At 50.5% G+C, this 69007-nt stretch overlaps 8 protein-coding genes and 1 pseudogene across 8 annotated transcripts; 8 read left to right on the top strand and 1 right to left on the bottom strand.

The window, feature by feature from the left end:
- The first annotated feature begins 7622 nt into the window (after positions 1 to 7622).
- Positions 7623 to 8569, top strand: LOC131084934 (mas-related G-protein coupled receptor member H-like; annotated as a pseudogene).
- A 5161-nt stretch (positions 8570 to 13730) lies between these two features.
- LOC131084579 (mas-related G-protein coupled receptor member H-like) lies at positions 13731 to 14651 on the top strand. The gene has a single exon (XM_058026153.1). The coding sequence runs from the start codon at positions 13731 to 13733 to the stop codon at positions 14649 to 14651; it is 921 nt and encodes a 306-aa protein (XP_057882136.1).
- A 6014-nt stretch (positions 14652 to 20665) lies between these two features.
- On the top strand, positions 20666 to 21583 carry LOC131084578 (mas-related G-protein coupled receptor member D-like). Its single transcript, XM_058026152.1, has one exon. It carries the CDS (start codon positions 20666 to 20668, stop codon positions 21581 to 21583), a length of 918 nt encoding a protein of 305 aa, XP_057882135.1.
- Positions 21584 to 40440: 18857 nt separating this feature from the next.
- LOC131084933 (mas-related G-protein coupled receptor member H-like) lies at positions 40441 to 41344 on the top strand. The gene is given in 2 exon segments (XM_058026690.1): positions 40441 to 41001; positions 41003 to 41344. Coding segments are annotated over 2 exon segments (903 nt in total).
- Positions 41345 to 46549: 5205 nt separating this feature from the next.
- On the top strand, positions 46550 to 47527 carry LOC131084577 (mas-related G-protein coupled receptor member D-like). The gene has a single exon (XM_058026151.1). The coding sequence runs from the start codon at positions 46550 to 46552 to the stop codon at positions 47525 to 47527; it is 978 nt and encodes a 325-aa protein (XP_057882134.1).
- Positions 47528 to 52230: 4703 nt separating this feature from the next.
- LOC131084576 (mas-related G-protein coupled receptor member H-like) lies at positions 52231 to 53148 on the top strand. Its single transcript, XM_058026148.1, is given in 3 exon segments — positions 52231 to 52622; positions 52624 to 53065; positions 53068 to 53148. Coding segments are annotated over 3 exon segments (915 nt in total).
- A 1712-nt stretch (positions 53149 to 54860) lies between these two features.
- LOC131084932 (mas-related G-protein coupled receptor member A1-like) lies at positions 54861 to 59917 on the bottom strand. The gene is given in 6 exon segments (XM_058026689.1): positions 54861 to 54874; positions 56893 to 57067; positions 57070 to 57317; positions 57320 to 57580; positions 57583 to 57654; positions 59884 to 59917. Coding segments are annotated over 6 exon segments (804 nt in total).
- A 125-nt stretch (positions 59918 to 60042) lies between these two features.
- LOC131084575 (proto-oncogene Mas-like) lies at positions 60043 to 60986 on the top strand. The gene is given in 2 exon segments (XM_058026147.1): positions 60043 to 60160; positions 60163 to 60986. Coding segments are annotated over 2 exon segments (942 nt in total).
- Positions 60987 to 65467: 4481 nt separating this feature from the next.
- On the top strand, positions 65468 to 66388 carry LOC131084574 (mas-related G-protein coupled receptor member H-like). The gene has a single exon (XM_058026146.1). It carries the CDS (start codon positions 65468 to 65470, stop codon positions 66386 to 66388), a length of 921 nt encoding a protein of 306 aa, XP_057882129.1.
- The last annotated feature ends 2619 nt before the right edge of the window (positions 66389 to 69007 follow it).

The raw sequence follows: 69007 nt of genomic DNA, 5'->3' as shown, positions 1-69007 counted from the left end.
CTGCATCCCACTGAGGTCTGATATCAATAAACAGCACCGTGAACCCTGAGCTGCCTTTGCCCCCTCTGCCAGCGCTTCCCGGCTTCCTCTGGCTGCTGTTGCCAGCCGGGAATGTGGCTGGAGGGAGGGGACAGAGAGGTAGTTAGCCAGGAATTCTGTGACTGCTTAGAAATTTCTGTAATGAACTATGTTTAATTAGTCAAGGCTTTTTTGACTGTGGTTTTTTTAGCTGGTTTTGATTTAGATCTCTGTTGGCTGAGTGCTAGTAGAAAACTTTATCAGCGCATACCCCATAGAGAACTTACTCAATAGGTGGAGAAAAAACTCAATAAAGTACTTTTAATGGTTATCATATAACTAGAAATAATTGGATGTCAAAGAATAAGAATGATATCTTGAGAGGCTTAGGATTTCAGAGGCCTATACATACCAAAAGACATAATTAATAAATTGCAAGACATAAATTGCAATGGCAATATGAGAGGCATTTCCTAGGCTTGTACATCAAATTTAGTAAAATATTGTTTACTGAAAAATACCCCAGGTTATTGATTTAACTAAGATAGATGGCATATTCTAGTACTAATTAAAAGAAACAAAACACCTATACCATGACGTAAGAAACTGGGTCCACATTTGGGAGTATCTATAAAAAGTCTGGGATATTATAATGCATAAAAATGCCTGAAAAGTGTTATTTCTGTGAACCTGTCTATGGCATACATATTTCCAATATATTCAAAATTTGGACTAAAAAATTCTTATTAGTCTAACACAGTTTTGCTGATAGACTTAAACTCCTTGGTGTCAGAGGGGACACAGCCATGGCTTGTGCTCCCTGAAGCAACCCTGATCCCCAGTGCCCAGAGCTGGGCTGGCACAGACACGATGGCCCAGGGGCTCAGCATTCCCCACCCCGAGGGCTCTGTGAGTGTCACAGCAGAGATCTCCCCAGAGATCTTTAATTTTTAATTTTGTGAGCCAGGTGCAAAGGTGTCTCTGCCTTCAGAAATTCTTCCTCTCCACTGCCTTCAGCTGCTCCCTCAAGGCTCAGGTGGTGCAGCAGCAAGGAGAGGAGGAGGCTGTGATCCTCAGCACAGCCACCCCCTTCCAGGGGCAGGGTGACACCTGTGTTTGTCACCATGGGCTCCACGGGGCATCACCCCCTCCCTGGGGCTTCCCTGAGGCCACCAGCCCCACCACACCCCACACCTTCTCTCCAGCCCCACCACACCCCACACCTTCTCTCCAGCTCCACCACACCCCACACCTTCCCTCCAGCCCCACCACACCCCACACCTTCTCCCCAGCCCCACCACACCCCACACCTTCCCACCACATCTTCCCAGCAGCTCCATCATGTCCCACCCCTCCCACACCACCCTCCCATCCCACTCCCCATGCAGCCCACCCACCTCCCGTCCTTCCCATCCCTCCCAGCCCCGGGCCTCAGGCTCCACTCCCTCCCCACGGGCTGCTCACCCCAGCCTGCCCCGGAAGGCTTTGGGGCTTTGTGTTTCTCTTGGAGATGCCCCTCCCCAGCTCCATCCCTGCTCTCCAGCCCCTCAACCTCCTCTGGACACAAACAAGAGGCACTACAGGGATGGCTCCACTGCTCTTCATTGGGCTGCACAAGCATGGAATTGCCAGGAGGAGCAGAAACACTGCTGGGGCTCCTGAGTGGGGCAGGAGAGGAGCGGGGCTGTCTGGAGGGGAAGGCAGCCTGGGGGGAATTTCTAGAGGATGTCAGAGGGGGCATGATGCCTTAGGATTTTAGCCTTTCTGTTTTTCATATCCTGTACTGCATTAGTGCATAACTCTAAAGTCCATGGAAAGTGTTAGTTAACTGTCTGCACATTTTACTGAGGCAAAACAATTCCTCTAGGCCTGAAATTCAAGGACACTGCCATCAGCATGGAAAAGTATAGACAAAATGAATTTGGGGAGGGCAAAGTGGGGCTAAATAACTTCATTTTCTGAAGCTGAAATTGGAGGATTAACCCCTGATTTGTGAATGGACCAAACTTATATCTGTCTGAAAAACTCATGACCATTGTCCATTTTGGGTGCAGCCCCTCTCGGAGGCTTGGAGAGCCCAAGGTGAACCTTTTGAAGGCCTTTCATCACTGCCTCCTTTTATTCTCTTCACCTGCTCTGGCCTCTGTTCCAGGGAGCCAGCCCAAGGCATCAGGCAGACAGGGGCTGGAGGGGGCAGGAGGGCTCTGGGTGCCACCAATGCCAAATCTCCCACTGGAGAGCAGCAGAGCCCAACAGGCCACACCTGCAGCCAGGGAGAGGCCAGGGACTGGGAATCCATCGGGATGGCATGGCGTGGCGTGGCGTGGCATGGGTCGGCATGGCATGGGGAAATGGGCAGAGATGGGAACTGGGAGTGATGCTAAAATCAGCCAGAAGAAACTTTGAAAAACAATGGGAAGCATTTGGAACCAGGAATTTTTTACCTCCAAAGGACACATAGATGGATCTCTCCATATATCTCCTTGGACTGAGACTTTACAACATGGGTTTTATCCATCATAAGCACACAGAGTTATTAACGTTTTTTTCTTATCTAATACATAAACATCACTTTCCTAGGACCCATTCCCACACATCCACCTCCTTCTTGAAGTCCTTTTCAGATCCTGGAGGATCATTCAGAGGGGTCTCTGGTGTTTGCATTCACTGAGTGCTCTGATATTAAAGGTTACCTTTCCTCTAACTTTTCCTTTGCCCATGCCGTGTTGCTTCTTGTTACAGAACTTGCCCCAAAACCACTGCAGGCCTCCAAATCCATTTCTGCACTGGCTCTAGCCACGATTATCATCCTTTGTTCTCTTGAGGAGCACATTGCAGTTAGGCTTTCCCCCTCCCTCCTGGGCCCTCGAACCCTATGGCCAAGAGGAGCAGGGACACTGCCGGGGGTCCCTGGTGGATCAGGGCAGGATCGGGGCTGTTGGGGTTCTCGGGCTGGCTGTCTGTTCTCTGCCCCGAAATGCGTGGGATTGTTCTGCAGCAGCCCGCGCTCTGAAGAATGAGTCTGGACTCTTCATTTTTCAGTCTTCAGGTTGTTTAATAATTCTTATCTACAAAATTTTCTTTCTGCCCAGCCAAGATCTGCTCAGCACAGCAGCCACAAGCACTCTGACTGCCCCCGAGGCACTGTCGTCTTTTTATACTACAAACTACATATATGATATTTACTTTCTATTCCCAATACCTATCACCTATGTTAGACAGTGCATTTCTATTCTAAACCATCCCCAAGTGCCAACATCACTGCAGAAAATGGAGAACAAGAAGAAAAAATAAGCAGGACTAGACACACCCTGATTCCTCCTTCTTGTCCCCATAACCCCTATACCAAAAATCCCAAAATCTACATTTTCACCCTGTGAATATTCTAGTATTACACCATTCAAAACCTGTGTGACTTTCATATCCCCATGCCAAGCTGGCAATTCATTGCAAGGATCAAAATCAAGCCACCAGGTGTTCTGGGCAACATGCCAGGGTCTCCAAGCCCTCCGATGGGGTTCTCAGAACTCTGGGCATCCAGAGGGATGTGCTGAATTCCCACAGGGGTGAAAAGGGGTCCCCAGGGACAGTCTGGGGTGTTGGAGGCGGTTTTGGAGGGGTCAGGAGCGGCTCGAAGCGGGTTGAAGGGGGGCTGGATGTCAACAATCCCAAATCTCCCCACTGGAGGAGAGCAGAGCCTGACAGGCCATGTTCAGAGTGGGGGAACAGCTCCATCTGGGAAAGCTGTGGGATGTGATAGGATGGGGTGAGGACGGAGCGGGATGGGGATGGGGATGGGGATGGGGATGGGGATGGGGATGGGGATGGGGATGGGGATGGGGATGGGGATGCGGATGCAGATGTGGATGGGTTGGGAAGCAGGGATGAGGATAGGATCAGGATAGGAGGAGGAAGCAGCTCAACTGTGCCTGTTTGGCCCAGAGCATGTTTTTGCAATGATCACAGAGCCCTTCCCGGAACAGGACTTGTTTCTGAGAAGCACCCAGTTGCCTCAACCGCACTGCCAGCAGCATTCCAGTGCCACCAGCATCCCTCTGCTACTGGAGGGAAAATGACCCCTCAGGGAAGAGTAATGAGGAATGATAAAATCCTATCAAGAGAGGGAAGGCAATTGGAGAATGGGACACTGTACAGAGAAGGAGTGTTTCTCATCAGGAGAGAAAGAAGAGCCAATCACAAAAATCTTCATTTAGAGCTTCTGACAAAAGCCACTTCCGCTGTAGGAAAAAACACCCAAAAAAAACCCCCCAAAAATCCCCACACCCAACAGAAATAACTCAGAGGAACTGAATTTCTGAAGTAGGCAAAGTTGCAATTTTCAATTCCCCCACACCCCCATGAATCCACCAAGCCTTGGGGAGTACCACCAGGACAGAGTACAGAGAGAAGCCAGCAGGATGGGAATGGGGAGCTCCTGGTGATCTGGGCACTTTCTCCTTCATGTCCCTGACCTGGCAGGAGCCGCTTTAGGACACGGATCCCAAAGGAGCAAGAGGGACCAGGAAGCGCCGCTGATCTGCACAGAGCCCTTTGCCTGCTGCTGCCCCACAGGGAACAGGTCAGTGGAATGTTTGCCTTCCTCCCTACCCCACCTTCCTCTCCTGCAGCAGCTGCTCTGTTCCTGACACCCTCTCCCAGTGACCGCAGGGCCCTTCCCAGCTCCCCCCTGCTCTGCCCTTGGCATCCCGTCTGTATCTTGACATTGAATTGGCTGAAATAAACTTTCTAACACAATGCAAAGCATTTGAAAGCAGGAATTCTTGTCCAGCACAGAACACACAGAAGGATCTCTTTTTGATCTGTGTGTAGTGAGACTTTCGAACAGGGGTTTTATCCTTTATAACCACGCAGGGTCGTTAAAATATTTTTCTTATCAAATACATAAACATCACTTTCCTAGGACTCATTTCCATGCATCCACCTCCTTCTGAGAGTCCTCTCCTGATCCTGGAGGATCATTCAGAGGGGTGTCTTGTGGTCGCATTCACTGAGTGCTGAGATATTAAAGGTGACCTTGCCTTTAACTTTTCCTTTGGCCACATGCTTTTGCTTCTTGTTAAAGAACTCCCCCCAAATCCACTGCAGGCTTCCAAATCTGTTTCTGCACTGGCTCCAGCCATATTTATCATCCTGTGTGATCCTGAGGAGCACATTGGAGCTGGGCTTTCCTCCTCCCTCCTGGGTCCTAGAACCCTATGGCTGGGAGGAGAAGGGACACTGCCAGGGTCCCAGATGCATCAGGGCAGGATCATGGCATTGGGGGTGGAAAAGGAGGCCCCGGGGATGGTGTGGGGTGTTGCAGGCGCTTTTGGAGGGATCAGGAGAGGCTCGGAGCGGGTTGGAGGGGGTCTGGATGCCGACAATCCCAAATCTCCCTACTGGAGGAGAGCAGAGCCTGACAGGCCACGCTCAGAGGGGGGAACAGCTCCATCTGGGAAAGCTGTGGGATGTGATAGGATGGGGTGAGGATGGAGCGGGGTGGGGATGGGATCGGGATATGAGGAGGAAGCAGCTTGACTGTGCTTCCTCGGGACCAGAGCATGTTTTGGCAATGATCTCAGATCCCTTCCCTGAACAGGAGTTGTTTCTGAGAAGCACCCAGCTGCCTCACCCACACTACCAGTACTGGCAATAGCATTCCAGTGCCACCAGCACCACCAGCATCCCTCTGCTGCTGGAGGGAGAATGACCCCTCAGGGAAGAGAAACGAGGAATCAAGAGAGGGAAGGCAGTTGGAGAATGGGACACTCTGCAGAGAAGGAGTGTTTCTCATCAGGAGAGAAAGAAGAGCCAATCACAAAAATCTTCATTTTGTGCTTCTGACAAAAGACATTTCCACTGTAGGAAAAAAAAAAAAATCCCCACACCCAACAGAAATAACTCAGAGGAACTGAATTTCTGAAGTAGGCAAAGTTGCAATTTTCAATTCCCCCACACCCCCATGAATCCACTGTTCCCTGGGAAACAACACCAGGACAGAGTACAGAGAGGAGCCAGCAGGATGGGAATGGGGAGCTCCTGGTGATCTGGGCACTTTCTCCTTCATGTCCCTGATCTGGCAGGAGCCGCTTTAGGACATGGATCCCAAAGGAGCAAGAGGGACCAGGAAGCGCCGCTGATCTGCACAGAGCCCTTTGCCTGCTGCTGCCCCACAGGGAACAGGTCAGTGGAATGTTTGCCTTCCTCCCTACCCCACCTTCCTCTCCTGCAGCAGCTGCTCTGTTCCTGACACCCTCTCCGGGTGACTGCAGTGACCTCCCCAGCTCCTCTCTCTCCTCTTGTGCATCCCATCTGTATCTTATTAGTGAAATGCACCAGAACAAACTTTCTAACACAATGCAAAGCATGAGGAAGCAGGAATTCTTGACCTCCACAGGACACAGAGGGATCCCTCCTTGTATTGTGTCTATGGTGAGACTTTACAACAGGGTATTAATCCATTAGAACCGCATGTAGGCATTTAGAAGTTTCTCTTATCTGTACATATACATCATTTTCCTAAAACTCATTTCCATGCGTCCACCTCCTCCTGCAAGTCCTTTTATGATCCCCAAGGTCTTTTAAGAGGGGTCTATCCGGCGGTCGCATTCACTGAGTACTGCGATATTAAAGGTGACCTTGCCTTGAACTTTTCCTCTGGCCATGCACTGCTTCCTCTTGTTCCAGAATTTGCCCCAAAATCACTGCAGGCCTCCTTATCTGTTTCTGCACTGGTTCCTGCCATGTTTGTCATCCTGTGTGCCAGCCTTTACATCCTGTGAGAAATTACCACCCATTTTTTTAAATTTTTCAAGGTTTATTGAACCTTAACAAAAAATGCTACAAAAGGACTAAATAAGGAGAAGTAGGCCTGGGAGCTTCCCTCATGGCTGCCCACCATGTGGCTGGCTGATCTTCAAAATGGATGCTTCACCTTTGATACCCCGGGGGTTACATCAGCTAAACCTGGCCCCTCCCAAAGTCTGTCAGTCAGCCCTTCTGTGTGTTTATTGCTGGAGCCTGATTTCCTGCAGCTTGACTGGAGGGTCAGGTGTTCTCATGCTGCACCTCTTCCCCCCCAGTAAAATGCTATTCTACACCCCTTCTTTCCACCTGTCCTAGATGACTCAGGCTCTCTGATGGCAACAGTACAGAGGGGGGAGAAGGGGACTATGGGGACAACAGGGGACATCTAAACAACAGACTGCAATAACATACATCAATAAAGCTTCTCTCAGTATTCACACCGTATTCATCCCTTAACTGCGAGAGTCAATCATCCAATTATCCGTCTTTCACACATCCTTTAAAATTTTGGCCACTTTTCTTTTGAACAACTTCTGAAGGGCTGAAAATGTTTATTCTCTATGTTATTTATCAACCTCCTGAACCAAACAGCCCAACCCTCCCATGTCCCTCTCCCACCCCACAATTCCCACTGCCCTCCTCCCCTGCACATCTCACTCCTCCCCACTGAATCCTTCCCACTGCAGGGAGCTGCTGAGGAGCCACATGGTCCATCCCTGCATTCTTCAAGCACTGACTGCCCATCCACTCTGACCACAGCCAGGGGCCACATCCCACTGCCTGCCCAGCATCCGTCCATGGGTATGAACATCATGACGCCCCCTGCCAAGTAATACACTGAAGGGCAAGGTCTATGCGAGACAGATGTCCCCAGCATGACCACACACAGTGTGACCCTGCTCATCTGCCTCTGTGGGCTGGCTGGGAATGGGGCTGTGCTCTGGGTCCTCGGGTTCTGCATCCAGAGGGACACCATGAAACCCATCACTGCCTACATCCTTGGCCTGACGATCATCACCTTCCTCTTCCTCATCTTCATGGTCCCCTCCACTCTGCTCTTCCTGCTGGAGGATTTCTCCTGCTCCTCCATCATGCCCCCAGCATCCATACACTTCCTTTTCCTCCTCTTCCGGATGTTCCACAGCGTAGGGCTGTACCAGCTGACGGCATCAGCATCGAGAGGGGCAGGTCCATGCTCTGCCCACCTGCGCTCTTCTGCCACCTTCCCCAGGGCCTCTCATGGGTGGTGGTCAGTGCCGTGCTCTGGGCCCTTTCCATCACTGCCATCACTGCCATTTCTGCGGTGAATTCCCTGTGCCAGTCACAGGAACACAAGCTCTGCTGCCGCGGGGCTCTCATCTCCCTCTACATCCTCAACTTCCTCGTCTTTGCTCCATCCATGGTCATTTCCAGCACAATCCTCTTCATTCGCTTCAAGGGTAGCTCCCAGCAGCAGCAATCCAAGAGCCTTGACATCATTGTCTTCCTCACTGTGCTCCTCACTCTCCCCCTCAGTCTCTGGAATTTCCTGCAGCAGCTCGGCTACACCACTGTGTCCCCCCAGGTTGTTCTCCTGTTTGCCTGCATGCACAGCAGCATCAACCCCTTCATCTACATCTCAGTAACAAAGTGCTGGAGGTGCTGCTCCAAGGGGTCCCTCAGGGACTGCCTCCAGATGGTGTTGGAGGAGCCAGAAGGGAGCACTGCCCCCAGTAATGATGCCACCATGGACAGGGGGATCTGAGCCTGTTGAACCCTTCAGTGTCCCCATGCAGAACCATGGGGCAGTGACTTAGGATCACCCTCCCACACTTAATCCTGCAGGAAAAGGGAGCACAGGCAGTGAAAAGGGCCATGTGGGAGGGATGCTGTGCACAGAGCACATTGGAGCATGGATTTGCTCCTCCCTCTTGGGTCCTAGGGCAGTCTTCCCCAAATGCATCTTTCTCAACACAGCTGTGACCCCAAAATTCCCCCTGGCACCTGGTTCCTGCATCCCACTGAGGTCTGATATCAATAAACAGCACCGTGAACCCTGAGCTGCCTTTGCCCCCTCTGCCAGCGCTTCCCGGCTTCCTCTGGCTGCTGCTGCCAGCCGGGAATGTGGCTGGAGGGAGGGAACAGAGAGGTAGTTAGCCAGGAATTCTGTGACTGTTTAGGAATTTCTGTAATGAAAGATGCTTAATGAGTCAAGGCATATTTGACTGTGGTTTTTTAGCTGGTTTTGATTTAGATCTGTATTGGCTGAGTATCAGTAGAAAACTTCATCAGCGCATACCCCATAGAGAACTTACTCAATAGGTGGAGAAAAAAAATCAATAAAGTACTTTTAATTTATCATATAATTAGAAAAAATTGGATGTCATAGAATAAGAATGATAACTTGAGACGTTTAGGATATCAGTGGCCTATGCACACCAAAAGATGTAATTAAAAAATTGCAAGACATAATTTTAATGGCAATAAAGGAGCCATTTCCTAGGCCTGTACATCAAATTTACTAAAATATAGTTCACTGGAAAAAAACCCAGGTTATCCATTTAACTAAGATAGATGGCATATTCTAGTACTAATTAAAAGAAACAAAACACCTATACCACAACGTAAGAAATTGGGAGTATGTATAAAAAATGCTGGATATTATAATGCAAAAAAATGCCTGAAAAGTGTTGTTTCTTTAAATCTGTCTATGGCAAAGATATTTCAAAAATGTTCACAATTTTGACTCCAAATTGTTATTAGTCTACCACACTTTTGCTGTTAGACTTAAAGTGTCGTGATTTCAGAGGGGACACAGCCATGGCTTGTGCTCCCTGAGCAACCATGATCCCCAGTGCCCAGAGCTGGGCTGGCACAGACACGATGGCCCAGGGGCTCAGCATTCCCCACCCCGAGGGCTCTGTGAGTGTCACAGCAGAGATCTCCCCAGAGATCTTTAATTTTTAATTTTGTGAGCCAGGTGCAAAGGTGTCTCTGCCTTCAGAAATTCTTCCTCTCCACTGCCTTCAGCTGCTCCCTCAGCAGGCTCAGGTGGTGCAGCAGCAAGGAGAGGAGGAGGCTGTGATCCTCAGCACAGCCACCCCCTTCCAGGAGCAGGGTGACACCTGTGTTTGTCACCATGGGCTCCACGGGGCATCACCCACCTCTCTGGGGCTTCTCTGAGGCCACCAGCCCCACCACACCCCACACCTTCTCTCCAGCCCCACCACACCCCACACCTTCTCTCCAGCTCCACCACACCCCACACCTTCTCTCCAGCCCCACCACACCCCACACCTTCTCTCCAGCCCCACCACACCCCACACCTTCCCACCACATCTTCCCAGCAGCTCCATCATGTCCCACCCCTCCCACACCACCCTCCCATCCCACTCCCCATGCAGCCCACCCACCTCCTGTCCTTCCCATCCCTCCCAGCCCCGGGCCTCAGGCTCCAGTCCCTCCCCATGGGCTGCTCACCCCAGCCTGCCCTGGAAGGCTTTGGGGCCGTCTTTCTCTTGGAGATGCCCCTCCCCAGCTCCATCCCTGCTCTCCAGCCCCCCAACCTCCTCTGGACACAAACTACAGGGATGGCACTACAGGGATGGCTCCACTGCTGTTCATTGGGCTGCAGAAGCATGGAATTGCCAGGAGGAGCAGAAACACTGCTGGGGCTCCTGAGTGGGGCAGGAGAGGAGTGGGGCTGTCAGGAGGGGAAGGCAGCCTGACGGGAATTTCTAGAGGATGTCAGAGGGGGCATGATGCCTTAGGATTTTAGCCTTTCTATTTTTCATATCCTGTACTGCATTAGTGCATAACTCTAAACTCCATGTAAAGTGTTAGTTAACTGTCTGCACATTTTGGTCAGACAAAACAATCCCTCTAGGCATGAAATTCAAGGACACTCTACTGCCTCAGGCCCAGAAAAATATAGACAAAAGTGTGTTGTGGGAGGCAAAACTGGGCCTAAGTGACTTCATTACCTGAAGCTGTAATTGGAGGATTAACCCCTGATTTGTAAATGGACCACACTTATATCTGTCTGAAAAACTCATGACCATTGTCCATTTTGGGTGCAGCCCCTCTCGCAGGCTTGGAGAGCCCAGGGTGAACCTTTTGAAGGCCTTTCATCACTGCCTCCTTTTATTCTCTTCACCTGCTCTGTCCTCTGTTCCAGGGACCCAGCCCAAGGCATCAGGCAGACAGGGGCTGGAGGGGGCAGGAGGGCTCTGGGTGCCACCAATCCCAAATCTCCCACTGGAGAGCAGCAGAGCCCAACAGGCTACACCTGCAGCCAGGGAGAGGCCAGGGAATGGAAAACCATTGGGATGGGATGGCATGGCATGGCATGGCATGGCATGGCATGGCATGGCATGGCATGGCATGGCATGGGATGAGGAGTGGAGATGGACTTGGGTGTGATACCAAAATCAGCCAGAATAAACTTTCCAACACAATGAGAAGCATTAGGAAGCAGAGGACACACAGATGGATCTCTCCATATTTCTGTTTGGGGTGAGATTTTACAACAGGGGTTTTATCCATCATAACCACACAGAGTCATTAAATTGTCTTTCCTATCTAATACATAAACATCACTTTCCTAGGACTCATTTCCATGCATCCACCTCCTTCTCCAAGTCCTCTCCTGATCCTGGAGGATCATTCAGAGGGATCTCTGCTGGTTGCATTCACTGAGTGCTCGGATATTAAAGGTCACCTTTCCTCTAACTTTTCCCTTGGCCATGTGCTCTTGCTTCTTGTTACACAACTTGCCCCAAAAACCACTGCAGGCCTCCAAATCTCTTTCTGCACTGGTTCCAGCCACGATTAACATCCTGTGTGATCCTGAGGAGCACATTGGAGCTGGTCTTTCCTCCTCCCTCCTGGGCCCTAGAACCCTCTGGCCAAGAGGAGCAGGGACACTGCCGGGGGTCCCTGGTGGATCAGGGCACGATCGGCGCTGTTGGGGTTCTTGGGCTGGCTGTCTGTTCTCTGCCCCGAGATGCGTGGGATGGTTCTGCAGCAGCCCGTGCTCTGAAGAATGAGTCTGGACTCTTCACTTTTCAGTCTTCATGTTGTTAAATAATTCTTATCTACAAAATTTTCTTTCTGCCGAGCCAAGATCTGCTTGGCACGGCAGCCACCAGCACTCTGACCACCCCCAAGGTGCTGTCGTCTTTTTGTACTACAAACTACATATATTTACTTTTAATTCCCAATACCTATCACCTATGTTAGACAGTGCATTTCTATTCTAAACCATCCCCAAGTGCACACATCATAGCAGAAAATGGAGAACAAGAAGAAGAAAGAAGACGCCCTGATTCTTCCATCTTGTCCCCATAACCTGCATGCCAAAAATCCCAAAATCTGCATTTTCACCCTGTGAATATTCTATTATTACACCATTCAAACCTGTGTGGCTTTCACATCCCCATGCCAAGCTGGCAATTCATTGCAAGGATCAAAATCAAGCCACCAGCTGTTCTGGGCAACATGCCTGGGTCTTCAAGCCCCCCAACGTGGTTCTCAACAACTCTGGACATCCAGAGGGATGTGCTGAATTCCCACAGGGGTGAACAGGGGGCTCTGGGGATGGTCTGGGGTGTTGCAAGTGATTTGTAGGGGTCGGGAGAGGCTTGGAGTGGGTTGAAGGGAGTCTGGATGCCTGCAATCCCAAATCTCCCAACTGGAGGAGAGCAGAGCCTGACAGGCCCCACTCAGAGTAAGGGTAATACCTTCATCTGGGAAACCTGTGGGATGAGATAGGATGGGGTGAGGATGGAGAGTGGGGTGGGGATGGGGATGGGGATAGGATGGGGATAGGATGGGGATGGGGATGGGGAGCAGGAATGAGGATGGGATCAGGATAGAAGGAGGAAGTAGCTCAACTGTGCTTCCTCGGACCAGAGCATGTTTTTGCAATGATCTCAGAGCCCTTCCCGGAACAGGAGGTGTTTCTGACAAGCGCCCAGCTGCCTCACCACACTGCCAGCACTGCCAGCATTCCAGCACGACCAGCATCCCCCAGCTGCTGGAGAGACAATGATCCCTCAGGGAAGAGTAATGAGGAAGGAATGATAAAAACCTATCTAGAGAGGCAAAGCAGTTTGAGAATGGGACACTGCAGGGAAGGAGTGTTTGTCATCAGGAGAGAATAAGGAGACTATCACAAAAATCTTCATTTAGAGTTTATGACAAAAGCCACTTGTGCTGTAGGAAAAGAAAAAAAAAAAACAAAAAAAAACAAAAAAAAAAAAAAAAAAAAAAAAAACCCACACCCAACCCAACAGAAATAACTCTGAGTTCTGAAGTAGCCAAAGTTGCAATTTTCGATTCCCCCACTCCCCCCATGAATCCACCAAGCCCTGGGAAACAACGCCAGGACAGGGCACAGAGAGAAGCCAGCAGGACGGGAATGGGGAGCTCCTGGTGACCTGGGCACTTTCTCCTTCATGTCCCTGACCTGGCAGGAGCCGCTTTAGGACATGGATCCCAAAGGAGCAAGAGGGACCAGGAAGCGCCACTGATCTGCACAGAGCCCTTTGCCTGCTGCTGCCCCACAGGGAACAGGTCAGTGAAATGTTTGCCTTCCTCCCTACCCCACCTTCCTCTCCTGCAGCAGCTGCTCTGTTCCTGCCACCCTCTCCCAGTGACTGCAGGCCCCTCCCCAGCTCCGCCCTCCCCTGCCCTGAGCTTTGCTTCGGCATCACCTGCTAAACAGCCCAACCCTCCGTCTCCCCACTCCACATTTTCTACGGCCTTCGTCCCCTGCACATCTCACTCCTCCCCACTGAGTCCTTCCCTCTCCAGGGAGCTGCTGAGGAGCCACATGGTCCATCCCTGGATTCTCCAAGCACTGACTCCCCATCCACTCTGACCACAGCTGGGGCCACATCCCACTGCCTGCCCAGCATCCATCCATGGAGGTGACCACCGTGTCCCCATCTCCTGCCTCACCCACTGAAGGAGATGATCTCTGTGAGACAGATGTCACCAGCATGGCCATGCACAGTGTGACACTGCTCATCTGCCTCTGTGGGCTGGCTGGGAATGGGGCTGTCATTGGCCTCCTCAACGTGAAAAGCGGGAACGCTGGCATCTTTGACATTGCTATCTTTGACTTTCTCTTCCTCCTCTTTGCAGCCCCCTCCTCCCTCCTCTTCCTGGTGGAGGACATATCCTGCTCTCATATCCTGCCCCTGCTGTACCTAAATTTCCTTTTCCAGCTCTCAGTGGTGTCTTTATACTGGGGGCTCTTCTGGCTGATGAACATCAGCGATGTGTGGTATATGGACGAGCTCTGCAAGCTCTGCTGCCGCTGTGACCTTCCCGAGCGCCTACTGTGGGTCCTGGACAGGGTCCAATTCTGGGCCTTCTTTGCTCTCTTCACTGTCACTCCCACAGTGACATTCCTGTGCCCATCACACCAGCAGGAGCACTGCCGGGCAGCTCTCATCTCCATGTACACCTTCAACCTCCTCTTCTTTCTTGCACCTGTGGTCATTTTTCACACAGTTGATTTCATTAAGGCCAAGTGGGGCTCCCAGAAGCAGCAACCCAACAGGCGTGACATCGTTATCCTCATCATTGTGCTCCTCACTTCCATCATCATCATCTGGAATTTCCTGCAGCAGCTTGGTTACATCACTGTGTCCTCAGATGTTGTTTTGCTGCTCACCTGCATCAACAGCAGCATCAAACCCTTCATCTACTTCCTGGTGGGCAGGTGCCAGAGGCCCTGCTCTGTGAGATCCCTTCGGCTCTCCCTCCAGAGGGTCTTTGAGGAGACAGAAGAAAACACTGACCACAGTGATGATCCTGACATGGACACGGGAGTGTGAGCCTGCTGATCCCTTCCACTGCTCTACTGAAGGATCTTGGCACGAAGACTGAGGGTTTCCTTGAGTCACCTCATAAATAAATAACCACAGGATCACGCTCTCCAAGGTGGTGTATTCCTGCAGGAGAAGGGAGCAGGGGCATTGCCTTGGGTGATTTTTGTGGGATGCTCTGCAGGGAGCACATTGCAGCATGGCTTTCCTGCTCCCTCCTGGATCCACATGGCTCCAAGCAGTGCAGCTGGGCTCAGTGCTATTCCCCAGCTCTATTCCCCATGGAATGACCCTCATGGCCTCGGCCCCAGGGAATGAACTCCATCTCCTTTGGCTCAGCAGATGAGTATCCATGGTGTTTACAGGGAGCTCTTGCCTGCAAAGAATGGGACACCTTAATCCCTGGGGACACACCCAGCATGGGGTGGCAGTGATTTCCCAAATCCCTGCAGGGCTGGTGCCTCTGGATGGCAGGAGAGGGCTTGGGATCACAGGGAGCATCCTTCCCCTTCTGTCCAGCAGAGCCAGCCCTGCATTCCCAGCTGATGGGAAGGGACACCAGGTAGGGCTGCAGAGCTGGGGAGGGACAGCAACATTCCCTTATGCTTTCAGTGGGAATGTCTCACATTCTTGAATTCCAGAATTACATCCTTCTGAGTAAAGTGCAGGATCGATAGTGAACTCCACTGCACTCCTGTGCCTGTATCCAGAAAGTACACGGAATATGGAAATTCCCATCACCACATGCTTGGACCATTGATTTGCACAGAAATTAGGGGGTTATGCTGCTCTTCTGCAGAATGGGGCCATCCATCCTCTGGTTCCCCAGCATCAGTGTCCAGGGAAGCCCTTGAGCACCTCCATCCTGAACCTGGCCACCCTCAGGAGGAGCTGCACAGCCACTCTGCACAGCAGCTCCAGCCACAGTCCAGCCTCTCCTGATCTTTGCCATTCTGTAACTACCCCTCAATCAGATTTGGATTCATCATTTTTGTTTCTTTCCAGCCTCAGAATTTGTTGAATAAACAAAATCCTGGCTTCACTGCAGAGCCTGTCCCTGTGAAACAGTGTCCAAAGTTACTCGTTTCCTTCTTTTATCCTACTCCAAAGCCTTTGGCTGGTCTGGGAGCAGGGCAGGTACCTGTCTCATGTCAGGGCCCTTTCTAAGGCATGTGCCTGCAATGCTTGGGATGATGTTGGCAGTGCCAAGAGCTCCTGATTCCTCCTGGGAGAGACCTGGGCAGCAGCCACATCTCTTGCTCAGGGGGATGTTGTCCCTTCTTTTTCCCACTGCCATAAATCAAGGAGAAACCAACGTGCCACTGCTTCTGTAACAGGAAGTGAGAGTGAAAGCCGTGGGTGGTGTGTCAGGCTTTGGAGACACACGTGTGGTTGAAACCCTTTCAGAACATTTATTAAAAGAGGTGTTAATAATTAAGAGTAGAGACATTGACAACTGAGAGGGTTTTTCTATCCCTAACGCCCATTTCCTGTCCATTGGAAAGACAAACTTTCCAAGGTACAGCCTCTTGTCCAGGGAAGAACAACTCAGCCAGGTTGTACCCTCCCAAAGCAAGTGCAGAAGGACCATTATCCTTCCATGTACTTTTTCTGCTTCCCAGGCACTTCTTATCTTCACTGTCATCCAGGCCACTCCCTGCTTAGCTTCCTTTCAAAAGAGCAAGACTTCAAAGCAAAAGGTTTCCTGGCTGTCGCTTCTCATGGAAGAAGGAGAGATGGAATGAGGTGATCTCTACTTTTCCTTCCAACCTGTCCTGGGTGACTCTATGAGCTCAATTGTGTCCCCATTGATCTGTTTAGCCCAGAAATAGGTTTTGCACATTTCAGACTGGTTCTTGAGCAAAGAGGGGCAGAGCAGATGCAGCAGTTTGTTTTCAGAAGCTGCGCTCACTCCTCCCCATTCCTGCTCCCAGACCGTGCTCTCTGCAGCACAGACATGCAGCACAGAGCTCTCCTTTGCCTTTATGCTTTTTCAGCTGGCTGAGGCAGACAAGTTCCCTGGACTGTGGTTTTCCTTTGGCTTGGAACTGTTCAAACCTGCTCTGGACTGAAAACCCAGAAGAGCACTGGGAGCTCACACCTGTGGCCCACCGGGGCCTGGGACGCGGCATTTTCCAGCACCAGAGTGACTGATAAGGGACTGAGTAAGCCAAACTACACTCCACAATAAGGACTGTCTGAATTTGCCAACTCTTCAGAACAGAAAGAAATTTTATCGTTTAATACTGTTTTCATTTTTGATGCTTGTGAATCAAATACTTTGCTAATTAAATAAAGAGTTCTTTCCACTTTTCTCTCAGGAATTCTTTTCCTGTACCAGCTGGGAGGGAGGGGCTGCTTGAATTTATTTTCTAGAGGGATCCCATTTGAATGCTTCCTCCCAAATTTGCCCTAAATCAGGATTCAACCCAAACCATTCCATGATGATTCATAATGACATCCATCATCCAGCCAGGCAGGAGTTCCCCTGCAGCATACAGCAGCAGCCTGACAGAGCTCAAGGAGCATTTGGACAGTGCTCTCAGGCACAGGCTGGGATTGTTGGGATGTCCTGTGCAGGGCCAGGGGCTCAGCTCCATGGTGCTTGTGGCTGCCTTCCAACTCTGGAAATTTTATGGTTCTATTTTATGCTGAGTATCTTTCATGATGATTCCACCTGATGATGACTCCCCTGTGTTGTCCTTATGTCCTGGCTCTGGAACATCCTCAAAAGCACTCAGCAAGGCAACACTAACAGAGGGGTTGAACTCCTTTGCACAGCGCCCAGCCAGGAAGTCAATCAGAGGGTGGGCACTGCTCTTGTCCGAGGAGCCAGAGCACAGCCCCATTCCCACCATCCCACACAGGCACAGCAGAAGCAGCAGCAGCAGCAGCGGGACAGGCACTTTGCTCCACTGCCTGCTGTCACACTGGCTCCAGTTGTCGTGGCTCTCCTCATTCCAGCTCCCCTGGGATGCCTTCCCACCGGGCTGGCTCCAGCAGGCAGAGCTGGCTCCCTCCGTGCCAGGGGACAAAGTGCTCATGGGGACACCTCTGCTGCTTCTCCTGCCCTCACACAGCTGCAGGGGTGACAAACAGACACACCAGAGCAACGCTGCTGTCCCCCAAACGTGGCTTTTCCCATCTTTTCCCACCCACAGCTTCCATGTGGAGCAGCACAGGGAGGGGTGAGGGACAGGACAGACGGAAAGGAGGATGTGGGAGCCTGGTAGTGAGAGCCTGGCACAAAAACCTTGGAGATACCTCCTTCCTGGCTGTGGAAATGACAGAGCTTGAGCAGGAAAACAATTAGGGAAGGAGAGGATTGACCATGGAGATATCAGAGAGCAAATGGCTTTGGGATGGATCTGAGCTTGACTCTCAGGTGTCAGTTGATATCACTGAGCTGATGGATTCCTTCAGCAGGACACTCGTTTCAATATTCCATCCCTTTTCCCACACTATTTATAGCTCTTAATTCCCTACAGACCTCAATTCTACCCCCAAAATCAATAACCAGGCTCCACCCAATGAGGGGGCCCTGGTGAAGGTGGAAGAGAAGAGTCTGACCTGGTTTCCTCTGGCAGCCTGGAGAACTTGCCCGCAGTGCACTGCCCTCAGCTGCCAGGCTCCAGCTGCTGTCCCTGGGCTGGGATCTGCAGGAGGTTCCCTGCAATGGTCCCTTGGGAAAGGGGAGCGCAGCCCGCGGGCTGAGCCCGAGCAGCGTCCGGCGCGGGCTCTGTCCCAGCTCCTGCCACAGCCCCTGCTCTCCGTGCTGCCTCGTGTTCTCCAGGGCTCTCACACACAGGCAGCTGCCTCAGAGCCTGCCACGGGCTCAGGGCTCTGCTCCTCAGCTGCTCTTCACTCTGCCCGGGAAATGAGCAACGGGAGAGAGCCTCAGCAACCACACCTGTGCCCAGAGCACTTGGGCTCCATCTCAGCTGCATCTTTCACTTTAAAGCAACCCCAATCCCAAAATCTTGTCTTTTGAACAGCCTTAACTTGCCCCGTTTCGTACCAGTGGTGGATCCTTAGGATCCTGCGAGTCCTAAATATCGTTGAATGTCCTGGTAAACTTCCCCTTGTATATCACATTTTCAGTAGTGCTTCACCTTCACCAAACAGTTTTTAACAAGATTAATGCAATAATTAATTTTGTACATGAGCTGGAGCACTGGCACACAGCAGAGGGATGATTTAGGATTTCAGCAATGGCATTTCTTCTGAGAAAGGCAAATCCATGCTGCTCTCTTGGCTTTAATCCTAAGAAAGTTGTAGGTTTCATCTGAGTCATCTTCTGCACTCCTCTGGCAGTCAGACAGCAGACTACAGTGAATTCCAAGCAAGTCCTAGAAAGCTGAGTTGAGATGATTGCTACCCAGGCTGACATGTGCCTCAGGGATCTGGGATGCTCCTCCTGCAAACTGCTGGCCCTGGAGCCAGAACTGTCACCCCTCTTCCCTGCTGACACCGTGTTTGTGTCCCCAGCTATGGAATCTCACATCCCCTCACCAGCCCAGTCCTTTCAAGGGCAAACACTTCATGATCCAGGAGCTGATGGGGCTCCAAGGAGAGGTGGAGAGGGACTTTGGACAAGGGCATGGAGTGACAGGACAAGGGGGAATGGCTTCCCACTGACAGAGGGTGGAGTCAGATTGGATATTGGGAAGAAATCCTTCCCTGTGAGGGTGCTGAGGCCCTGGCACAGGCTGCACTGTGAGGCTGTGGCTGACCTTGGATCCCTGAAAGTCGCCAAGGCCAGGCTGGATAGGGTTTGGAGCAATCTGGTATAGTGGCAGTTATCTCTGCTTGCAAAGGGACAGTCTGGGATCAGGTGTCACAAACGACCCCAAGTGTTCCCAGGACTGAGGAGGAGCAGGAGCAGCTCTGGTGAAGGGCTGGCAGGGAGTTCACAGCACCCTGGTCCCTGATAGCTTTCACTGCATCATCAGGGGGATTGGCAGTAATTAGGGTGGGCTCCAAGTGCTGATAGCCTGGCTGCAAGCAACTGAGTGCTGTCCTTCCCTTGAGCTGTGCAAGCCTGGGGGAGAATGCAAAAATGGGAATTCTTGCCTCAGTTTTACTTCTTCGGGCAAAGGGGTAGTTTTGGCAATGGTTCTGGAGCTTTTCCTAGAATGGGAGCAGTTGCTGACAAGCAGCCAGACTCTTCACCAGCACTGCCAGCACTGTCAGCAGCATTCCAGTGCCACCAGCACCACCAGCATCCCTCTGCTGCTGGAGTGAAAATGAGCCCTCAGGGAAGAGAAATGAGGAATGGTAGAGAGAAGGCAGTTGGAGAATGGGACATTCTGCAGGGAAGGAATGTTTCTCATCAGAAGAAAATGAGAAGCCATTTGCAAAGTTCAACATGTGGACATTTGACCAAAGCCAATTCCTTTTTGGACAAGAAAAAAAAAAAAATCAAGATATATAACTCTGAGGGAGTGGAGCTCTGACGCAGCTGAAGTTGTAAAACAACTTCCGACTGCCCTATGGCCCCACCGAGCCTTGGGGAGCAACACCCGGACAGGGAACACAGAGGAGCCAGCAGGATGGGAGTGGGGAGCTCCTGGTGACCTGGGCACTTTGTTCTTCATGTCCCTGACCTGGCAGGAGCCGCTTTAGGACATGGATCCCAAAGGAGCAAGAGGGACCAGGAAGCGCCGCTGATCTGCACAGAGCCCTTTGCCTGCTGCTGCCCCACAGGGAACAGGTCAGTGGAATGTTTGCCTTCCTCCCTACCCCACCTTCCTCTCCTGCAGCAGCTGCTCTGTTCCTGACACCCTCTCCCAGTGACTGCAGGGCCCTCCCCAGGTCCCCCATCTTCTGTCCTGTGCCTTACTTTCACATTCTCTGCAGAACAGCCCAACCCTCCCACCTCACTCCTTCCCACTGAATCCTTCCCACTGCAGGGAGCTGCTGAGGAGCCACATGGTCCATCCCTGAATTCTCCAAGCACTGACTGCCCATCCACTCTGACCACAGCCAGGGGCCACATCCCACTGCCTGCCCAGCGTCCATCCATGGAGGTGACCACCATGTCCCCATCTCCGGCCTCACCCACTGAAGGAGATGATCTGTGTGAGACAGATGTCACCAGGGTGGCCATACACAGTGTGACCCTGCTCATCTGCCTCTGTGGGCTGGCTGGGAACGGGGCTGTGCTCTGGCTCCTTGGCTCCCGCTGTTTCTCCAGGAACAGCACCATCTTTTACATTCTCATGCTGACTCTTCTGGACTTCCTCTTCCTCTTCATTCTATTGCCCTCCCCTCTGCTCTTCCTGCTGGGGAATGTGTCCTGCTCTGTCACCATGCCCTTGCAGTATGTGTGGTTTCTTTTCAGGGTGCCACTGGTGTCACACACCTTTTGTCTGTACACACTGACATCCATCAGCATCCTGAGGTGCCGCTCCATCCACTGCCCGCTCTGGCTCTGCTGCCACCGTCCCCAACACCTGTCATGGGTGGTGCTTGCCCTGCTCATCACTTTCATCACTCTCTTTGCCACCATGATTTCTCTGTGTTTTGTCCAGCTATCTGAGCACTGCTGGGTGTCTCTCATCTCTGTGCACGCCTTCAACCTTCTCCTCTGTGCTCCCGTCGTGCTCATTTCCAGCACAATCCTCTTCATTAAGGTCAAGCCTGGCTCCCATCAGCAGCAACCCAAGATACTCAACATTGTTATCTGCCTCATTGTGCTCTTCACTCTGCCCCTCAGCCTCTGGAATTTACTGCAGTACCTCGGCTACACCATTGTGTCCTCCCAGGTTGTTTTCCTGCTTGCCTGCATCCACAGCACCATCAAACCCTTCATCTACTTCCTGGTGGGGAGGTGCTGGAGGCCCTGCTCTGTGGGGTCCCTCCGGCTCTCCCTCCAGAGGGTCTTTGAGGAGACAGACACTGCCCACAGCCATGATCCTGCCATGGACACAGTGCTCTGAGCCTGTTGAATCTTCCTGCTGCACTACTGAGGGACTCTGGGACTGTGGTTGAGGGACTCCTTAATGCACCTGATGATTAAATATCTAAAGTGTCACCATCCCTCTGCTGGTGCATCACCCAACCCCTTTCCAATGAGGGCAATGGCGGATTTGTCTTTACAAACATGCTGTGGGTCTGCTGGTAGATACAACTAGCACTGGGAGATAAAAGAAACAATGGGAAGGATTCCACTGATTGATGAATGGAAGAAGATATTTCCATCTACTAATAAACTTTAGATTTGCTGATAAATGAAATTAGACATCAAAACGTGAAAGGAAGAATGGGGAAGAAAAACCCCTAAATTGTATAATAATTAAAAATTAAAAGGACAGGTTATACATTAGAGGGAAATCGTTAGTATCAGGTGTATTAGGCAGTCTGTACCTCTCAAGTACCTGAGCCAGTGGGGAAAGGGAGAAGGGAAATGCGGCCAGGAAATTAGAAGAAAAAGGGAGGCTATGTCCTCCAAATTTTGAGACATCCCAGGGGAATGCCTCATAGCCTCTACCTTCAGTCAAATAAAGTCAAAGGACTCCTCAGTCTCCTGTTTGGACATAAACCTCTGATGTTTGTGGATTAATTTTCCTAAAATCAGGTTGGACATAAACCTCTGATGTTTGTGGATTAATTTTCCTAAATCAGGTTGCACTGGGATCTCAGAAAGGCTCCTTAGGCCTCAGCCTTGAGGAGCAGCCCCTGGGCTCAGCTCCTGTGGCGCTGATCAGAAACACCCTCTGCTCCCAGCAACTGCTGCTGTCCAACCTCCTCCTGGGCTTTCATCAACAACCTTGGAAATTCTTGTACTGCCCTGGATGCCACAACATCCCTGCTCTCCCACTGTCCCAGGAAGATGCCGGCGCCAAGTGTGGCCAGGCGGAGCCATTGCTGTGAGTGCCGCCCATGCCTTGGGGCCCTGTGAGCAGCGGCCCCAAAGGAGAGCCTTGGAGCTCTGCTGGGCCCAGCAGCGCTGAGCAGAAGCTCCCTGGCACTGGGGCCTCTCCCAGCTGGGATCTCTCCCGGCTGCTGCCCTGGGCTGATCCCCGAACGCCGACGGCTCCTGGGCCCATCCCCCCAGGGCTCCAGGCCCAGCCCTTGGCCCAGGGAGGAGATGCAAAGGGATCCGCAGGGAGCATTTCACTGCCTGCCAGGGCAATTGCTCACAGGCACCTTGCACTCACTCTGCCTGGCTGGCTGGCTGTGTGCACACACATCTGCATCTGCTGGGGCAAATGTGGCAGAAATGCTGCTCTCTCAGCTGTGTTAGTACCTGAGACATCTCACTGGGCCAGGCCTGTGAAGAACTGTAAGGCGTAGGTTAAATGCTCTTAAGGGATATTCCTCTGTTGAATGGCTAATTTTAAGCTATAACTGAAGTACTGCTAAGTTGGAGTGCTGTAAATCTTTTAGGCCATTTTCCTTTTTATACTTACCCTCCTTTTTATCCTTTTCTTGCATCCTTTTCTCACATGCCTTGCACTCAGACACCAACACACACAGGGACAGCACTTTGGTGTGCTGTTGCTTATTATTAAACCTTTTTACTGATTTTACTGGTTTTTACTGCTTGCCTTGCTGGTGGTTTTGTGCCTTCAGAAATTCTCCCTCTGCCCTGGCTTTGGCCTCTCCCTCAGGCTCAGATGGTGCAGCTCCAAGGGGAGGAGCAGTCCGTGCTCCTCAGCACAGCCACCCCCTTCCAGGAGCAGGGTGACATCTATGTTTGTCACCATTGTGTCCACGGGGCATCAACCCCCTCCCTGTGGCTTCTCTGAGGTCTCTGAGCTGGGGCTGTTCAGCCTGGAGAAGGGAAGGCTTCAGGGAGACCTTAGAGCCCCTTCCAGGGCCTAAAGAGGCTCCAAGAACTGGAGAGGCGCCTTGGACAAAGGCCTGAAGTGACAGGACAAGGGGGGAATGGCTTCCCACTGCCAGAGAACAGGGTTAGGGGGAATATTGGGAAGAAATTCCTCCCTGTGAGGGTGCAGAGGCCCTGGCACAGGTTCCCGGCGATGCTCTGGCCTCCCCATCCCTGGAGGTGTTCCAGGCCAGGCTGGATGGGGTTTGAAGCAGCCCAGTCTAGTGGAAGGTGTCCCTGCTTGCAAAGGGTGAGATGAGGAAAAAACAACCACAAGTATTCCCAAGGCTGACGAGAAGGATGAGCTCTGGTGAAGGGCTGCAAGGGGCACCCCAGCACCCCAACATCTGTTCTCCAATAACTTTTATTGCATCATCAGGGGTACTGTCAGTAAGAAATGTGGGCTCTGATTCTGATAACCTGCTGCAAGCCTGTCGTGGTTTGGCACTGGCCAAACGCCAGGCACCTGTGAAAGCCGTTCACTCACCTTCTCCTGCTCTCAGCTAGGCAGAGGAGAGGGAGACAAAAATTAACAAAGGGCTCATGAGTTGAGATGAGAACTTGGAGAAAAAACACTTCAAGAGTAAAACAACAGGTTCAAATTTTCTGGTAGTATATAAATTTATTATAAATAGAGGCAGAGGATGATAATGAGAAGCAATAAAAATATTTGAACCACTTTTTTTCTCCCCAGGCCCTCCCTCCTTCCCACGAACAGTGCAGGGAGACAGGGGAAAGGGGTTCTTTACCAGCATTGAAGCACTGCCAATAAAACACTGCCTGGGAAAATCAGGTTATACATTAAACTAAGATAGAGGACATATTCTGGTAGGAATTGAAACAAACAAAAAACCAATCGCATAACGTAATAAATTGGAAGCATTTGGAGAGTATCTATTAAAAATCTCGGATATTATAGTGAATGAAAATGCCTAAAAATTGATGTTTCTTTGGACATGCCTATGGCAAATAAATTTCCAATATGTTCACAATTTTGACTCAAAATTGTTATTAGTCTAACACATTTATTCGGTTAGTCTTAAAATGTCTTGGTGTCAGAAGGGACACAGCCATGGCTTGTGCTCCCTGCAGCATCCATGATCCCCAGTGCCCAGAGTTGGGATGGCACAGACAAGATGGCCAAGGGGCTCAGCATTCCCCACCGTGAGTGCTCTGTGAGTGTTACAAAAAAGATCTCCCCAGAGATATTTAATTTTTAATTCTGTGAGCAGGTGCAATGGTGTCTCTTCCTTCAGAAACTCTTCCTCTCCGCTGCCTTCAGCTGCTCCCTCAGCAGGCTCAGGTGGTGCAGCAGCAAGGAGAGGAGGAGGCCGTGATCCTCAGCACAGCCACCCCCTTCCAGGAGCAGGGTGAGACCTGTGTTTGTCACCATGGGCTCCACGGGGCATCACCCACCTCTCTGGGGCTTCCCTGAGGCCACCAGCCCCACCACACCCCACACCTTCTCTCCAGCCCCACCACACCCCACACCTTCCCTCCAGCCCCACCACACCCCACACCTTCCCACCACATCTTCCCAGCAGCTCCATCATGTCCCACCCCTCCCACACCACCCTCCCATCCCACTCCCCATGCAGCCCACCCACCTCCCGTCCTTCCCATCCCTCCCAGCCCTGGGCCTCAGGCTCCACTCCCTCCCCACGGGCTGCTCACCCCAGCCTGCCCCGGAAGGCTTTGGGGCCGTCTTTCTCTTGGAGATGCCTCTCCCCAGCTCCATCCCTGCTCTCCAGCCCCCCAACCTCCTCTGGACACAAACAAGAGGCACTACAGGGATGGCCCCACTGCTGTTCATTGGGCTGCAGAAGCATGGAATTGCCAGGAGGAGCAGAAACACTGCTGGGACTCCTGAGTGGGGCAGGAGAGGAGCGGGGCTGTCTGGAGGGGAAGGCAGCCTGGCGGGAATTCCTAGAGGATGTCAGAGGGGGCATGATGCCTTAGGATTTTAGCCTTTCTATTTTTCATATCCTGTACTGCATTAGTGCATAACTCTAAACTCCATGTAAAGTGTTAGTTAACTGTCTGCACATTTTGGTCAGACAAAACAATCCCTCTAGGCATGAAATTCAAGGACACTCTACTGCCTCAGGCCTAGAAAAGTACAGACAAATGTGAATTGGGGGAGGACAAACTGGGGCTAAGTGATTTCATTACCTGGAGCTGTAATTGGAGGATAAACCACTGATTTGTAAATGGACCAAATTTATATCTGTCTGAAAAACTCATGACCATTGTCCATTTTGGGTGCAGCCCCTCTCGGAGGCTTTGAGAGCCCAGGGTGAACCTTTTGAAGGCCTTTCATCAATGCCTCCTTTTATTCTCTTCACCTGCTCTGGCCTCTGTTCCAGGGAGCCAGCCCAAGGCATCAGGCAGACAGGGGCTGGAGGGGGCAGGAGGGCTCTGGGTGCCACCAATCCCAAATCTCCCACTGGAGAGCAGCAGAGCCCAACAGGCCACACCTGCAGCCAGGGAGAGGCCAGGGACTGGGAACCCAGGAACTGGGATGGGATGGGATGGGATGGGATGGGATGGGATGGGATGGGATGGGATGGGATGGGATGGGATGGGATGGGATGGGGTGGGATGGGGTGGGGTGGGATGGGGTGGGGTGGGATGGGATGGGATGGGATGGGATGGGATGGGATGGGATGGGATGGGATGGGATGGGATGGGATGGGATGGGATGGGATGGGATGGGATGGGATGGGATGGGATGGGAGAGTGGGGTGGAGATAAAGATGAGGTGTGATACCAAAATCAGACAGAATAAAGTTCCTAACACCAACTAATGGTGCTAGCAAAGGAAGTATTGGGCAGAAGGCTATGCAGAAGGATCTCTCCTTATTTCTGTTTGTGTTGTGAGACTTTACAACAGTGTTTTCATCCACTATAACCATACATAGACATTAAAGGTTTTTCTTATCTAGTACCTAAACAGCATTTTCCTAGAACTCATTTCCATGCATCCTCTTCCTTCTGGAAGTCCTTTGATGGCCCTGGAGGTTCATTGAGAGGGGTCCCTGGTATTCGTGTTCACTGAGTGCTCTGATATTAAAGGTGACCTTGCCTTTAACTTTTCTTTGGCCATGTGTTCTTGCTTCTTGTTACTGAATTTGCGAATTTTCAATAAACCCCTGGAGGCCTCCTTATCAGTTTCTTCGCTGTTTCCAGCCAAGATTACGATCCTGTGTTCTCCTGAGGACCACATTGGAGTTGGGCTTTCCTCCTCCCTCCTGTGTCCTAGAACTCTACAGCCAGGAGGAGCAGAGACACTGCCAAATTCTCAGTTGGAGTGGGGCAGGATCCTGGTTTGGGGAGGAAAAGGGAGCTCCGGGAGGATGTGGGGTTTTGGAGGTGGTTTCGGAGTGGTCAGGAGAGGGTAAGAGTGGATTGGAGGGGGTCTGGATCCCAGCAGTCGTCGAGGAGAGCAGAGCCTGACACACCACACTCAGAGAGGGGCAGCGGCTCCATCTGGGAAACCTGTGGTATGTGATAGGGTGGGGTGAGGATGGAGAGTGGGGTGGGGATAGGAAGCAAAGATGAGCATGGGATGGGGATAGAATTGGGAGAAGCACAGCTCTGCTTCCTTGGGCCCACGCCATGTTTTGGCAATGATCATGGAACGCTATTCCCAGATTGGAAATTACTCCAGGAGAGCACCCAGCTGCCTCACCTGCCCTGCCAGCACTGCCGACATTTCAGTGCCACCAGCACCACCAGCATCCCCCTGCTGCTGGAGGAAGCATGACCTCTCAGGGAAGAGAAATGAGGAATGCTACAAACCTGTTGGGAGAGGGAAGGCAGTCCAAGAATCGATCTTCTCCTGGGAAGTACAGTTTCCTATGAGAAGGAATTGCACAGCAATTCACAAAGTCCATTTGAAAAAATTGAAAAAAAATGAAGATCAGTAACCCCAAGGCTGCAGAACTATTATGTAGCCAAACTTGCAAAACCACTTCTGACAGCCCTGTGACCCCACTGACTCTGGGGAACAACACCAGGACAGGGAACAGAGAGGATTCAGAGGGAGAGGAGGGGGGAGCTCCTGGTGACCTGGGCACTTTCTCCTTCATGTCCCTGACCTGGCAGGAGCCGCTTTAGGACATGGATCCCAAAGGAGCAAGAGGGACCAGGAAGCGCCGCTGATCTGCACAGAGCCCTTTGCCTGCTGCTGCCCCACAGGGAACAGGTCAGTGGAATGTTTGCCTTCCTCCCTACCCCACCTTCCTCTCCTGCAGCAGCTGCTCTGTTCCTGACACCCTCTCTCGGTGACCACAGTGGCCTCTCCAGCTCTCTCCTTCACTGCCCTGTGCTTCTCATCTGTGTCTTCTTCTGAACTCCCAAGCCTCCTACCTTTGTCTCCCAGCAATTTCCACTACTCTCCTCCCCTGCACATCTCACTCCTCCCCACTGAATCCTTCCCACTGCAGGGAGCTGCTCAGGAGCCACATGGTCCATCCCTGGATTCTCCAAGCACTCACTGCCCATCCACTCTGACCACAGCCAGGGGCCACATCCCAACGCATGCCCAGCATCCATCCATGGAGGTGACCACTGTGTCCCCATCTCCTGCCTCACCCACTGAAGGAGATGATCTGTGTAAGACAGATGTCACCAGTGTGGTATGATTCATGCTAATAAAAATTGGAACAGTAATCAATATTGATACAGTAAATAATATTTGGGAATAATAAAATCGTTAAAGTTGTAATGCCAAAGAAGGGAGGGAGAGGAGGGGCTCCACCACTCCCCCCTCCTGGCAGATGTTCAGAAGGACAGGAGGAAAGAAGCTGAAAATGCAGTTCCTAAAAATGAGCAGAAAGGAAGCAATACCTGGTTGGGTCCCAGAAAATGCTAATTATAAGGGACTTATTGTCTTGATATGTAGATGCAGTGATACATTAGTCTTAGCTTACATTGTACAGGCTTGGTGCGCATGTGTAACCCAAATGTGAATTAAAGGACACAGAGGAAGACTACAAAATGAAGATCAGACGTCCCCCAAAGACTTGTGCGACCACCGAAATGAGTGGTGGCACATGCACGGTAAAGTGGTGATAAGGGCAGAGATAGAGATATGACAAACCGAAAATGGGAGGAGATGGCGTTTGCACATGGCATATAAGCAGGAATCTTCAGTTGGCAAGCTTGTACTTGATGTGGCAAGGGTCCCAGAACCCTGCACTCCGTACCCCGTGGTTATCATTTGCCTATGTGCTATTATTGGAACCAAATTATCCCTTCTTTTCATCAAATTATATTCTATCCAATTTTATATTTTTTTATTTTAACTATTTAATTAAAATGGTTACTACTTTTAATATTGTTTGGTTATTATTATGATGGGATAATTGTGCAAACATAACACTCTGCAGGGAGCACATTGGAGCATGGCTTTCCTCCTCCCTCCTGCATCCACATGGCTCCAAGCAGTGCAGCTGGGCTCAGTGCTGTTCCCCAGCTCTATTCCCCATGGAATGACCCTCATGGCCTCTGGCCCAGGGAATGAACTCCATCTCCTTTGGCTCAGCAGATGAGTTCCATGGTGTTTCCAGGGAGATCTTGCCTGCAAAGAATGGGACACCTTAATCCCTGGGGACACACCCAGCACGGGGTGGTGGTGATTTCCCAAATCGCTGCATGGCTGGTGCCTCTGGATGGCAGGAGAGGCGTTGGGATCACAGGGAGCATCCTTCTCCTTCTGTGTTATAAAAAAAACCCCGAAATCTTTAAGCTTTGGAGTTTTTCTAATACGAGTACTGTGCTCACACTGAGTTGTAATGCTGATCTCTGACCATTGTGGGCAGTCGAAGCCCGAAGCGCTGCACAAGCTCCGGGAAGGCGGGACGGAGGAGGAGCTGTGTTGGAAAACCAGAATGTGTCTGAATGTGGGGATGGATTACAAAAAAAAATTCAAAATCAGTAACTCAGAGGCTGTGGAACTCCAAGCAAGCCGAAGTTGTAAACCCACCGTGCCCAGGCACTGAGACATACGAAACAGCAGCAGGTCATGGCACAGAGAGGAGCCGGCTGAATGGGGAGCTCCTGGTGACCTGGGCACTTTCTCCTTCATGTCCCTGACCTGGCAGGAGCCGCTTTAGGACATGGATCCCAAAGGAGCAAGAGGGACCAGGAAGCGCCGCTGATCTGCACAGAGCCCTTTGCCTGCTGCTGCCCCACAGGGAACAGGTCAGTGGAATGTTTGCCTTCCTCCCTACCCCACCTTCCTCTCCTGCAGCAGCTGCTCTGTTCCTGACACCCTCTCCTGGTGACTGCAGGGCCCTCCCCAGCTCCCACCTCCTCTGCCCTGTGCATCCCATCTGTATCTTCACACTGAGATCAACTGAAATAAGCTTTCTAACACAATGGGAAGCATTTGGAAGCAGGAATTCTTTACCTGCACAGCATGCACAGAAGGATCTCTCCCTGATCTCTGTGTGCTGACAGGGGTTACAACAGGGGTTTTATCATAAGTATGTGAAAAATGCATGTATTTTATGATTGGCTTTTCACAAATATTAAAATGAATATTATATGTATTGTGTTAGAAAGTAATGCTGTATTAATTCTCTTAAGTAGTGTGTTAAATATAGTTTTAGATTATGAAAATTGTTAAAATAGAAACTATGCTATGTAAGATGCTTTGTTTAACAAGAAGGGCTTGCAGCGAGATAGCAGCCATAGGACGCCTAGATCTTTCAGAGAAAGGAAATTTATTGCCTTCTTATCAGAAGAAACTAACTTCTTCCCGCCTTGGAGGCGGTGTTAGGATTAGAAGGAAGAAGCTGACACTGACCAGACGGAATCCTGTGTTTGAATAGAATTTATGCATCATGTATGAAGTGTATGAATATGCAACAGGCTATTGTACTTAAGGGTTAATCCTTTGTTAACGGGTGTCCTTTTTCGGGCTCGTGCTGCCCAGAAAAAGGTACCCGGACGTCCGTAACTCTTTGCTTTTATTGTCTCATATAGTCCTAACCATTTTATTACTATTAAACTTGTAAAAATTTTAAAATCTTGTAAAAAATAAAAAAATTTAAAAGTGATTGGCATTTTTCACAATTTGGTAGCAGAGGATGGTTACTAACACCTCGCTGCCGGTGCTTTAGGAGAGTCAGAGTGAGGAAGGCACGCCCTGCCCTATTTGGCAGACTCGCTCTGTTTCCTCTGAAGTGGCCGACAGACGCAGGTTACGATCTGTGGGTAAAAGGAGGCAATAAAACAAAGAGAAGGGGAAAAGGCTCCCTACAACCGCAGTAATTGGCCCCCTAAGCCTAGTAGTGTGCATGAAGAACCCAGGAAGGAAAAAGGATTGGTAAGTATTTCTCGGGGGGGCAGGTACGGGGGATGAATGTGTGTGAATGACAGGCGGGCTGGTTGTCCCAGACCTGCCAAGTGAGTACGGGATCTCCCGTGCTGCGTTTTCGACTTTTTGCGAGAAAAATGGCCAGTAAAGAGACAAAGTGAGTGATAAGAGAGTGAAAGAATCCCCCGGGGTAACTGGGACTGGGTCTCAGGGAGGGGTTGGACCCCTCGGAGGTAGGGAGCAAGATTTTCTAGCCCAATCCACTAGGAAACGGGACAGGAGGGACCCCTAAAACCTGCTGTGTTGAGGGATTTATATTCCAAGAGCATCCAAGAGCAGGGTTGAGCAGAATTTTGTCGGAGTAAGGATACGCCCGAGAAGACTCAGGGTGGGACAACACAGCTAGATTGAGGGATGAAAATTTGACCCAACAGCATCCAGGGTTGGACAATACAGCTGGATTGAGGGAGGAAAATTTTGCCTAACAATATCTGGGGTTGGACAACACAGCTAGATTGAGGGAAAAATTTTTGTCCAACAGGATCCAGGGTTGAACAACACAGCCAGATTGAGGGATATAAAAGTGGCCAAGAACATCCAGGGTTGGACAACACAGCAAAACAAATTAAATGCTCAAGAGCATCTGTAGTTGTACCACACCGCTGGGTTGAGGGACAGAAAATGCCCAAGAGCATCTGGGGTTGGACAACACGGCAGGACTGAGGGAAAATTACCCGAGAGCATCTGGGGTTGGGCAACATGGCAGGATTGAGGGAAAAATTGCCCAAGAGCATTTGGGGTTGGATAACACAGCTGGGTTGAGGGATATCCAATAGCACCGGGACTGGCCAGGAACACCTAAACTTGAAATAGGTGATGTGAAAGTAAAAGGTACCTTATTGTTGTTTTGTGGTGTGTGAGAGTGACACACACACAGAGTCAGCCTCAGCTTCCCGGGCAGGTGGGAAGGGGGAGGCAGTGGAAAGAGGAGTGAGTGACCTGCACACCAGGCTGTAGCTCCCGGGTAGGTGGGGGCTTCTGGGCCGAAGAGGAGTGAGTGACCTGCGAACCAAGCTAGCGTTCCCTGGGCGTGTGAGGGGCCGTAGCTGAAGAGTGTGGAAGACACGCAGACAGCCTCACAGGTGAACGGGCACCGGAGGCAGCCAGAGTCAGGCCCGGTGACACTGAGACCTGGAGGCAAACCCTAAGGCGAAAGAGGGGGCCACAAGGACCTGTGATTTTCTAGCAATAAGGATCCACTTTGTGTCTTGAGGATGTGAAGGAATGTGTGAAAGTGAATGAGAAATAAAAGTGAGTGAATGTAGACGAATGAAAGTATGGGTAATGTCGATTGTGCATTTTAAGCCTTACCATATCTCCTTGGAGGGAGGTAGATTGTATTGAAAAGCAGTGTGAGAAAAAGGGGGTTTTTTGGGTATAAGTAGTTGAAAGAAAAGTGGCATTTAAGTTGTTAGTAAAAAGTGAAAAACAGAAGCAAGAGACAAATAGATAGAATATTGAAAAATGAGACAGAAATCCAGTAAGGTGGATACAGGAAAAGAAAAGCAGGAAAAAATTACCAACAGAAATACCCCAAGATAGCACTTTGGGAGTTATGTTAACAAACAGAAATACAAATCCTTGCAAAATACAGGGTATGCAGAAGTTAATGAGAAAAAACATGCAAACTTGTGAATTATATACTTTAAAAGAGCATTAGAAAATTTAACACAAAAGAAAGGAGTTATATATTGATTCAAGGTATGCCTTTAGAGTAGTACATACATTAAGAAAAAATTTAAAAAGGGAGATTACTTAATTAAAGAAGAAAAAGATTCGTACATGAGAAACTTATTTTTGAGGTTTTAGAGGCATTAAAATTACCTAAGAGAGATAGCAATAGTACATACAAAAGGACACCAAAAGGTAAAGACCCAGAAATAAGAAGAAATATTTTGGCAGATCAGGAAGCTAAAGATGCAGCAGAAAATAGAGCTGAAAGAGTTAATATTAACTCCAAATGAAGAAAAATTGGAAATTCCAAAGTTTAGAGAAGCAAAAAAAGGGAATTAAAACAAGATAGGTGGCGAACAAGATAAATCGGGGAAATAGAAACATCTTGATGGAAGACAATTAGATAATAAAACCCTTCCTAGGGAATAGCAGAGGACATGTATCAAAAAGCCCGGTGGGATACTCAGGCTTTGTGTCACCATTTTTTTAAAAGAACTGTGGGTGCACTGAGACTTTAAGAGTAGAAAAACATGTTCCTGAAACGTGTATAATTTGCCAAAAGAGAAATAAAAGGGTGCTGAGAAAAACAATATGAGAAGGTCATGAGTTAGCTCGTCGACCATTTCAAAGTATCCAAGCAAAAGTTTAGATTTTTTTAAACTCTGGATTTATTTGTAAAAACCGTTTAATCCAGAAGAGTATACCACATGCTGGGGAGGGGGGAGGCTGTAAGAAAATAACAGTTTTGAAAAGCATTAAAAGCAAAACGGGGAAAGTATAAAGCTGAGAACAAATCACCTCATCCATTCCCGCTCGTTCGTTCCCCCACTCGTTCGCACCACCCCTCCCAGCCCCTGTGCCGGCTCCGGCACAGTCCGTCTGTCCCAGTCCGTCTGTCCCAGTGCGTCTGTCCCAGTCCGTCTGTCCCAGTCCGTCTGTCCCGGTCCATGTGTCCCAGTCCGTGTGTCCCAGTCCGTCTGCCTCAGTCCGTCTGTCCCAGTCCGGCCGCCGGGCCCGCGGCCGCTCCGCAGTTCGTGCCGGGGCTGGGGGTCTGTCCTGCCGTGTGCACCGTGGTTACCGCGCTCACCGCACCGAGGGGGGGTCCCCTCTGTCCCGTCTGTCCCTGCCCTGGCTCTGTCGGCTCCCGCCGCTGCAGCCGGGGTCAGTCCCAGCTCTGTCTCTGCCGGATCAGCCACCGTGAGCCGTGTGGGGGCATCCACGCTCCAGCTCGGCCTGCACCAGAACAGCCCTCGGGCCATCCCGCCTGCACAGCCCGCCTTTGGAGCACCCACACCCTGAGCTGGGCCGGTCCCCTCTGGCCATCCCGGGTGCAGACCCCGCCTTTGGAGCACCCAGACCCTGAGCTGGGCCGATCCCCTCGGGCCACCCCGGCTGCAGACCCCGCCTTTGGAGCACCCACACCCTGAGCTGGGCCGGTCCCCTCTGGCCATCCCGGGTGCAGACCCCGCCTTTGGAGCACCCAGACCCTGAGCTGGGCCGATCCCCTCGGGCCATCCCGGGTGCAGACCCCGCCTTTGGAGCACCCACACCCTGAGCTGGGCCGATCCCCTCGGGCCATCCCGGCTGCACACCCCGCCTTTGGAGCACCCACACCCTGAGCTGGGCCGATCCCCTCGGGCCATCCCGGCTGCACACCCCGCCTTTGGAGCACCCACACCCTGAGCTGGGCCGAGTCTCCCCGTGCTGCCCTGAGCTCCGTTCCCTTGGTAACCACAGCTCCGGCTGCTCAGGGGAACTCTCTATAGGAATCACCTTATCAAAACACTAAACGTTCATTTGAAAGAAAGCCCTTTCCTGATTCTTCCTAAAATTAGGGGAGAAAGGCTATAGAAGATAAAAATCCAAAAAGAATGGGATAAAGAGATTGGTCTATTTCCATTAAGAGAGGTTCTCATAGGAGGGGATAGATCAGAGTTTCTAAATGCTCCTTTGACTTCGTCTGAGGTCTGAAATTTTAAGAAATAAATAAAAGGGATATTTGGAGAATCCTATAGGCATAGCTGAAGAATTAGACCAATGTTTAGGTAGAATTAGACCAATGTTTAGGTCCAAGCATTTATACTTGAGAAGAGATGCGGTTGGTAATGAAAATAATATTTTTCTCAAGAAGAAAAGCAATTAATCAGAGCAACTGAAATAAAAACTTAGGAAAAAGATAATCTATGGAGACCCCCAGAGAAGACAAAATGCCAACTGTACCTCCTGAGTGGGGTTAAAATAATGAGGACGGGAGTAAACACATGAATAGTTATCGTAATTACATAACCAAGAGAATAAATGAGACAGCATATCAAAGCAAAATGCGAAAACAAAAGGTTTTTGAGGGACAGCTTTTAGAGGGGAAAGAAGAAACTCCAACTAAATAGATAAACAAACTTGAGAGAAAAAGGAAAATGGTCCTAAGAAAGCAGAAGATCTGAAAATCTTTTAAAAAATGGGCACATAAAAAATAAAAAAGTCATAAGCTCTAATTTTTTGGGGGGGGACAAATAACATCTGGAGCCTGTGATAACTTTAAAAGTGGGTCCCCAAGAAGAAGAATTGGAATTTGTAATAGACACAGGGGCAGAGAGAACCTGCCTGTTAAATGTTCCAAAAGGTTATAGTGTGAGCAAACATATGGTGAAAGTAACAGGGGCAAAAAGAGAAAGTTTTACATTTCTGGTCATTAAAGATGTGGTAATTGAGGGAAGAGACTAAAATTTAGATGGGAGATGTGTTACTGATCCCAGGGTTAGGTAGCAATTTATTGGGAAGAGTCTTACAAGTGCAATTAAGAATAAGAGTTATATCAGAAAACAGGAAAATGACAGGTAGAGTTTTGAAATTAGGCCAAGAGGATGAAGGAAAAAAATTAACAAAGAAGTTTTGGCAGAAGAAAGAAATAGGGGAAGATTAAATATTGACCCCATAAGGGTTACAATTGAGAGAGAAGTTTAAGTAGAGAGGTAGTTGAGAAACTCTGAGATGTTAGAATGTGACGTGATGACAGAGAAGAAGTGTGAATGAAGGTTTTGCATGAAAGGCAGAGAAGTGTCTTAACACATGGTTGTTCAGAGGTTATTCAATGCCACACTGGGGTCCAGAAAGGCCTTAGCAGAACGGGCCCTGCTTGAAGAGAAAAGAGGATAAGTTGACTAGAGAAGGAAAAAGAATATCAGGAGTACCTGGGGATGCCAAGTTTGGGGTTGTCAAGGTTGGGAGGTGTCTGAGCGCTCCCTACGAGCGGCGGGGTCTCGGGGGCTGCGGCAGGGACCGATCCATGGAGGTGACCCGGGCGGTGCTGGCAGCACAGGACACAGGTTTGTGGCCAGGAGCGGGCCGGCTCCGGGGCGGAACTGCCGGGGGCTCCCAGACTGTCGGGGTCCCGAGCCCAGGATGGCAATGTCAGCCCTGTAAGTGCACCGAGAGAGAGAAGGAAAGAGAAAGAGAGAGAAGAAGAGAGAGAGAGAAGGAAAGAGAAAGAGAGAGAAGAGAGAGAGAGAAGGAAAGAGAAAGAGAGAGAAGAAGAAAGAGAGAGGGCAAAAGGCACCCAAGGCATATCCCCAGGGTCCCCATGCCCGTGGCTGCTCTCCCCTGCTCCGGCCCTGCAGCCAAGTGGCAGCACTGGGAAAAGGCCAAGAACAGCACTCACAGCAAGGCTGTGAAGAGAGGGGGAAGGGGCTAGCACTAAAAGATAAAATCAAAGCAGAGATTGATGACTCTCCAAACCTCACAAAGTAGTTTGTTTGTCTTAAGTAAGAAGTTTTTTGGTTTTTTTCTTTTGTGTGATTTGTTTTGTGTTATCGAGAAGGTGTTTTTTCCTAAAGAAGAAGAGGCTGCTGTAGAGAAAGCTTTTAGATAAACCTAGAAAGTTTAGAAGGAAAGCGAATAGTAAAAGTTAATGCAGTATAATCTTTCCTTTATTACTAGGCTATTAAGAAGTCCTTTCCAGGTACTACTGAAGCAACAATCAAAATCATGGAAAGAGAGTGAATTCATACCAGCAGAATCAAAGGACTTGTGAAGAAACCTGAGGAATGGACTATCACATTTAAACCGGGTTATACCAAACTGACTTTCCAATGGAGACTGAGTGGTAATAGTTTGGGAAAACCCAAATGATCCAAGAAATGTACAAAGAATAACACTGAATTAAGAAATAAGATAACGCTTATAACACTAGTTTCGATCACTACCTGAATAAAACATCTCTTTGGGGAGAGAATACCTCAGATAGAAGGATCAAGAATGTTTTTGTATTCTGACCTTAGCCTGAGAATTGTACAGGGGAGAAGGGGAATTACCATTTCCATTAGTAAACTTTATTTGATTCATTCCAATACTGGACATGCTAGCTGGGTTATAAGTAAATGCTTAAATTGTGAGAGTAATTTCTATTGTGGTTCACAAAATTTATGCTCTTATTGCAAGAAGTGTTAAAGTAATAACATGGTTTTGTGGATGGGAATTATTAGTGCCTGTTGAATGAGAGATACTTGAAGAACAGTAAGAGACCACAGTTAAAGGGTGTCAGAAACAATTTGCCTGGAAATTAGTTAAGAGGAACTAACAAGGAAATAGAGGGCAAGACCAGATTGGTCTCTGTATTCACCACCGAGAAGATCAAATACACCTGCTGTGGGTTGCAGCCTCACAGGCATGGGAGGTGGGAGTATAAGCCATACTGGACCTCTGTTATTCCTGTTTCTGGCACTTTTTTGTTGTCTTTTCCCTTTCGGGACACCAGCAAGATTGTGTCACAAATGCTACAAAAAGCATCACATGGCAAGACACCAAAGTTCCTCCTTTATTACACACACCTATGTCAACAGCCACTGTTATAACCCATCCAAATTAGGAACCTGTAGGCAAAACGGAGTAAATTATTGGATTACAAGTAACTTAAGAAAAAGTGGTAATATATTTAGAACTGAATGTCCAAAAGGAGAGAGATGGATTTGTTTTAAATTTAATCTTGAAGATACGGTTCAAGATTTGGTAAAAAACCAAATAATAAACGAAAAGGTAAAACCAGCACAGCAATCTAAATCTCTATTGACTCCAAATTATCTGTTGAATCATATTACAAGACTCCAAACAGTTATAGAAATTATATCAAATAAGGCTGCCCAGGCATTAGAGTTAATATTAAGCCAGGCTAAGCCAAACAAAAACTGTAGGGTATTAGAATAAGTTGGCTTTAGACTATTTATTGGCCAAAGAAGGGGGTGTTTGTGGAAAGTTCAATATATCAGATTGTTGAAAATTGATGACCACAGAAAAGTCATTCTAGCAAAAGAAATCAAAGAAGATAAAAGTATACATGCATATAATAACCCAGGTACCAGTCCAAAAATTAGAAAACAATGTTAAAATCTAGCTGGTGGGGTAATGTATCGAAGAAATTAAGATCTTTCATTTTGTGTTACAACTGTTTTTATATTTCTTCCTTGTGTAATCCGCTGTTTTATTTTGCCAGCATAGTCCAGAAGATGCAAATAGATAAGAAATATTGCTCAAGCCAAATGATTTACAAAGAATAAGAGTGGGGATTGTGAAAAATGGAGGTATTTTATGATTGGCTTTTCACAAATATTAAAATGAATATTATATGTGTTATGTTAGAAAGTAATGCTGTATTAATTCTCTTAAGTACTGTGTTAAATATAGTTTTAGGTTATGAAAATTGTTAAAATAGAAACTATGCTATGTAAGATGCTTTGTTAAAAAGAAAGGACTTGCAGTGGGATAACAGCCAGAGGACACCTAAATCTTTCAGACAAAGGGAATTTATTGCCTTCTTATCAGAAGAAACAAATTTCTTCCCCCCTCGAAGGCTTTATTAGGATTAGAAGGAAGAAGCTGACACTGACCAGATGGAATCCTGTGTTTGAATGGAATTTATGCATCATATATGAAGTGTATGAATATGCAATTGTTCTTAAGGGTTAATCCTTTGTTAAGGGGTGTCCTTTTTCAGACTCTGATGCCCAGAAAAAGGTACCCGGACGTCCGTAACTCTTTGTTTTTATTCTCTCATATTGTCCTAATTCAATTTGTCCAAATTGTTATTACTCTAATTGTGTTACTATTCTTTTTAACTAATTTATTACTATTAAGTTTTGAAAATTTTAAAAACAAGTGATTTGCGTTTTTTACAAGTACACAGACATTAACGAGTGGTTCTTAGCTAATACATAAATATCACTTTCCTAGGGCTCATTTCCATGCATTCACCTCTTTGAAGTCCTCTCCTGGCCCCGGAAGATCATTCAAAGGGGTCTCTCGTGGTCACAATCATTGAGTGCAGAGATATTAAAGGTGACTTTGCCTTGAACTTTTCAATTGACCATGTGATCCTGCTTCTTGTTACAGAACTTGCCCCAAAACCACTACAGGCCTGCAAATCTGTTTCTGCACTGGTTCCAGGCACATTTATCATCCTGTGTGATCCTGAGGAGCACATTGGAGCTGGGCTTTCCTCCTCCCTCCTGGGTCCTAGAACCCTGTGGCCAAGAGGAGCAGGGCACTGCCGGGGTACCTGGTGGAGCGGAGTAGCAGTGCAGCAGTCAGGGGAAAAAATCAGCCCTGGGTGGGTTCTGGAGTGTCAGAGCAGGCTGGAGGGGTCAGGAGAGGGTCAGAGGGGGCTGGAGGGGGTCTGGATGCTGGCAAAGCCAGAGGAGAGCAGAGCCTGACAGGCCACGCTCAGAGTGGGGGAGCAACTCCATCTGGGAAAGCTGTGGGATGTGATAGGATGGGGTGAGGGTGGAGAGTGGGGTGGGAATGGGGTGCAGAGATTGAGATTAGGATAGGATAGGATAGGATAGGATAGGATAGGATAGGATAGGATAGGATAGGATAGGATAGGATAGGATAGGATAGGATAGGATAGGATAGGATAGGATAGGATAGGATAGGATAGGGAGCAGTTCAGCTCTGCTTCCTTCCACCCAGGGGAGGCTTTGGCAATGATCCCAGAGCTCCTCCCTAAATAGGAGTTACTTCTGACAAGCACCCAGCTGACTCATCAGCACTGCCAGCACTGCCACCAGTGCCACCAGCACCACCAGCATCCCTGTGCTGCTGGAGGGACAGTGACCCCGCAGGAAAGAGAAGCAAGGAATAGTAGAAACCTATAAAGAGAGGGAAGGCAGTTGGAGAATGGGACATTCTGCAGGACAGGAATGTTTCTCAGCAGAAGGAAATGAGGAGCCATTTGCAAAATATTTCATTTTGTGCTTTTCACAAAAGCTACTTCCTCTGTAGCAGATAAAAACCAAGACAAAAACACTGAGGAAGTGAGGTTCTGAAATACCAAAAGCTGCAATTTCCAACTCCCCTTTGACTCCACTGACGTCTGGGGAGCAACACCAGGACAGAACACACAGAGAGGAGCCAGCAGGACGGGAATGGGGAGCTCCTGGTGACCTGGGCACTTTCTCCTTCATGTCCCTGACCTGGCAAGAGCCGCTTTAGGACATGGATCCCAAAGGAGCAAGAGGGACCAGGAAGCGCCGCTGATCTGCACAGAGCCCTTTGCCTGCTGCTGCCCCACAGGGAACAGGTCAGTGGAATGTTTGCCTTCCTCCCTACCCCACCTTCCTCTCCTGCAGCAGCTGCTCTGTTCCTGACACCCTCTCCTGGTGACTGCAGGGCCCTCCCCAGCTCCACCCTCCTCTGCCCAGTGCCTGAAAAGCCCAACCCTCCCACCTCCCTCTCCACCCCACAATTTCCACTGCCCTCCTCCCCTGCACATCTCACTCCTCCCTACTGAACCCTTCCCACTGCAGGGAGCTGCTGAGGAGCCACATGGTCCATCCCTGGATTCTCCAAGCACTGACTGCCCAGCCACTCTGACCACAGCCAGGGGCCACATCCCACTGCCTGCCCAGCGTCCATCCATGGAGGTGAGCACCGAGTCCCCATCTCCTGCCTCACCCTCTGGAGGAGATGATCTGTGTGAGACGGATGTCACAGTGGCTACCCACAGTGCTACACTGCCCATCTGCCTCTGTGGGCTGGCTGGGAACAGGGATGTCATCAGCCTGTTAAGCCACAACTATGGTGTCTTTGACCTGGCTGTCACTGACTTCCTCTTCCTCCTCTTTGTTGTCCCCTCCACCCTCCTCATCCTGGTGGAGGACGTAGCCTGCTCTCCTATCATGACCCTGCTGTACCTGAGTTTCCTTTTCCACATGTCAGTGGTCTCCTACTACTGGGGGCTGTTCTGGCTGATAGCTGGCAGCAATGTGCAGTATGTGTACAAGCTCTGCTGGCTCTGCTGCCGTTGGAAGCTACCTGAGCACCTGAGGTGTGTGGTGGCAAGTGTCCAATACTGGGCCTTCTTTGCTCTCTTTGCTTTCATTCCTGCAGTGACATTCCTGTGCCCATCACATGGGCAAGAGCGCTGTCGGGCAGCTCTCATCTCCATGTACGTCATCATCCTGCCCCTTTTTGTTGCAACCCATGGTCATTTCCAGCACAGTTGATTTCAATAAGGCCAAGTGGGGCTCCCAGCAGAAGCAGCCCAAGAGGCACGACATTGTTACCTTCCTCATTGTGCTCTTCATGTTCCTCCTCAGCATCTGGAATTGCCTGCAGTACCTCGGCTACACCATTGTGTCCTCCCAGGTTGTTTTCCTGCTCGCCTGCATCCACAGCACCATCAAACCCTTCATCTACTTCCTGGTGGGGAGGTGCTGGAGGCCCTGCTCTGTGGGGTCCCTCCGGCTCTCCCTCCAGAGGGTCTTTGAGGAGACAGACACATCCCACAGCCATGATCCTGCCATGCACATAGTGCTCTGAGTCTGTTTAATCTCTCTGCTGCACTGCTGAGGGACTCTGGGACTGTGGCTGAGGGACTGCTTAACTCACCTGATGAATAAATATCTAAAGTGTCACTCTCCCTGTGCATCACCCACCTCCTTTCCAGTGAGAGGAGTAGCGGATTTGTCTTTACAAACAAGCTGTGTGTCTGCTGGTAGATACAACTAGCACTGGGAGATAAAAGAAACAATGGGAAGTATTCTACTGATTGATGAATGGAAGAAGATATTTCCATTTACAAATAAACTATAGGTTTGCAGATAATTGAAATTAGACATTGAAAGATGAAAGAATGAATGGGGAAGCAAAACCCCTAAATTCTGTAAGAATTAAAAATTGAAAGAGAGGGTTATACATTAGAGGGAAAGTTTGGTATCTGGTGTATTGGAAAGTCTGTACCTCTCAAGTAGCTCAACCAATGCGGAAAGAGAGAAGGGAAATGCAGCCAGGAAATTGGAATAAACAGGGAGGCTGTACCCTCCAAAAATTTGAGAGATCCCGGGGAAATGCCCCATGGCCTCACCCTTTATTCAAATAGGGTCAAAGGCCTCCTCAGTCTCCTTTTTGGACATAAACCTCTGATATTTTGGATGAATTTTCCTAAAATCAAGCTGCACTGGGATCTCAGAAAGGCTCCTTAGGCCTCAGCCTTGAGGAGCAGCCCCTGGGCTCAGCTCCTGTGGCGCTGATCAGAAACACCCTCTGCTCCCAGCAACTGCTGCTGTCCAACCACCTCCTGGGCTTTTATCAACAGCCTTGGAAATTCTTGTACTGCCCTGGATGCCACAGCATCCCTGCTCTGCCACTGTCCCAGGAAGCTGCCGGCCCCAAGTGTGGCCAGGCTGAGCCATTGCTGTGAGTGCTGCCCATGCCTTGGGGCCCTGTGAGCAGCGGCCCCAAAGGAGAGCCTTGGAGCTCTGCTGGGCCCAGCAGCGCTGAGCAGAAGCTCCCTGGCACTGGGGCCTCTCCCAGCTGGGATCTCTCCCGGCTGCTGCCCTGGGCTGATCCCTGAACGCCGACGGCTCCTGGGCCCATCCCGCCAGGGCTCCAGGCCCAGCCCTTGGCCCAGGGAGGAGATGCAAAGGGATCCGCAGGGAGCATTTCACTGCCTGCCAGGGCAATTGCTCACAGGCACCTTGCACTCACTCTGCCTGGCTGGCTGGCTGTGTGCACACACGTCTGCATCTGCTGGGGCAAATGTGGCAGAAATGCTGCTCTCTCGGCTGTGTTAGTACCTGAGACATCTCACTGGGCCAGGCCTGTAAAGAACTATAAGACATAGGTTAAATGCAGTTTAGAGATGTTCCTCTGTAAAATGACTAACTTTAAGCTATAACTGAAATACTGCTACATTTGAGTGCTGTAAATCTTCTGGGGTCTATTCCTTTTTATCCTTATCCTCCTTTTTACCCCTACCCTGTGTCCTTTTCTCACATGCCCTTGAACACACACAAACACACAGAAGGATAGCACTTTGGTGTGCTGTTGCTTATTATTAAACCTTTTTACAGATTTTACTGGTTTTTACTGCTTGCCTTGCTGGTGGTTTTCTGCCTTCAGAAATTCTTCCTCTGCCCTGGCTTTGGCCTCTCCCTCAGCAGGCTCAGATGGTGCAGCTCCAAGGGGAGGAGCAGTCCGTGCTCCTCAGCACAGCCACCCCCTTCCAGGAGCAGGGTGACATCTGTGTTTGTCACCATTGTCTCCACGGGGCATCAACCCCCTCCCTGTGGCTTCTCTGAGGTCTCTGAGCTGGGGCTGTTCAGCCTGGAGAAGGGAAGGCTTCAGGGAGACCTTAGAGCCCCTTCCAGGGCCTAAAGAGGCTCCAAGAACTGGAGAGGCGCGTTGGACAAAGGCCTGAAGTGACAGGACAAGGGGAAATGGCTTCCCACTGCCAGAGAACAGGGTTAGTGAGAATATTGGGAAGAAATTCTTCCCTGTCAGGGTGGAGAGGCCCTGGCACAGGTTCCCAGAGATGCTCTGGCCTCCCCATCCCTGGAGGTGTTCCAGGCCAGGCTGGATGGGGTTTGAAGCAGCCCGGTCTAGTGGAAGGTGTCCCTGCTTGCAAAGGGATGAGATCAGGAAAAAACAACCACAAGTATTCCCAAGGCTGAGGAGGAGGAGGACGAGCTCTGGTGAAGGGCTGCAAGGGGTACCCCAGCACCCAAACATCTGATCTCCAATAGCTTTTATTGCATCATCAGGGGTACTGTCAGCAAGAAATGAGGTCTCTGATGCTGATAACCTGCTGCAAGCCTGTCGTGGTTTGGCACTGGCCAAATGCCAGGCACCTGTGAAAGCCGTTCACTCACCTTCTCCTGCTCTCAGCTGGGCAGAGGAGAGAGAAACAAAAATTAACAAAGGGCTCATGAGTTGAGATAAGATTTGGGAGAAAAAACACTGTATGCAAAAAAAAGATTCACATTTTCTGGTATCTAGTAAATTATTATTAACAGATTCAGAAAATGAGAAGTAATGAGAAGTAAAATTAAACTTTAAATCACCTTTCGTTCCCCCAGCCTCTCCATCTTTCCCATTGACAGTGCAGGGAGACAGGTCATGGACAACCCTCACGAGTATTGAAGCACTGCCAATAAAACATTGTTTACCTGGAAAAAACCTGGGTTATCCATTAAGCAAAGATAGACAGCATATTCTGGTAGGAATTAAAACACCGATATCATAATATAATATAATATATTGTTAGCACTTTGGGCAGTATCGATAAAATCTTGGACATTATAGTGTATAAAAATGCCTGATAATTGTTGTTTCTTTGAACCTATCTATGGCAAATAAATTTCCAATATGTTCACAATTTTGACTCCAAATTTTTATTAGTCTAACATGCTTTAGCTGTTAGACTTAAACTTCTTGGTTTCAGAGGGGACACAGCCATGCTTGTGCTCCCTGGAGCAATCATGATCCCCAGTGCCCAGAGCTGGGCTGGCCCAGACACGATGGCCCAGGGGCTCAGCATTCCCCACCCCGAGGGAGGGCTCTGTGAGTGTCACAGAAAAGATCTCCCCAGGGATATTTAATTCTTAATTTTGTGAGCCAGGTGTAAAGATTTCTCTGCCTTCATAAATTCTTCCTCTCCACTGCCTTCAGCTGCTCCCTCAGCAGGCTCAGGTGGGGCAGCAGCAAGGAGAGGAGGAGGCCGTGATCCTCAGCACAGCCACCCCCTTCCAGGAGCAGGGTGACATCTGTGTTTGTCACCATGGGCTCCATGGGGCATCACCCCCCTCCCTGGGGCTTCCCTGAGGTCACCAGCCCCACCACACCCCACACCTTCTCCCCAGCCCCACCACACCCCACACCTTCCCACCACATCTTCCCAGCAGCTCCATCATGTCCCACCCCTCCCACACCACCCTCCCATCCCACTCCCCATGCAGCCCACCCACCTCCCGTCCTTCCCATCCCTCCCAGCCCCGGGCCTCAGGCTCCAGTCCCTCCCCACGGGCTGCTCACCCCAGCCTGCCCCGGAAGGCTTTGGGGCCGTCTTTCTCTTGGACATGCCCCTCCCCAGCTCCATCCCTGCTCTCCAGCCCCCCAACCTCCTCTGGACACAAACAAGAGGCACTACAGGGATGGCTCCACTGCTGTTCATTGGGCTGCAGAAGCATGGAATTGCCAGGAGGAGCAGAAACACTGCTGGGACTCTTGAGTGGGGCAGGAGAGGAGCGGGGCTGTCTGGAGGGGAAGGCGGCCTGAGGGGAATTTCTAGAGGATGTCAGAAGGGGGCATGATGCCTTAGGATTTTAGCCTTTCTATTTTTCATATCCTGTACTGCATTAGTGCATAACTCTAAACTCCATGTCAAAGTGTTAGTTAACTGTCTGCACATTTTGGTCCGACAAAACAATCCCTCTAGGCCTGAAATTCAAGGACACTCTACTGCCTCAGGCCCAGAAAAGTATAGACGAAAGTGAGTTGGGGGAGGCAAAACTGGGGTTAAGTGATTTCATTACCTGGAGCTGTAATTGGAGGATAAACCACTGATTTGTAAATGGACCAAACTTATATCTGTCTGAAAAACTCATGGCCATTGTCCATTTTTGGTGCAGCTCCTCTCGGAGGCTTTGAGAGCCCAAGGTGAACCTTTTGAAGGCCTTTCATCAATGTGTCCTTTTATTCTCTTCACCTGCTCTGGCCTCTGTTCCAGGGAGCCAGCCCAAGGCATCAGGCAGACAGGGGCTGGAGGGGGCAGGAGGGCTCTGGGTGCCACTAATCCCAAATCTCCCACTGGAGAGCAGCAGAGCCCAACAGGCCACACCTGCAGCCAGGGAGAGGCCAGGAACTGGGAACCCATTGGGATGGGATGGGATGGGATGGGATGGGATGGGATGGGATGGGATGGGATGGGATGGGATGGGATGGGATGGGATGGGATGGGATGCGATTGAGAGTGGGGTGGAGATAGAGATGAGGTGTGATACAAAAGTCAGACAGAATAAAGTTCCTAACACCAACTAATGGTGCTACCAAAGGAAGCATTAGCCAGCAGGACATGCAGAAGGATCTCTCCTTATTTCTGTTTGTGTGTTGTGAGACTTTACAACAGTTTTTCTCCATTATAACTATACATACATAGTAAATTTTTTCTTGTCTAGTACATAAATACCATTTTCCAAGAACACATTTCCAGGCATCCACTTCCTACTGAAGACTCTTTCATGTCCTGTGGTTCATTCAGAGGGGACTCTGATAGTCACATTCACTGAGTGCTGTGATATTAAAGGTGACCGTGCCTTCAACTTTTCCTTTGGCCATGTGCTCTTGCTTCTTTTTACAGAACTTGCCCCAAAACCACTGCAGGCTTCCTTATCTGTGTCTGCACTGGCTCCAGCCACATTTATCACCCTAGGTCCACATCTTTATATTAATTTATCTCTCTGACCAGTTAGTCTTGGAGCAACTTCAGGGGCGTTGAAAATGTTTATTCGCTCTAATTTATCAATCCCCTGCAAAGTAGCCCAACCCTCCCACCTCCCTCTCTCACCCACCATTTCTACCATCCTCCTCCCCTGCACATCTCACTCCTCCCCACTGAATCCTTCCCACTGCAGGGAGCTGCTGAGGAGCCGCATGGTCCATCCCTGGATTCTCCAAGCACTGACTGCCCATCCACTCTGACCACAGCCAGGGGCCACATCCCACTGCCTGTCCCGCATCCATCCATCCATGGAGGTGAGCCCCGTGTCCCCTATTTTAACCTCACCAACTGATGGACCTGGTCAGTGTGAGATCAGTGTCTCCAGCATGGCCATGGACTTTGTGACGCTGGCCATTGGCCTCTGTGGGCTGGCTGGGAACGGGACTTTCCTCTGGCTGGTCCACATTAATCCCATCACCGAATTCATCTTCTACCAAGCCATCGCCGATGTCCTCTTTCTCATATTCATGGTCCCCTCTACCCTTCTCTTCCTTGTGGAGGAAGTATCCTGCTCTGCTATAATGCCCCCAATGTATTTGAGCTTGCTTTTCCAGCTGTCGCTGTTCACCTACACCATGGGGCTGTACCGGCTGACATTCATCAGCATCGAGAGGTGCAGGTCTGTCCTCTGCCTGGTATTCTGTGGCTGCCAATTTCCTGAGCGCTTGCTGTTGGTGGTGATGAATGTCCTCTTCTGGGCCCTCCTCTTCGTTGTCATCGCTGTCAATCCCATGGTGACTTCCCAGTGCCAGTCACACGAGCAGGAGCAATGCTGGGTCGTTCTCACCTCCATGTACTCCCTCAATGTCTTCCTATTTGCTGCACCCATGCTCATTTCCAGCACAATCCTCTTCATTCATCTCAAGCCTGGCTCCCAGCAGCAGCCACACAAGAGACTTGACATTGTTGTCTTCCTCGTTGCACTCGTCAGTCTGCCCCTCAGTCTCTGGTTTCTCCTGCAGCAGCTCGGTTACATCGCTGTGTCCGTTCAGGTGGTTTTCCTGCTCACCTGCATCACCAGCAGCATTAAACCCTTTATCTACTTCTTGGTGGGGAGTTGGAAGAGAGACTGCTCCATGGGGAGCTGCTGGAGACACTGCTCCATGAAGAGCTGCAGGATACACTCCTCGATCCAGTCCCTAAGGGAGGCAATCCAAAGGGTGTTTGAGGAGCCAGAAAAAAACACTGCCTGTGGAGATGATCCCTCTGTGGACACGGGGGTCTGAGCCTGTTGATTCCTCCTACTGCACTGCTGAAGGACCCCGGGACAGTGGCTGAGAGATTCCTTGAGTTTCCTGATCAATAAATACCCACAGGATCACCCTCCCTGTGCTGCTGCATCCCCAGCCCCTTTCCAGGCCGCTCTGGGATCTGATCCATGCTTGTGAGGCCTCAGCCTTGAGGAGCAGCCCCTGGGCTCAGCTCCTGTGGCGCTGATCAGAAACACCCTCTGCTCCCAGCAACTGCTGCTCTCCAACCACCTCCTGGGCTTTTATCAACAGCCTTGGAAATTCTTGTACTGCCCTGGATGCCACAGCATCCCTGCTCTGCCACTGTCCCAGGAAGCTGCCGGCCCCAAGTGTGGCCAGGCTGAGCCATTGCTGTGAGTGCTGCCCATGCCTTGGGGCCCTGTGAGCAGCGGCCCCAAAGGAGAGCCTTGGAGCTCTGCTGGGCCCAGCAGCGCTGAGCAGAAGCTCCCTGGCACTGGGGCCTCTCCCAGCTGGGATCTCTCCCGGCTGCTGCCCTGGGCTGATCCCCGAACGCCGACGGCTCCTGGGCCCATCCCGCCAGGGCTCCAGGCCCAGCCCTTGGTCCAGGGAGAAGATGCAAAGGGATCCGCAGGGAGCATTTCACTGCCTGCCAGGGCAATTGCTCACAGGCACCTTGCACTCACTCTGCCTGGCTGGCTGGCTGTGTGTACACACGTCTGCATCTGCTCTTGCAAATGTGGCAGAAATGCTGCTCTCTCAGCTGTGTTAGTACCTGAGACATCTCACTGGGGCAGGCCTGGAAGGAAGTATCAGGCATAAATAAGTTTAAATGATGCTAAGTGATACTCCTCAGCTGAATTGTTCAGTCTGTATTACTGTTAAGTTGGAGTGCTGTAAAGCTTTCAGGCCATTTTCCTTTTAATCCTTATCCTTACTGTCCTTTTGTCACATGCCCTTGCACTCACACAAAACCACAAACACAGGGACAGAACTTTGTTGTGCTGCTGCTTATTATTAAACCTGGTTTTTACTGATATCCTTGCTGGTGGTTTTGTGCCTTCAGAAATTCTTCCTCTGCCCTGGCTTTGGCCTCTCCCTCAGCAGGCTCAGATGGTGCAGCTCCAAGGGGAGGAGCAGTCCGTGCTCCTCAGCACAGCCACCCCCTTCCAGGAGCAGGGTGACATCTGTGTTTGTCACCATTGTGTCCAGGGGGCATCAACCCCCTCCCTGTGGCTTCTCTGAGGTCTCTGAGCTGGGGCTGTTCAGCCTGGAGAAGGGAAGGCTTCAGGGAGACCTTAGAGCCCCTTCCAGGGCCTAAAGAGGCTCCAAGAACTGGAGAGGCGCGTTGGACAAAGGCCTGAAGTGACAGGACAAGGGGGGAATGGCTTCCCACTGCCAGAGAACAGGGTTAGGGGGAATATTGGGAAGAAATTCTTCCCTGTCAGGGTGGAGAGGCCCTGGCACAGGTTCCTGGAGATGCTCTGGCCTCCCCATCCCTGGAGGTGTTCCAGGCCAGGCTGGATGGAGTTTGAAGCAGCCCGGTCTAGTGGAAGGTGTCCCTGCTTGCAAAGGGATGAGATCAGGGAAAAACAACCACAAGTATTCCCAAGGCTGAGGACGAGGAGGAGGAGGAGCTCTGGTGAAGGGCTGCAAGGGGCACCCCAGCACCCCAACATCTGGTCTCCAATAACTTTTATTGCATCATCAGGGGTACTGTCAGTAAGAAATGTGGGCTCTGATGCTGATAACCTGCTGCAAGCCTGTCGTGGTTTGGCACTGGCAAAGGCCAGGCACCTGTGAATGCCTTTCACTCACCTTCTCCTGCTCTCAGCTGGGCAGGGGAGAGGGAACCAAAAATTAACAAAGGGCTCATGATTTGAGATGAGAACTAAGACAAAAAACACTCTACACAAAATAAAACTGTTCAAATTTTCTGGTATCTAGTAAATTATTATTAACAAATTAGGAAGATGGTAATGAGAAGTGAAATTAAACTTTAAATCACCTTTCTTTCCCCCAGCTCATCTGTCTTTCCCATTGACAGAGCAGGGAGACAGGGCATGGATGTCCTTCACCAGCATTGAAGCAGTGCCATAAAACACTGTTTACCTGGAATACACCTGGTTTATCCATTAAACAAAGCATAGACAGAATATTCTGGTAATGATTAAAACACCGATATCAAAATATAACATATTGGGAGCGATTTGGTGAGTATCTGTAAAAAATCTTGTACATTATAGTGTATAAAAATGCCGGATAATTGTTATTTCTTTGAAGCTGTCTATGGCAAAGAGATTTCCAATATGTTCACAATTTTGACTCAAAATTGTTATTAGTCTAACACGTTTTTGCTGTTAGACTTAAACGTCTTGGTGTCAGAGGGGACACAGCCATGGTTTGTGCTCCTTGCAGCAACCATGATCCCCAGTGCCCAGAGCTGGGCTGGCACAGACAGGATGGTCCAGGGGCTCAGCATTTTCCACCTCAAGTGCTCTGTGAGTGTCACAAAAAAGATCTTCACCAAGATCTTAAATTTTCAGTTTTGTGAGCCAGGTGCAAAGATTTCTCTGCCTTCAGAAATTCTTCCTCTCCACTGCCTTCAGCTGCTCCCTCAGCAGGCTCAGGTGGTGCAGCAGCAAGGAGAGAAGGAGTCCGTGCTCCTCAGCACAGCCACCCCCTTCCAGGAGCAGGGTGACACCTGTGTTTGTCACCATGGGCTCCACGGGGCATCACCCCCCCTCCCTGGGGCTTCCCTGAGGTCACCAGCCCCACCACACCCCACACCTTCTCTCCAGCCCCACCACACCCCACACCTTCTCTCCAGCCCCACCACACCCCACAACTTCCCACCACATCTTCCCAGCAGCTCCATCATGTCCCACCCCTCCCACACCACCCTCCCATCCCACTCCCCATGCAGCCCACCCACCTCCCGTCCTTCCCATCCCTCCCAGCCCCGGGCCTCAGGCTCCACTCCCTCCCCACGGGCTGCTCACCCCAGCCTGCCCCGGAAGGCTTTGGGGCCGTCTTTCTCTTGGACATGCCCCTCCCCAGCTCCATCCCTGCTCTCCAGCCCCCCAACCTCCTCTGGACACAAACAAGAGGCACTACAGGGATGGCCCCACTGCTGTTCATTGGGCTGCAGAAGCATGGAATTGCCAGGAGGAGCAGAAACACTGCTGGGGCTCCTGAGTGGGGCAGGAGAGGAGCGGGGCTGTCTGGAGGGGAAGGCAGCCTGGGGCGAATTTCTAGAGGTTGTCAGAGGGGCCATGATGCCTTAGGATTTTAGCCTTTCTGTTTTTCATATCCTGTACTGCATTAGTGCATAACTCTAAACTCCATGGAAAGTGTTAGTTAACTGTCTGCACAATTGGTCAGACAGAACAATCCCTCTAGGCCTGAAATTAATTCAAGGACACTCTACTGCCTCAGGCCCAGAAACGTACAGACAAATGTGAATTGGTGGAGGGCAAACTGGGGCTAAATGACTTCATTACCTGAAGCTGTAATTGGAGGATTAACCCCTGACTTGTAAATGGACCAAACTTAGATCTGTCTGAAAAACTCATGACCATTGTCCATTTTGGGTGCAGCCCCTCTCGGAGGCTTGGAGAGTCCAAGGTGAACCTTTTGAAGGCCTTTCATCAATGCCTCCTTTTATTCTCTTCACCTGCTCTGGCCTCTGTTCCAGGGAGCCAGCCCAAGGCATCAGGCAGACAGGGGCTGGAGGGGGCAGGAGGGCTCTGGGTGCCACCAATGCCAAATCTGCCACTGGACAGCAGCAGAGCCCAACAGGCCACACCTGCAGCCAGGGAGAGGCCAGGGACTGGGAACCCATTGGGATGGGACGGGATGGGCTGGGATGGGATGGGATGGGATGGGATGGGATGGGATGGGATGCCATGCCATGCCATGCCATGCCATGCCATGCCATGCCATGCCATGCCATGCCATGCCATTGGATGGAGAGTGGGGGATGACTTGTGCTGCCAAAATCAGACAGAATGAAGTTCCTAACACCCAGTAATGGTGTTACCAATGGAAGTATTAGGCAGCAGGACACACAGAAGGATCTCTCCTTATTTCTGTGTGTGTTGTGAGACTTTACAGTAGTGTTTTTATTCATTTTAACCATATATGAAAAAGCTTTTTTATCTAATAACACCATTTTCCTAGAACTCATTTCCGTGCATCAACTTCCTCTGATGGCCCTAGAGGTTCATTCTAGATGCCCTAGAGAAGGGTTTCTGGTGCTTGTATTCCCTCAGTGCTGTGATATTAAAGGTGCCCTTGCCTTGAACTTCCCTTTTGGCCATGTCCGCCATCTTCTTGTTACAAAACTTGCCCCAAAAATACTCTGTGCCTCCTTATCTGTTTCCCCACCTGTTCCAGGCATGTTTATTACCCTGGGTCCCCATTTTTACATACATTTATCTATTTGCCCAGTTAGTCTTCAAGCAACCTCAAAAGAGTTGAAAATGTTATTCTCTGTTATCAATCCTCTGCATACCATCCTCAGCCCAACCCTCCCACTTCCCTTCTCCCACCCCACACCTCCTCCCCTGCACATCTCACTCCTCCCCACTGAATCCTTCCCACTGCAGGGAGCTGCTGAGGAGCCACATGATCCATTCCTGGATTCTCCAAGCACTGACTGCCCATCCACTCTGACCACAGCCAGGGGACACATCCCACTGCCTGCCCAGTGTCCACCCATGGAGGTGACCACCGTGTCCCCATCTCCTGCCTCACCCACTGAAGGAGATGATCTGTGTGAGACAGATGTCACCAGCGTGGCCATACACAGTGTGACACTGCTCATCTGCCTCTGTGGGCTGGCTGGGAACGGGGCTGTCATCAGCCTCCTCAGCCTGAAAATCAGCCACTCTGGCATCTTTCTCCTGGCTCTAACTGACTTCCTCTTCCTGCTCTTTGCGATCCCCTCTGCTCTCCTCATCCTGGTGGAGGACATATCCTGCTCTCCTGTCTTGCCCTTGATGTACATGAACTTTGTTTTCCAGCTCTCAGTTTTCTCCGGCTACTGGACACTGTACCGGGTGACGGATAGCAGCAACGTGCGATATATGCAAAACTTCTTCAAGCTCTGCTTGTGACCTTCCTCTGCACCTGCTGTGGGTGCTGATCCATGTCCGATACTGGGCTTTCTTTGCTCTCTTCACAGTCATTCCCACAGTAACATTCCTGTGCCCATCACATGAGCAGGAGCACTGCCGGGCAGATCTCATCTCCATATACAGCCTCATCCTGCTCCTCTTTGTTGTACCCATGCTCGTTTCCAGCATAGGTGTTTTCATTAAGGCCAAGTGGGGCTCCCAGCAGCAGCAACCCAAGAGGCGCGACATCATTATCTTCGTAATTGGGCTGTTCACTCTCCTCCTCAGCCTCTGCAATTTCCTGCAGCAGCTCGGTTACATCACTGTGCCATCCCAGGTTCTTTCCCTGCTTGCCTGCATCCACAGCACCATCAAACCCTTCATCGACTTCTTGGCAGGGAGGTGCTGGAGACCCTGCTCCATAAAGTCCCTCAGCAACTCTCCCTCCAGAGGATCTTTGAGGAGGAGAAAGACAAAACTGCATGCAAAAATGATACGACGTGGGACACAGGGGTATGAGTCTGTTGAATCCTCCCACTGCTCTGCTGAGTGACCCCAAGAGAGTGACTGAGGGATTCCTTGGGTCTCCTCATTAACCAATATCCAGAGGATCACCCTCTCCGTGGCTCTGTATTCCTGAAGGTGAAGACAGCAGGGGCATTGCCTTGGGTGATTTTTGTGGGATGCTCTGCAGGGAGCACATTGGAGCATGGCTTTCCTCCTCCCTCCTGGATCCACATGGCTCCAAGCAGTGCAGCTGGGCTCAGTGCTGTTCCCCAGCTCTATTCCCCATGCAGTGACCCTCATGGCCTCGGCCCCAGGGAATGAACTCCATCTTCTCTGGCTCAGCAGATGAGTTCCATGATGTTTTCAGGGAGCTCTTGCCTGCAAAGAATGGGACACCTTAATCCCTGGGGACACACCCAGCATGGGGTGGCAGTGATTTCCCAAATCCCTGCAGGGCTGGTGCCTCTGGATGGCAGGAGAGGGGTTGAGATCACAGGGAGCATCCCTGCTCTTCTGTGCAGCAGAGCCAGCCCTGCATTCCCAGCTGATGGGAAGGGACACCAGGTAGGGCTGCAGAGCTGGGGAGGGACAGCAACATTCCCTTATCCTTTCACTGGGAATGTCTCACATTCTTGAATTCCAGAATTGAATGTCCCTGAGTAAAGTGTAGGGTTGATAGTGAACTCCACTGAACTCCTGTGCCTGTATCCAGAAAGTACATGGAATATGGAAATTCCCATCACCAGATGCTTGGACCAGTTAATTGCACAGAAATTAGGGGGTTATGCTGCTCTTCTGCAGAATGGGGCCATCCATCCTCTGGTTCCCCAGCATCAGTGTCCAGGGAAGCCCTTGAGCACCTCCATCCTGAACCTGGCCACCCTCAGGAGGAGCTGCACAGCCACTCTGCACAGCAGCTCCAGCCACAGTCCAGCCTGTCCTGATCTTTCTCATTCATTAACTACCCCTCCATCAGATTTGGACTCATGGTTTTTCTTTCTTTCCAATGTGGTAGTCCCACCCTCTGAATTTGTTGAATAAACAACAACCAGGCTTCACTGCAGATCCTTTGTTAAACAGTGTCCAAAATGGCTCATTTCCTTCTTTTATCCCATTCTAAAGCCTCTGGCTGGTCTGGGAGCAGGGCAGGTTCCTGTCTCATACCAGAGCCTTTCCTAAGGCACATGCCTGCAATGGTTGGGATGATGTTGGCAATGCCAAGAGCTCCTGATTCCTGCTGGCACAGACCTGGGCAGCAGCCACATCTCTTGCTCAGGGGGAAGTTGTCTCTCCTTTTCCCTCTGCCTTAAATCCAGGGAAAAGCAATGTGCCATTGTGTCATGGACATCTCTTTATGAAAATTCTCTCCTTAGGTTTTTTTTCTTCCTGAGAAGCTGAGAGTCCTCAGGGACAAAATGTAAACAATGTTTATCTGCTGATGTGGAATACAACAGGCGGGTCTGTGATTGGTCTCATGCGTACGTTTGGAATTAATCGCCAATCACAGCCAAGTTGGCTTGGACACAATGTCCAAGCCACAAAACTTTGTTATCATTCTTTCCTTTCTATTCTTAGCTTAGCTAGCTTTCTGAGATGAAACATTTTCTTCTATTCTTTTAGTGTAGTTTTAATGTAATATATATCATAAAATAATAAATCAGCCTTCTGAAATATGGAGTCAAATCCTCGTCTCTTCCTTCAACATAACACCCCTATGAGCACCGTCACACCACTGCTTCTGGAAAGGGAAGTGAGAGTGAAAACCCTGTGTAGAGTCAGGCTTTGGAGACACAAATGAGGTTAAACACTTAAGGAGCATTTATTAACAGAGTTCTTAATAATGAACAGAAGACACAAACTTTGACATCTGAGAGGTTTTTTCTCTCCCTGACTCCCATTTCCTGTCCATTGGAAAGATAAAACTTTCCAAGGTACAACCTCTTATACAGGGAAGAACAACTCAGTCAGGGTGTCCCTCCCAAGGCAAGTGCAGAAGGACCATTATCCTTCCATGTACATTTTTACTTTCCAGCACCTTCCTTATCTCCACTGTCACCCAGGGCACTCACTACCTGAGCTTCCTTTCAAATGAGCAAGACTTCAAAGCAAAAGCTTTCCTGGCTGTCCCTGCCCATGGAAGAAGGAGAGATGGAATGAGATGATCTCTACAGTTCCTTCCAACCTGTCCTGGGTGACCTTATGAGCTGAATTGTATCCCCATTCATCTGTTTAGCCCAGAAATAGATTTTACACATTTCAGACTGGTTCTTGAGCAAAGAGGGGCAGAGCAGATGCAGCAGTTTGTTTCCAGAAGCTGCACTCACTCCTCCCCATTCCTGCTCCCACACCGTGCTGTCTGCAGCACAGACATGCAGCACAGAAATCTCCTTTGCTTTTGGGTTTTTTCAGCTGGCTGAGGCAGAGAAGTTCCCTGGACTGTGATTTTCCTTTTGCTTGGAACTGTTCAAACCTGCTCTGGACTGAAAATCCAGGAGAGCACTGGGAGCTCACACCCGTGGCCCACCGGGGCCAGGGACGCGGCATTTTCCAGCACCAGAGGGATTGATAAGGGACTGAGTGAGCCAAACTACACTCCACAACTAGGACTGTCTGAATTTGCGAACTCTTCAGTGTTGCAGTGTGTTGCAACTTCCTGTTCTACTTCCCAGTCCCTTCCCAGGTGTGGCAATACCCCTCTCCCTTCCCCCTCGCTCCCTTGCTCAGTGAGTTCTGTCAATCAGGCTTAACATTGCAGTAAGGCCATCCTGTGGTTGCTCAAGTTCAAAGGATGCAATTCAGGCCTGAGGTCATTGGCCTGCCTGAGTGTCCCTCGTCCCTTGAGACCCTCCTCCTTTCACCTGGTTGGTGCCTCACCTGTCCCTTCCCTTCCCCCTGTCCCTGGGCTTGAATTGACCAAGGACCATGCGCTCGGGATTCTGTTGGAGCTGTTACCTAAAGATTCAGACGTCTGTGACCATGGAATAAAACTCTGGATATAAACCCTCCGACAGAATCCGCTCTCTTTTCCTTTCCACCATTGCCTGAAGCCTTCGCACCTGAGATAAACTGAGTTTCTACAAGCCTGGACTTGTTTCACTGACCAGCTGCAACCTGCAGCCAGCCAAAGGTGTTTCTGAGGTGAAATACCTCAGTTGCCGCCTTTGGCCAGCAGCAAGGGTCACACAAGCCCAGGAACAATCTACCTGGTAATATTGGGATTCATATTCAACTACTTCAGAACAGCAAGAGATTTTATTGTTTAATATTGTTTTCATCTGTTATGCTTGTGAGTACTGTTCTTGTTAAATAAACAGTTTTTTCCACTTTTCTCGAAGGAAATCTTTTCCTGAACCAGCTGGGAGGGAGAGGCTTCTTGAATTTGTTTACTATATGAAGCTCATTCCGAGGCTTCCTCCCAAATTTACCCTAAACCAACATACAACCCAAACCATTCCAGAAGGATTCCGTGTGTCACCCAACTACTGCCCCAGGCAGGAGTTCCCCTGCTGCACACAGCACCAGCCTGACAGAGCTCAAGGAACATTCGGACATTGCTATCAGGAACAGGCTGGGATTGTTGAGATGTCCTGTGAAGGGCCAGGAGCTCAACTCCATGATGCATGCAGCTCAAGTCGCACTCTATATTGTGATGACTCTGTTTCATGATTATTTCACCTGATGATGACTCCCCTGTGTTGTCCCTATGCCCTGGCTCTGGCACAAAAGCCTCAAAAGGCCTCTGCAAGGCAGCACTACCAGAGGGAGTGAATTCCTTTGCACAGCTCCCAGCCAGGCAGTCAATCAGAGGGAGGGCACTGCTCTGGGCACAGGTGAGCAGGAGAGAGGGGGTGGGGGCAAAGACAGAGAAGTCAAACGCCTTCAGCAAGAGCCAGTGCCCAAAATCAGCAGTGAAGAAGGGGAAGGAGATGACAGGAGCAGCAGGAGCAGGGCACAGAGCTTCCCTGGGAGCTGTTTCCATGAGCAGCACAGGAGCCTGGCCAGCAGGGCCAGAGCAGAACAGGGCAGGCTGAGCACTGAGAAGGGGCAGCTCAGCACCAAGGCCATGGGCACCAAAGGGCAGCAATGGAGGGTGGCAGTGAGCAGGAAGGAGAGCAGCCAGAGCAGGGCACACAGGAGCACCGGGAAGCACTGGGAGCAGGGGCAGGGCCAGCAGGACACGGGAGGACAAACAGAGCTGTGACAGCACTGAGGGCTGTCAGAGAGGAGACAGCAGCAGTGAAAGCCAAGAGGATGGGGACCTTCAGCCCAGCTGTCACAGCCCACGAGCCCAGCTGGTGGCAGAAGCTCTCTGGGACAGAAAAAATCCCCGGGGTGATGGTGATGGAAAGCAGGAAGGTGGAGCCAGCCATGGCCAGGCTGAGCACACAGGGGGTGATGGGGTTCCTGTGGATGCAGAAGCTGAGGAGCCAGAGCACAGCCCCCTTCCCACCATCCCACACAGGCACAGCAGCAGCAGCAGCAGCAGCGGGACAGGCACTTTGCTCCACTTGCTTCCCACTGACAGAGGGTGGAATCAGATTGGATATTGGGAAGAAATCTGTCCCTGTGAGGGTGCTGAGGCCCTGGCACAGGTTGCCCAGAGGGGTGGGGTAAGGTAAAAACAAACACAAGTGCTCGCAAACCCGAGGAGGAGGAGGATGAGTTCCAATGAAGGGCTGGAAAGGGGATCACCACACCCGAAAACCTGGTGATAAGTTTCATTGCATCATCAAGGGGATGGGCAGTAATTAGGGTGGGTTTCAAGTGCTGCTGACCTGGCTGCAAGCAACTGACTGCTGTCCTTCCCTTAGGCTGTGGAGCCTGCATTGCAGTGACAGAAATGGGAGTTCTCAGCTCAGTTTGCTTTCTGGGGGCCAGGGAACGTTTTGGCAATGATCCCGGACCTCTTCCCGGAATGGGAGTTGTTTCTGAGAAGCACCCAGATGCTGCCACAGTGCTGTGAGCACTTCCAGTACTGCAAGCAGCATTCCAGTGCTACCAGCCCCACCAGCAGCTCTATGCCGCTGGAGGGACAGTGACCTGTCTGGGTTGAGAAATGAGGAATGGTAGAAACCTGCTGAGAGAGGGAAAGCATTTGGAGAATGTCCCATTTGGAAAAGAGATTCTAATCAGGAAGAAATGAGGAGCCATTCAATGAAATCTGCATATCAAGCTACTTCCTCTATGGCAGGTAAAAGTTCAAGACAAATAACTGTCAGGAACGTAAATTCTGACATAACCAAAGATTTAATTTCTGACTTTCCCGACGAGCCTTGCGAAATACCGGCAGCACAGGGCACACAGAGGAGCCAGCAGGACGGGAATGGGGAGCTCGTGGTGATCTGGGCACTTTCTCCTTCATGTCCCTGACCTGGCAGGAGCCGCTTTAGGACATGGATCCCAAAGGAGCAAGAGGGACCAGGAAGCACCGCTGATCTGCACAGACCCCTTTGCCTGCTGCTGCCCCGCAGGGAACAACAGGTCAGTGGAACGTTTGCCTTCCTCCCTACCCCACCTTCCTCTCCTGCAGCAGCTGCTCTGTTCCTGACACCCTCTCCTGGTTACCCCAGGGCCCTCCCCAGATCCTCTCTTTTCTCTTGTGCATGTTGTCTGTATCCTAATACTAAAATGGGCCAGAACAAAACTTTCTAACACAGTTCAAAGCATGAAGAAGCAGGAATTCTTTACCTGCACGGGACAGAGAGGGATCTCTCCTTGTCTTTTGTGTATGGTGAGACTTTACAACAGGGTATTAATCCATTAGGACCACATGTAGGCATTAGAATTTTTTCTTTTCTACTGCAAAAACATTTATTTCCTAGAACTCATTTCCATGCATCCAACTCCTCCTGCAAGTCCTTTTATGATCCTGACGGTTCATTCAGAGGGGTCTCTCTGGTGGTCATATTCAATTAATGCTGCCATATTAAAGGTGCCCTTGCCTTGAACTTTTCCTCTGGCCATGCTTCCTGTTCCAGAATTTGCCCCCAAATCACTGCAGGCCTCCTTATCTGTTTCTGCACTGGTTCCTGCCACGTTTGCCATCCTGTGTGCCAGCCTGCACATCCTGGGAGAAACAATCCCCCACTTCCTAAAATTTTTAAAGATTTATTAAACCTTAACAAAAAATGCAACAAAAGGACTAAATAAGGAGAACCAGGCCTGGGAGCTTCCCTCATGGCTGCCAAGCACGTGGCTGGCTGATCTTCAAGATGGATGCTTCACCTTTGATACCCCGGGGGTTGCATCAGCTAAACCTGGCCCCTCCCAAAGTCTGTCAGTCAGCCCTTCTTTGTGTTTATTGCTGGAGCCTGCTTTCTTGCAGCTTGACTGGAGGGTCAGGTGTTCTCATGCTGCACCTCTTCCCCCCCAGCAACAAGCTTTTGTACAGCCCTTCTTTCCACCTGTTCTAGATGACTCAGGCTCTCTGATGGCAACAGTACAGAGGGGAGAGAAGGGGACTATGGGGAGAAGAGGGGACATCTGAACAACAGACTGCAGTAACTTACATCAATCAAGCTTCTCTTAATATTCACACCGTATTCATCCCTAAACTGTGACAGCCAATCATCCCATTATCCATCTATAACATATCCTTTTAAAATTTTGGCTACTTTGCTTTTAAAGAACTTCAGACAAACTGAAAATGTTCATTTTATGTGTTATTTATCAGCCTTCAGCTGAACAGCCCATCCCTTCCGGCTCCCTCTCCCACCCCACAATTTCCACCGCCATCCTCCCCTGTACATCTCACTCCTCCCCAGTACTCCTTCTCCCCCATCCTTCCCGCTTCAGGGAGCTGCTGAGGAGCCACATGGTCCATCCCTGCATTCTCCAAGCACTGACTGCCCAGCCACTCTGACCACAGCCAGGGGCCGCATCCCACTGCCTGCCCAGCTTCCATCCATGTGGATGAGCATAGTGTCCCAACCTGCCATCTCACCCAACGAAGGGCATGATCTGTGTGAGACAGATGTCCCCAGCATGGCCACACACAGTGTGACACTGCTCATCTGCCTCTGTGGGTGGCTGGGAACGGGGCTGTGCTCTGGGTCCTCAGGATCCGCATCCACAGGGACACCATGAAACCCATCACTGCCTACGTCCTTGACCTGGCCATCATCAACTTCCTCTTCCTCATCTTCATGGTCCCCTCCACTCTGCTCTTCCTGCAGGAGCATTTCTCCTGCTCCTCCATCATGTCCCCACCATCCATACGCTTCCTTTTCCTCCTCTTCCCGATGTTCCACAGCGTAGGGCTGTACCGGCTGACAGCCATCAGCATCGAGAGGGGCAGGTCCATGCTCTGCTCACCTGGGCTCTTCTGCCACCTTCTCCAGGGCCTCTCATGGGTGGTGGTCAGTGCCGTGCTCTGGGCCCTTTCCATCACTGCCATCGCTGCCATTTCTGCGGTGAATTCCCTGTGCCAGTCACAGGAACACAATCTCTGCCGCGGGGCTCTCATCTCCCTGTACATCCTCAACTTCCTTGTCTTTGCTCCATCCATGGTCATTTCCAGCACAATCCTCGTCATTCACTTCAAGGGCAGCTCCCAGCAGCAGCAATCCAAGAGGCTTGACATCATTGTCTTCCTCACTGTGCTCCTCACTCTCCCCCTCAGTCTCTGGAATTTCCTGCAGCAGCTCGGCTACACCACTGTGTCCCCCCAGGTTGTTCTCCTGTTTGCCTGCATGCACAGCAGCATCAGCCCCTTCATCTACATCTCAGTAACAAAGTGCTGGAGGTGCTGCTCCATGGGGTCCCTCAGGGAGTGCCTCCAGAAGGTGTTTGAGGAGCCAGAAAGGAGCACTGCCCCCAGTAATGATGCCACCATGGACAGGGGGGTCTGAGTCTGTTGAACCCTTCAAGTGCCCCCATGCAGAATCATGGAACAGTGGCTGAAGGTTTCCTTGAGCCATCAGATTACTAAATATCTATGGCGTTTTATGGCATTACCCTCTTGCTCTTATTCCTGCAGGAAAAGGGAGCAGGGGCATTTGCCAAGGGCCACGTGGGAGGCATGCTCTGCACAGAGCACATTGGAGCATGGATTTGCTCCTCCTTCACACGTCCTAGGGCACTGTTTCCCAAATGCATCCTTCCCAACACGGCTGTGACCCCAAAATTCCCCCTGCCCCCTGGTTCCTGCATCCCACTGAGGTCTGATATCAATGAACAGCACCATGAACCCTGAGCTGCCTTTGCCCCCTCTGCCAGCGCTTCCCGGCTTCCTCTGGCTGCTGCTGCCAGCCGGGAATGTGGCTGGAGGGAAGGGGACAGAGAGGTAGTTAGCCAGGAATTCTGTGACTGTTTTGAAATTTCTGTAATGAACTATGTTTAATTAGTCAAGGCTTATTGGACTGTGGTTTTTTAGCTGGTTTTGATTTAGATCTGTATTGGCTGAGTGTCAGTAGAAAACTTTGTCAGTGTATACCCCATAGAGAACTTACTCAATAGATGGAGAAAAAAACTCAATAAAGTACTTTTAATGGTTATCATATAACTAGAAAAAATTGGATGTCATAGAATAAGAATGATATCGTGAGAAGGTTAGGATTTCAAAGGCCTATGCATACCAAAAGATGTAATGAAAAAATTGCAAGACATAAATTGCAATGGCAGTAAGAGAGCCATATCCGAGTCGTGTACGTTACATTTAAAATGTTGTTTACTGGAAAAAATACAGCTTATCCATTTAACTAAGATAGATGGCATATTCTTGTACTAATTAAACGAAACAAAACACCTATACCATGACATAAGAAATTGGGACCGCATTTGGGAGTATCCATAAAAAATCCTGGAATAAACATGCCTGAAATGTGTTTTTTCTTTAAAGCTGTCTGTGGCAAATATATTTCCAATATGTTCACAATTTAGACTCAAAATCATTATTAGTCTAACACGCATTTCCTGTTAGACTTCCACAACTTGGTGACAGAGGGGACACAGCCATGGCTTGTGCTCCCTGCAGCAACCATGATCCCCAGTGCCAGAGCTGGGCTGGCACAGACAGGATGGCCAAGGGGCTCAGCATTCCCCACCCTGAGTGCTCTGTGAGTGTCACAGCAGAGATCTCCTCAAAGATCTTTAATTTTTAATTTTGTGAGCCAGGTGCAAATGTGTCTCTGCCTTCAGAAATTCTTCCTCTCCACTGCCTTCAGCTGCTCCCTCAGCAGGCTCAGGTGGTGCGGCAGCAAGGGGAGGAGGAGGCCGTGATCCTCAGCACAGCCACCCCCTTCCAGGAGCAGGGTGACACCTGTGTTTGTCACCATGGGCTCCACGGGGCATCTACCCCCTCCCTGGGGCGTCCCTGAGGTCACCAGCCCCATCACACCCCACACCTTCTCTCCAGCCCCACCACACCCCACACCTTCTCCCCAGCCCCACCACACCCCACACCTTCCAACCACATCTTCCCAGCAGCTCCATCATGTCCCAAACCTCCCACACCACCCTCCCATCCCACTCCCCATGCAGCCCACCCACCTCCCGTCCTTCCCATCCCTCCCAGCCCCGGGCCTCAGGCTCCACTCCCTCCCCACGGGCTGCTCACCCCAGCCTGCCCCGGAAGGCTTTGGGGCCGTCTTTCTCTTGGACATGCCCCTCCCCAGCTCCATCCCTGCTCTCCAGCCCCCCAACCTCCTCTGGACACAAACAAGAGGCACTACAGGGATGGCTCCACTGCTCTTCATTGGGCTGCAGAAGCATGGAATTGCCAGGAGGAGCAGAAACACTGCTGGGGCTCCTGAGTGGGGCAGGAGAGGAGCGGGGCTGTCTGGAGGGGAAGGCAGCCTGGAGGGAATTTCTAGAGGATGTCAGAGGGGGCATGATGCCTTAGGATTTTAGCCTTTCTGTTTTTCATATCCTGTACTGCATTAATGCATAACTGTAAGCTCCATGGAATGTGTTAGTTAACTGTCTTCACAATTGGTCAGACAAAACAATCCCTCTAGGCCTGAAATTCAAGGACACTCTACTGGCTCACGCCAAGAAAAGTACAGACAAAAGTGAATTGGGGGGAGCAAACTGGGGCTAAATGACTTCATTACCTGAAGCTGTAATTGGAGGATTAACCCCTGATTTGTAAATGGACCAAACTTATATCTGTCTGAAAAACTCATGGCCATTGTCCATTTTGGGTGCAACCCCTCTCGGAGGCTTTGAGAGCCCAAGGTGAACCTTTTGAAGGCCTTTCATCAAAGCCTCCTTTTATTCTCTTCACCTGCTCTGGCCTCTGTTCCAGGGAGCCAGCCCAAGGCATCAGGCAGACAGGGGCTGGAGGGGGCAGGAGGGCTCTGGGTGCCACCAATGCCAAATCTCCCACTGGAGAGCAGCAGAGCCCAACAGGCCACACCTGCAGCCAGGGAGAGGCCAGGGACTGGGAACCCATCGGGATGGGATGGGATGGGATGGGATGGGATGGGATGGGATGGGATGGGATGGGATGGGATGGGATGGGATGGGATGGGATGGGATGGGATGAGATGGGATGTGATGGGATGGCATGGGATGGGATGAGGAGTGCGGCAGAGATGGTGATGATGAGTGATACCAAAATCAGTCAGAATAAATTCCTAGCACCAACTAATGCTGTTATTAGTGAAATATTTGGCAGCAGGACATGCAGAAGGATCTCTCCTTATTTTTGTGTGTGTTTGAGACTTTACAACAGTGCTTTTATCCACTATACACATACACAGACATTAAAACCATATTTTAACCATACACAGACATTAAAAAGTTTTTTATCTGGGACATTAACACCATCTTCCTAGAACTCATTTCCATGCACTCTCTTCCTTCTGGAAGTCCTCCTATGGCCCTGGACCTTCATTGAGAGGAGTCCCTGGTGTTTGTATTCACTGAGTGCTCTGATATTAAAGGTGACCTTTGAACTTTTCCTTTGTCCGTGAACTGTTGCTTCTTGTTACAGAACTTTCCCTAAAACCTTTGCAGGCATCCAAATCTGTTTCTGCACTGGCTCCAGCCACTATTACCATCCTGTGTTCTCCTGAGAAGCACATTGGAGCTGGGCTTTCCTCCTTCCTCCTGGGTCCTAGAACGCTAAAGCCGGGAGGAGCAGAGACAGGGTTCTGAGTTGGAGTGGGGTAGGATCATGGTATTGCTGGGGGAAAAGGGGGCTTTGGGAGGATCTGGGGTGTTGTAGGTGGCTTCAGAGGGGTCAGGAGAGGGTCAGAGGGAATTGGAAGGGGTCTGGATCCCAGCAGTCCCAGAGGAAAACAGAGCCTGATGGGCCACACTCAGACTGGGGGAGCAGCAGCTGTCTGGGAAAGCTGTGGGATGTGATAGGATGGGGTGAGGATGGAGAGCAGGGTGGGGATGGGAAGCAAAGATGAGCATGGGATGGGGATAGAATTGGGAGCAGCTCAGCTCTGCTTCCATGGGCCAGGCCATGTTTTGGCCATGATCATGGAGCGCTATTCCCAGATTGGGAATTTCTTCTGGAAAGCACCCAGCTGCCTCACCTGCACTGCCAGCATTCCAGTGCTGCTGGTACCACCAGCATCCCTGTCCCGCTGGAGGGAACATGACATCTCAAGGAAGAGAAATGAGGAATGGTAGAAACCTGTTGGGAGAAGGAAGGATGTCAGAGAATGGATCTTCTCCTGGGAAGTACAGTTTCCTAGGAGGAGGAATTGCACAGCCATTCACAAAGTCCATTTGACAAAAAATGAAAAAAAATCAAGATCAGTAACCCCACAGCTGTGGAACTCTTACATAGCCAAAGTTGCAAAACCACTTCTAACTGCCCTGTTGAACCCACTGAGTTAGGGGAGCAACACCAGGACAGGGAAAAGAGAGGAGCCAGCAGGATGGGATTCGGGAGCTCCTGGTGATCTGGGCACTTTCTCCTTCATGTCCCTGACCTGGCAGGAGCCGCTTTAGGACACGGATCCCAAAGGAGCAAGAGGGACCAGGAAGCGCCGCTGATCTGCACAGAGCCCTTTGCCTGCTGCTGCCCCACAGGGAACAGGTCAGTGGAATGTTTGCCTTCCTCCCTACTCCACCTTCCTCTCCTGCAGCAGCTGCTCTGTTCCTGACACCCTCTCCCAGTGACCCCAGTGCCCTCCCCAGCTCCCCCTCCTCTGCCCTGTGTCTGAACAGCCCAACACTCCCACCTCTGTCTCCCAACAATTTTCACTGCCCTCCTCCCCTGCACATCTCACTCCTCCCCACTGAATCCTTCCCACTGCAGGGAGCTGCTGAGGAGCCACATGGTCCATCCCTGGATTCTCCAAGCACTCACTGCCCATCCACTCTGACCACAGCCAGGGGCCACATCCCACTGCCTGCCCAGCGTCCATCCATGGAGGTGACCACCGTGTCCCGATCTCCTGCCTCACCCGCTGAAGGAGATGATCTCTGTGAGACAGATGTTGCCAGCGTGGCCATACACACTGTGACCCTGCTCATCTGCCTCTGTGGGCTGGCTGGGAATGGGGCTGTCATTGGCCTCCTCAGAATGAAAAGCCGTAACTACGGCATGTTTGATGTGGCTGTTGCCGATTTCCTCTTCCTCCTCTTTGCAGTCACCTCCACCCTCGTCTTCCTGGTGGAGGACGTGTCCTGCTCTCCTATCTTGCCCCCGCTGTACCTGAATTTCCTTTTCCAGCTCTCAGTGGTCTCCTGTTACTGGGGGCTGTACTGGCTGATGCCCAGGAGCAATGTGCTGTTAATGGATAAGCTCTGCAAGCTCTGCTGCCACTGGGAGCTTCCTCTGCACCTGTTGTGGGTGGTGGAAAGTGTCCAATACTGGGCCTTCTTTGCTCTCTTCACTATCATTCCCACAGTGACATTCCTGTGCCCATCACATGTGCAGGAGCACTGCCGGGCAGCTCTCATCTCCATGTACACCCTCGTCCTGCTACTCTTTCTAGCACCCGTGTTGATTTCCAACACAATTGATTTGATTAATACCAAACGAGGCTCCCAGCAGCAGCAACCCAAGAGCCATGACATCGTTATTGTCATCACTGTGCTCTTCACTCTCATCCTCAGCCTCTGCAATTTCCTGCAGCAGATCGGTTCCGTCACTCTGTCCTCAGAGGTTGTTTTCCTGCTCACCTGCATCCACAACAGCATCAAACCCTTCATCTGCTTCTTGGTAGGGAGGTGCAGGAGGCCCTGCTCCATGCAGTCTCTCCGGCTCTCCCTCCAGAGGGTCTTTGAGGAGCCAAAAGGAAAAACTGACCCCAGCGATGATACCACCAGAGACACAGTGCTCTGAGCCTGCTGATCCCTTCCATTGCTCTGCTGAAAGATGCCAGGAGAGTGGCTGAAGATTTCTTTGAGCCTCCTGAAGAATAAATATCCATAGGATCACACTCCGCATGGTGCTGTATTCCTGCAGGAGAAGGGAGCAGGGGCATTGCCTTGGGTGATTTTTGTGGGATGCTCTGCAGGGAGCACATTGGAGCATGGCTTCCCTCCTCCCTCCTGGATCCACATGGCTCCAAGCAGTGCAGCTGGGCTCAGTGCTGCTCCCCAGCTCGATTCCCCATGGAATGACCCTCATGGCCTCGGCCCCAGGGAATGAACTCCATCTCCTTTGGCTCAGCAGATGAGTTCCATGGTGTTTTCATCAGGGAAATCTTGCCTGCAAAGAATGGGACACCTTAATCCCTGGGGACATACCCAGGACAGGGTGGCAGTGATTCCCCAAATCCCTGCAGGGCTGGTGCCTCTGGATGGCAGGAGAGGGGTTGGCATCACAGGGAGCATCCTTCCCCTTCTGTCCAGCAGAACCGGCTCTGCATTCCCAGCTGATGGGAAGGGACACCAGGTAGGGCTGCAGAGCTGGGGAGGGACAGCAACATTCCCTTATCCTTTCAGTGGGGATTTGTCACATTTTTCAATTCCAGAATTGAATCCTTCTGACGAAACTGCAGGGTCGATAGCAAACTCCACTGAACTCCTGTGCCTGTGTCCATAAAGTACACGGAACATGGAAATTCCCATCGCCAGATGCTTGGACCATTGAATTGCACAGAAATTAGGGGTTATGCTGCTCTTCTGCAGAATGGGGCCATCCATCCTCTGGTTCCCCAGCATCAGTGTCCAGGGAAGCCCTTGAGCACCTCCATCCTGAACCTGGCCACCCTCAGGAGGAGCTGCACAGCCACTCTGCACAGCAGCTCCAGCCACATTCCAGCCTCTCCTGATCTTTGTCATTCTGTAACTACCCCCAATCAGATTTGCATTCATGGTTTTTGTTTCTTTCCACTGTGGGAGTTCCAACCTCTGAATTTATTGAATAAACCAAATCCCGGCTGCACTGCAGGGCCTGTCTCTGTTAAACAGTGTCCAAAATGGCTCATTTCCTTCTTTTATCCCATTCTAAAGCCTCTGGCTGTTCTGGGAGCAGGGCAGGTTCCTGTCTCATACCAGAGCCCTTCCTAAGGCACGTGCCTGCAATGCTTGGGATGATGTTGGCAATGCCAAGAGCTCCTGATTCCTGGTGGGAGAGACCTGGGCAGCAGCCACATCTCTTGCTCAGGGGGAAGTTGTCCCTCCTTTTCCCACTGCCTTAAATCCAGGGGAAAGCAACGTGCCACTGCTTCTGGAAAGGGAGTGAGAGTGAAAGGTTTGTGTGGTGAGTCAGGCTTTGGACATACACATGAGGGAGAGACAGTTGGACATCTGAGAAGGTTTTTCTCTCTCTGTCTCCCATTTTCCTGTTAATTGGAAAGACAACACTTTCCAAGGTGCAACCTCTTTTCCAGGGATGAACTATTCAGCCAGGGAATTTCTCCGAAGGCAAGTGCAGGAGGATCATGATCCTCCAATGTACATTTTCTACTTCCCAGTCACCCAGGTCACTCCCCAGCTGAGCTTCCTTTCAAAAGAGCAACGATTTCAAACATACGTTTTCCTGGATGTCCCTGACCATGGTAGAGGAGAGATGGAATGAGATGATCTCTAAAGTTCCTTCTAACCCAAACAATTCCATAAGGATTCCTGACATCAGTCTGCATCCAGCCCAGCCAAGAGTTCTCCTTCTGCACTCAGCAGAAGCCTGACAGAGTTCAAGGAGCATTTGGACAATGCTCTCAGGCACAGGCTGGGATTGTTGGGATGTCCTGTGCAGGGCCAGGAGCTCAACTCCATGCTGCTTGTGGCTCCCTTCCAACTCTGGGTTAGAGTAGCTCTATTTCATGATGGTTCTCTTTCATGATGATTCCACTTGATGATGACTCCCAGGTGTTGTCCCTATTCTGTAGGCACATGCTCAATAGACCTCTGCAATGCAACAATTACAGAAGAGGTGAATTTCTTTGTGTGACTGCCAGGCTCCAGCTGCTGTCCCTGGGCCGGGATCTGCAGGAGGTTCCCTGGAATGGTCCCTAGGGAAAGGGGAGCGCAGCCCGCGGGCTGAGCCCGAGCAGCGTCCGGCGCGGGCTCTGTCCCAGCTCCTGCCACAGCCCCTGCTCTCCGTGCTGCCTCGTGTTCTCCAGGGCTCTCACACACAGGCAGCTGCCTCAGAGCCTGCCACGGGCTCAGGGCTCTGCTCCTCAGCTGCTCTTCACTCTGCCCAGGAAATGAGCAACGGGAGAGAGCCTCAGCAACCACACCTGTGCCCAGAGCACTTGGGCTCCATCTCAGCTTCTATTCTATTTTATAGCAACCTCAATCCCAAAATCTTGTCTTTTGAACTGCCTGAACTTGTCCCCTCTCATTCTTGAGGTGGATCCTTAGGGCCCTGTAATACAAATGCTCATTAAACTTTGATTTCTGGTTCAAATCTAGTTTTCCTCCTTGTATACTGCAAGTTCAGTGGTATTTCACCTTCACCATACAGTTTCCAAGAGGATTCATACAATAATAAATTCTGTGCATGAGCTGGAGC

The sequence above is a fragment of the Melospiza georgiana genome, chromosome 6, assembly GCF_028018845.1.
Source record: "Melospiza georgiana isolate bMelGeo1 chromosome 6, bMelGeo1.pri, whole genome shotgun sequence".
Lineage (NCBI taxonomy): Eukaryota > Metazoa > Chordata > Aves > Passeriformes > Passerellidae > Melospiza > Melospiza georgiana.
This window is presented reverse-complemented; position numbering and strand designations above follow the sequence as displayed.

Coding starts and splice junctions, on each gene's coding strand:
- LOC131084579 (XM_058026153.1), top strand. CDS start 13,731: ATGGAGGTGACCACCGTGTCCCCATCTCCTGCCTCACCCACTGAAGGA.
- LOC131084578 (XM_058026152.1), top strand. CDS start 20,666: ATGGAGGTGACCACCATGTCCCCATCTCCGGCCTCACCCACTGAAGGA.
- LOC131084577 (XM_058026151.1), top strand. CDS start 46,550: ATGGAGGTGAGCCCCGTGTCCCCTATTTTAACCTCACCAACTGATGGA.
- LOC131084574 (XM_058026146.1), top strand. CDS start 65,468: ATGGAGGTGACCACCGTGTCCCGATCTCCTGCCTCACCCGCTGAAGGA.